Source organism: Dioscorea cayenensis, chromosome 15 (assembly GCF_009730915.1).
Source record: "Dioscorea cayenensis subsp. rotundata cultivar TDr96_F1 chromosome 15, TDr96_F1_v2_PseudoChromosome.rev07_lg8_w22 25.fasta, whole genome shotgun sequence".
Classification (NCBI taxonomy): domain Eukaryota; kingdom Viridiplantae; phylum Streptophyta; class Magnoliopsida; order Dioscoreales; family Dioscoreaceae; genus Dioscorea; species Dioscorea cayenensis.
In genome coordinates this window covers 8770740-8842828 of record NC_052485.1, presented here as the reverse complement: position 1 = coordinate 8842828, position 72089 = coordinate 8770740, and the positions used below count along the sequence as shown (strand labels likewise).

Sequence of the window (72089 nt, the reverse complement as noted above, 5' to 3'; positions counted from 1 at the left end):
AAAAATAAAATTAGAGGCACTGAATTTAGTATGTTTAGAATTTAAAAATAAAATAAGAGTCACAAAGATGAATAAGATATAAGGTATGAAACTAGGCATTCTATCAAACACATTCTTGACATTCTATCAAAAACTTTGTTAGCATTCTATCAAACACATTTATATCAAAGGATTTGTTAGCATTCTATTATTCACTTTCTTTCAGGCATTCTATCAAACCCTTTGTAAACATTTTATCAAACACTTTCTCCTAGGCATTTTATCAAACACTTTGTTGGCATTCTACAAATTAGTTTCTCTTAGGAATTCTATAATAATCTACTTTGTATTATACATCAAAATATAATATCTACTAATTTATAAACTATCAAAATAATAAAATAACATATTTACAAACAAGAGCTATATACCACCTCATCAATCTAACATAACAACATTACATGTAATATAAATTTATCTAAAATAATTACATGAAATATTTACTAAAGCAAATACCTTCTCTGACAAAATTGAAGAGATGTGCTCATTTTGATGCCATAATAATGTCATTTAAAAAGAAAGGATAAAATAGGAGGAAGAGAAAAAGAGAGGAAGATATGGGAATGGTAAGTGTGATAAGTTGTTATAGTTAAATGGAGTTGTGAGAATGAGTTTGAATTAAAAAAATTTAACGGACCAATGTGTAAAAATTTCATGTAAAAAAAACATGGTTAAAAAATTTAAAAAAAAAAAGAAAAAGAAAAAACTTTATCCTTTTTCAATAAGACAAATGAACATGAATATTGGTTACATGCATTTGTCCGCACTTTGGTAAGTAAAAGCCTAAGTGCGCAGACCGGTGAATATTTTAAAAAATATAATATTTTAAAAAAACCTAATTCCTAAGTTATATTGAAGGGAATATGCCTGATCTCTATTTAGTGGAGAAGGTACTAATGTAGTTGGAATGTAAATTTAATTAGGTTGGAATCATCCACTAATGATTATTATTTTTACTTAAATATCCTTACTTAATAGGTGTCAAATAGATTAAAGTTTATAACAATGCAAATATAAAGTTATTTAATATAAACATTTGTAATTATTAGACAATCTATATATATGTATATCTATACATTAAAGAAGCAAATATGAATGACACGTGTCAAGCTACCATGAAAAGTTTTCCCACCAAAATCATATAATATTATAATAATATAGAAATATGTGTAATATAAGATATTAGATTAATTTATATTGTTTTAAAACTTTTTAAAATAGGAATAGATTATTTTTTTTCATGATTTATATGATTTTGGAGGAAAACTTTGCATGGTAGCTTGACATATGTCACCCATGTTTACTACTTTAATATGTACTAGTAAGGTGGCCCGCGCTAACGCTGCAGATATATTTAAATATATACATAAATTTTTTTCATAAATTAGATTCAATAAAGATAAATAACGTCTAATAATAATAAAACTTGGTATACATTGTATTTTAAAATAAATACATGTGTAAAGTTTTTCCATAAATAGGTTCTAAGATAATATTGGAGAAAAAAATTCAAACATTGTTATAATTGACAAAATACTGCTTAAAACACCATATTTACATTTTTCATGAAGAAAATCAAACAAAAAAAATCTTAAATTCCTCACATCTTTTAATATTCTTCTCTTCATTTAAATAGTACAAACAAAACACTAAAAAACTCAAATTTTTTATCAAAATTCAAGCAAACATATGTAATTTTTTTTTTTAAAAAAAAGAAAATATCGAAGACACCGAATGTGTGAACACCATTGGTGATGGCGAAGCCGACTTACGGGGGGAGGATGATGTTCCAGTGGAGTTTCTTACATTTGTTCTCACGTTTAAATATTTTTCCAAGTGTATTTTTATTTGAAATTATGAACAACAGTGTCGGCATCATCGCAAATATTAACTGCATTATAATGTATTTTTATTTCCTTCAGTATTACTTTAAATTGCACGGTAACAAAGACAGGATTTTGATTTTCCATTTTCTTTAATTTTTACCTGCAAATAAATCCAACAATCACAATGTTATAACAATTATAAATGAAAAAATAATAATAATGTAAAAAAATTATTTAGGTTTTTAACATAAAACAAATAAAGAAAATATGTTCATTTTAATCTATTTAGTTTAAAAAAGCAATAAAAATATTTTTAAAAAATGTATCCAAATATAACATCAGGTTTTATAAATGGAAAATTTTAAATTAACTAAGAATATATGCATACCTCGCTTAGTATTGTTTTATACTTTGTTGCAAAGTGATGAATGGATTCCTTGATTATATATATAGAAAGATTTGGTAAGTTTTTAATCATTAATTTTTTTAATAGCATCACTATTTAATCAAGTGTGTACATTTGTGTTAATTATGCAAAATAGGCATATTGTGTTAAATAGTTATTGGCTTTTGTAACCTATATTAATAAAGCCAAAAAAAAACAAAATATGTCCATGTTTAAACTATTTAGTTTACAAAAAAAATATTAAAAATATTAAAAAAGTATCCAAATGTAACATTAAGTTTTATAAATGAAAAATTTTAAACTAATTAAGAATATTTGCATACCTGGCTTAGTATTGTTTTTTTGTTTGTTGCAAAGTGATGAATGGATTCCTTGATTATAAATAAAAAAAAAATTTGGAAAGTTTTTAATTATTAATTTTTAAAATAGCATCATTGTTTAATCATGTGTGTACATTTGTGCTAAATGAATAAAAAATAGTCATCTTGTGTTAAATAGTTGACTTTTGTAACATATATATATTAATAAAGCCACCATAACCCATATTAATTAGCCTCTATCATTACTTTGCCATGAATGCATCTTGGCCATTTATAGATTGGACCATGCTTTGACACTGATACATTATATATAATAATAAGCTTACAGTTCTAAATGCATAATTAGCCATAGTTTGGACCATGCTTTACATGTGAATGTGACACTCCACTATATATACCAATATTAATAAAGCTATCCTAACCCATATTAATTAGCCTTTATCATTACTTTGGCATGAATACATCCATGGACATGTATAGATTGGACCATGCTTTGACATTGATACATTATATATAATAATAAGCCTACAGTTCTAAATGCATCATTGGCCTTAGTTTGGACCATGCTTTGAAATGTGAATGTCACACTCCATTATATATAATAATAATAATAATAATAATAATAATAATAATAATAATAATAATAATAATAATAATTCTACATTTCTACAAAGAAAGAAAACCACGTGTCAATCATTGGGATTATTAGGGGATAGAATTAACATTATGTATAAATACAGATATAAATATATTGGTGAAGGATAAAATGGGCATTTCATGCCCATTCCCCTCCCATCCTCTCCATTCCCCCCAAAATGGGTGGAATGATGATTATTCCACATGTGGTGATGAGATACCAAGCCTTGGGGTGATAATTACCCCCACATGCATACCCAAACGTCCTTTATTAACATGGTAATGATAATGAAAATGAGAATGAAAAGGTGGTTGGTTAAAAAGAATAAATATTAAGAATGGGAAAAGTGGAATAGGGAATTGTATGAAAATTACTTTAATGACATTAATATAAGCAGTAATATCTTAATATATAAAATAATTGCATATGTTTACATTTAATAAATAACATTACATGCTTTTAAATATTTGTAATATATCTAATCTTTGTAATTATTATAATTAAATATCTGCAATAAATAATTTATTTTAACCATTATCCACTTTAATTATTATAATTAATCAGTTTAAATGTCATAGTTATTATTGTTTGAATTATTTTATTATTGTACATGAATATTTAAAATTAATACTTCATTTTAACTAGGTATTAAATTTAATCATTACACAGTTAGTTTCACATTAAATTACTTTCAACTATTACCCACATGGATTATTAATATAATTAAATATTTATATGTAATAAATAGAATGGATAATGTTAGTAAATATCACAAAATAATATAACACCATCAGAGGCATGCGGAAGCAAGAATAAAATTACGATCTCATCTAATTGTTTTAATGAACACTATAAATTTAATTAAAAGGTCAAGAAAATTACCTCTCGATGTTCAGAACCTTTCTTTTCATGTGCCAAATTTGTCACTCGGATTGTCTTAGATCTTCTAGTGCCGAACGAAAGTCTCATGCCTCTAGATCACTCACTGGAATTGAGAAATAGTCTCCTTTTCTTCTCCAAATAGCTGCTAGGGTTAGAGAGGGAGAGAGATTGGGGATTTTTCTCACCAGAGAATCAATTGATTCTTTCTAGGGTTAGAGAGAATTCATATTTATAGAGACTTCATAAAATATGATAAATATTATTCTATTATGAAGTCCTATTAAAAATATAAAGCTTCATAACATGGTAAATATTATTATTGAAGTTTTATTAGAAATATGAGTCCTAATGTAACTAAAGCCAGTTTTGTCTTCAAGTCGTTATTATTTTGATTAATTATTCAACTCTATTGAATTTTAATTAAAATTTAAACTTAATACAAAAACTCTAGATCAATTTACAATTTCACTTATCCATGAAGTAAATTATAAATTGGCAATTTTACCCATACACTCAAAAAGAACTGAACCTTAATTTCTTTAAGCGTGACTCTATAAGTTCGTTTTGATTGGCAATAGAAGGATACCAAAGGATGTGGGTAACATCTAGCTTGCCCCGTGGCCCCACGTCGTATCCCAATTGAACACGAATAAATAGATCATTACGAAACTTTTCGATTATGATCACCATATGTGTATAAACCCTTCATTCTTGAATCCTAATCAAGTGAGAGTCATGGTAATTGTGTAACTCACTAAACTCGAATCTATGCAAATAACCATAGTAGAGGAATGTTACCAAACTGCCCTTCATGTCCCACATGTTAGTTTGACTATCTTAGCCAGCATCTTCTAATCTCACATACTTATAATCGCATAGGATACTAACTCGTTTACTTTTGAGAAAACGAATTTCTTATTGGTGATCACTCACAACAATGATTTGCCCAACATAGTCGTACTTCGAGGTCAGCCTTACCAAAAGGTAAACTAAGCCTAATGACTCTAGTAACAAACTAGACGTCACAAGCACATTGTGATCATAATACCTTAAGTCTAAGGTCAACTCATATGATCATAACCAACAATCCTAATCATTGATTATCACAGAGTAAAACGCATGTGATTGGATCGTTGTGAGTCATGTTTGGATACATCATTCCAGTGATGTATTTATGACATATGCTCCCACCATCCCCTAGTGTTCAACTAGCACTCTTTGTTAAAGTATATATCATACAAATCCTTACGAAACATTAATGCCCAATTAAAGATTCTCCAATTTGTGAACTATTTAAGTGTATAAGTACAAAACCCTTCTTGAGTAGAAGGTTTAACTTAATACACATGGACTATAATGTTGAAGACTAATTAAAAATGCCATCACAATATTTATACAAATATCATAATAAATGCCTTTTAATTATAATAAGAATGTATAATACAAACGAAATGCCCTAACAGATATCACATTGGCAGGACTTTGGCATAAATAAACTTTGAAAATTTTAAGTTTTTTCTCATTAACTAATATACATCTATGAATGGGGAAAACTAAACACATGATCTAACAATATCTATGGGGAATGTTAAGTCAAATTGCCACAATAGCACATACTACTCTAGTTGCAACTTAACATAGTACAAACTCTCATAAAACAACTCCATTACAAAGTACTCATAATACAACTCCATTACAAAGTACTCATAATACAACTGCATTATAAAATTGCAATCTAACAAACTTAACAAGAGAAACAAGCTCCACATAAGGCAAGTACTACCATAGTCCATAGTCCATAGCAATGTTTTAATAACCGAACCGGTTGTCGAACCGATTAGGCAACCGGTTTCGGTCCAACCAGTTGAACCGGTTGAATCGGCCGGTTCAACCGGATTTATTTATTTTTTCAAATAAATAAATATTTAAAAATTAAAAAACATTAAAAATTAGTAAAAAAATAATTTCAAAAATATGAAAAAATAATAAAAAGATACAAAATTACATATTGCAAAGTTGAATTACCTTTATAAGGTCACAAAGTCTCAACTTTACATAAAATAAAATTTTCAAAATACAAATATACAAGGATACAACTATACAACAAATATTGAAAAATAAAGAATTAAATAAAATATAAGTATACAAGTATACAACAACAATAATAATGATTAAAAAAATAAAAATTAAACCATTCAGATGTTTAATTTAACATTTTAACTTTAATGATTTAATTATTGATTAGTGTAAAATTATAAGTTAATCATGATAAATTAATGATAATAAATTCTAATATATTAATAGTTTTATGCATCTTGCTTTTTATTTTTATTTTTTTTTGACTTTTTTGCCTTTTAAAATTTGGATTGAGTTAATGAGTTTATTAACTTTATTTAAGTTTTTAATTATAAAAAAATAAACTAATTAAATAATTTAAATTCATAAATTAACCCACCGCTCCGGTTCAACCGGTTCACCGGTTAAACCAATTGAACCAGACGGTCCAGTTCTTTAGTGGTTTATATCACTAATCGGGCCGGTTTACCGGCCGATTCTTGGTTAAACCGGTTGAACCGGCCGGTCCAGTCCGTTTTTTAAATCATTGATTCATAGTCCATAGTCCATAAGTCCACAACTCCACAACCACCAAACCTAAAACAATATGCATGCAAAATGTGGCTTACATGTTAGGTGGATAAAATGATATCCTCGCTAAAATTAAATGAAAAAAAAATGTAGCTAGTCATCTGGCAAGTCCCAAAACATGTCGAGTTCATTTTCATCTCTTCGCAAGAATTTTATTACAACTACTGCTTCATCCTGTAATAAACCGCCAACGTTGAAAATGACTTTATTTAGTAATTTTTTCTTTTTTTTTAACCCTTTTCTTTTTTTTATCGACCTCTCTACGAGCACTTCCATGAGAGCAACAGTCTTGGCATTCCAAACTGCACAATCTACCATTGTCTTAAGTCCAAGACCAACTATTTCCAAAGATTATGCTATTTTTTTAGAAATTGTCTCGATAGTTCGGTCATTGGCAAGATCTTTTTTCTTTTGTGACTTTCATGTTGTTGAGGCATTATTTTATGAAGTTATGGGTGATGAAAGGGTAACATGTTCTTGCATGAATAAGAAAAAAATCATCGCTTAGAAGTTGATGGGCTCGTATCCTCCTCAAAACTAGTGTTTTCATGTACATATTGAGTTATATCATCTCCTAAGTCACCCATTGCATTGTCATGCACTCGATCTTTTGTGAAAGCCTAGTCAAGTTCATTGAAAAAGGGAAAAGATTTCCCATAAAGCTTGGCAGTTTCTTTGTGATTCTACATTACAATAAAAAAAGAAAGTCAACATCAAAAGTAACAAAAAAAGACCTCTCCTTAATATGAAATTTAATTATAATAACATTGACATATTCATCATATGAGCTCACATTCACTTGTGTTATTTTCATGGTTCCAAACAAAGCCACTAATGCATAGAAGATCGGCAATAGCTGTAGTTTGTCTCCTTAACAGTTTCACCGGAGACTCAATCTTTGCCATGACCTTCAGTGTAGTCTGTGGGATATTTTCCTTTATCATTCTCTATAATTAAAATAGGTACCCATTGCAAAATCTATTCTCACTTTGCTACATAGCATCTATGGATAGCTTAACTAAGGCCTCAATTAGAGTCTCATCTTCTTCTATTATCCAATAATGTTTGATCTGTCCCTTTCCCCTGTGTTTAGATTCTCCAATATCCATTCTTGAAAAACCTAAAAGCAATGAAGTAATGTCAAACCATTGCAGACTAACAAAGCTGCATACATTAACAAATCATAATAAAAATGTTAAGCCAACCTTATAACATGGCATATTGTATTATATCTATTTTCAAACAACATTAGACCAAATCATGACCAACTTTTTGTGAACTTCATTCCTGAAAGATCCTCTAGCCAACCTCAAAGTTTAGCAAAAATACCTTTGATGGATTTTCAAACCACATTACACCAAATCATGACCAATTCCACATGTAACACTTTTCAATCTCAAGCTATTTTCAAAAGCCCATTAAATTATTATGCACTCCTTAACAAACATTGATCCTAAAAGTGCCATTATTTTGTGTACATTAAGCAATGATGAGTTCTTAGTAAAGCTTGCCAAATAAAATTAAGGGTTTTTATTGCCTATATCTACTGATTCAATTCCCTCTTTATCCTTTTTTTTTTTTTTATCTCATAAGACTTTGGCATATCCCCACCATGATGTCAAGCTTCAGAGGTTGAACCTGCACCCTTAAAAACTAACTGAATATACTTGTCTTTAAAATTAACTTTAAGTAAAAATTTACAACATCATCGATGAACATACATTATGTGATTATAGATGAACAAACATAAAAAAAAAAAATGAATAAAAACATTACCTAGATAACTGTAGAAATTATGTGAGAAAAAAAAAAACAATACAACATCATTGATGAACATACTTGTCTTCCACATTCCAAACCGCATATATTAAAAACAATACCTAGATCATTGTAGAAATTATGTGATTAGATGAACAAACATAAAAAAAAAAGATCAATATAAAAAAGAATTCATTTTAATTATCTGTACAACCACTACATACGAAGTTTAGTTTTCACGACATAGATATTAATTATCAAAATCAATTATTAGAAAAACCACTACATAGCAAGTATGGTTTTGAATACATAGATATTAATTATCAAAATCAACTTGATCGCCATGTATTAAACATGTCCACGACCATGTCATTCTTAAATTGGGCCCATTCATCTGTTTGATTAATAAGTGTGACGTTGTCAACATCATCTTTTATGTTCTCCCCTAGCATTAAACTATCAACTTCAGCTTCTGCAGGGTCTTCTTCTATCTCTCTCCAGATGAAGTTGCATAGTAAGCAATACGCATTAATTATTCACCTTTGAGTTTCTATATTGTAAAAGCTTGGACTAGTTAGAATTTTCCATCGAATTTTTAGAAGGCCAAAAGTTCTCTTTATTACATTTCTCGCACTAGCATGTTTCATTAAAAAAACACTTGTGTCATGCAAGGTTGATGTTCATCGACCCAAGAACTCAAATGATAGTGTTATCCTTGAAAAGGTGCAAGAAATCCAAGGCAATTTGCAAAGCCAGAATTAATCAAATAGTAAAACCTAACATATATACGATTGAATATATGTCATTAGACAATAATTTAGGGGACCATTTTGTTGTTAATAATATATTGGAAAAGTAATGAGAGCATATTTTATTTACCGTTTGGAATCTTTAATCCATTGGATTTTCTAACTGCATCTCTAAAAACTCGACTATCATGAGCCGAGCCCTCCTAGCTGGATAAGACATATATAACTTGCATCTCTTTTCTACAAACACCGAGTACTTTAGTTGTGATTTCTAATTTTTTTGCTCTATATCTTGGTCAATCAACTTTAGGCACATTTACTCTAATGTGTTCCATCTAGTCATCCAAGACAATTCTATGTTGGGAAAAAAAGTTATTTCTTATAAACCATTGATAATTATTTCATTAAGAAAAAAAAGCATAAGGATTTGAATGATTATCTGGAACCACTTCCATCGAGGATCATTTGCATCCTCAGAGACACGTTCTAGTTTCTATATTAAGACACCATGACAAAGAGTGGTCACCATTAAAACGACGTGAAAATGCCGTCTAACTGTTTCGGCAGATTGGACAAAGTCAAATTCAATACTCTATTAATTCTTGACATGGTATGCCACAATATTCAAAAATCATTGCGACCATCTCCTCAACCAAAACATTTCTCATACCACACAAACCACCAATGTTAATTAGCAATTGGCATAAACTATGGAAACATTGGCGATCCATGCATATTTTACCAATACACTGAACATTGCTTTCATGTACCACACGATGAAAGTATTCATATTATCTGCGGTGCCTAACACATGTTGACTCAATCTCATGTTGGACCATATTATTTCATATATTACTTCACTTTATTGCATATGCAACAATCATGATGTTCAATAGGAAAATGTCACATATGAAGCCAAAGTAATACAGTCGAGCATATGTAAACGAAAAAAAAACAAAAATAAACACAATAAGATTATGGGAATTGTATAAAGTCCTCTACTTTTATAAGGACCAGAGCCATTATATGTCTAAAATGGCATCCTGTTAAAATGAACCAAGTTTGGCATGCGATTTTAATCATTAATTTTTTTTTTTTAAAAAAAACATCAACCTTTATTAGTGTGCCAAAGTCAAAATAAATCAACTATAAAGGTGCACATTTAGTAGACCAAGATAAAAGTATTGTAGATTTTTAGACTATATTTTATTCAATTTAGTATACCTAGATGAATTATTAAACTAAATTAGGTAAAGAGGTCAATTATGTGAAATTATTGTTGAGTTTTAGAGTACTTCAACAGAAAAATTAGACTTCCCTAATTAGAACCATTATTAATGTATTGATATAGAATATACCTACAAAAAGAGTCTTTTCAAGCCTTGCCATTCTTTCTTCTAGGGAGAAAAAGAATTGTAAAATATTTTTAAATAACATACAAAAGAACACACTTGTCTAAACCACATTATATTCTTAGTTGGAGTGTTAAACAAAATCATAAGATGATAGACTTGGCCAAGGGATTGATAGTTTTGCGAGTGCTATGCATGAAAGCTCGACAATGTATTTTAATCTAAAGATTATTCCAAAAAGTTGATAGACTTGGCACCACACTTTTGAGCCCCACACCCATATATATATATATATCTTGGTTTACTGTAAACATGTTTAGTATATCACATTGTATAACTATAGTTTATTCAATTGGATTATGTCTTGTTATTGTGTAAGCATTCTCAAGATCTGTTTGATGAATTATTTGCACACTTCATAATTCTTTATAGTAAACATGTTTACTATTCTATATTAATAAACAACAAATGAAATTTCTGCCCCATTTACACACTTTGAATATGTTACGATGAACCAAATAATACAGTACATTTCAAATTTGACAAAATAAAAAAAGCAATCAAACTTCTCTCAACACAAGATTGAATTTTCAATGGTGTTCATTTACTTAACATAAGATAACAGAAAAATAAATAAATAAATAAATAAATAAATAAATCCTCAAATGAACATCCACAAAAAGTTAGTCATGCACAAAAAGAAACAAATATAGGAAGAATTGATAACAATCATCATCTATAGAAGCACAAACATGAAATTAGAATTAGTGATAAGCTTTTGTAGCTTGGACTTTACCACTAACCACACATCTAAAAAAAATTATCACGGATGTAAACACATAAACAGTGGAATAAAAGAAATTGTTAGAGATTATTTAAATAGAGAGAGACAAGAACTCACCAAAAAGACTTCTTTTTACTTTTTTTTCGCAAGCTACAAAATATAAATCAGGAACAACATGGTAAAAATAATTAATAGAAGAAAATCAGCAGAAAAACATAAAAGAAAAAAAGAAAAATATTATTACTTTGTTAGAGATCAGTTTCAGAAGAGTTGATGAGATAAAAGGGAGTAAAGAGCACGTACCAAATCTTTTCAAACCATATTTTGCTTCTTCTTGGGTGGTGTTTGTTCCTTGTTTCTTCGATGACTACTTGAGAGCTTGGCTTGTAATGGAGGAAGGGGGAAAGTGTGAGATGATCTGCAAAATCATGAAGAAAGAAATGCTAAAAAAAAAAAGAGGAGAGAAAAATACAAAATGTGACATACAATGCGAAGAAAAGAAGAGATCTACCAGATCTGCTTCTCTTAGTGTTGTTGGTTCTCTACTCTGATGATAGCCTTGGCTTAATGTAGGAAGGCGACCATGTGAGATGCTTTTTAGATCATGAAGAAAAGTGATGATAAAAAAGGAGGGCCAAGAATAACCATCTCCACTGCCTTTCGAGTATTACCCTAAAGTTTGAGGGTAATGATAATAACTCATTGGGGGCCATCAAATGCCTTTTGTTTTAGGATTCTGACCTTTTTTGGAGATACCCAAACATGGGCTTGGATAGATGGGGGCAATGTTTCCCCTGCCTGGCAGTGGCAGAACCCTAGGGCCACCAGCTCTGGTGATCACTGTAGCATAATTACTATAGTGAGATCACTGTAGCAAGGTTTGGCTTTCCTTGGACACAATGAAATTTGTAAAATTTCACAATTACTTCATCAAAAACTTTTGGATGTGATGTGCTTTTTGTTGAAGCAAGGTTTGGCTTTCCATGGACATGATGAGTCCTTGAGCTCATTAAACAAGGGTAATTTTCTTGAATTGCTCGAGTGGTATAGCCTACAGAATGAATATTTTTAGCAAGCAATCAATTAGAATGCCCCTGGAAATAGTCAAATGACTTCCCCGAAGATTTAAAAAGAGTTGATAAATGCTTGTACAGTTGAGATTACATGCACCATTGTTGATGATATTGGAGATAGTTATTTTTCCCTTATAATTGATGAAACATGGGATGTCTCAGTGAAGGAGAGAATGGGAGTTGTTCTGCAATATGTGAATAAGGATGGATATGTGATAGAGTAGTTTCTTGCTACTGTGCATGTGCCTGACACCTCTGCCATTTCTTTAAAGAATGCCATCGATTGTTTGTTTGCTTAACATGGGTTACCATTTTTGAGGTTGAGAGGACAAGGATATGATGGGGCTTCAAATATGCACGGTGAATTAAATGGTTTGAAAGCACTAATCCTAAAAGAAAATCCATATGCAAGATATGTGCATTATTTTGCTCACCAATTCCTAATTAGTTATTGTTGTTGTTATCAAAGACAATTGGATTGCAAGTGTTTTTTTTTCTAGTATGTTACTATAATTGTTAATGCCGTTGGAACATCATGTAAAAGAAGAGACCAACTTTGACAACATCACCATGATAGATTAGTTGAGCAATTGGAAAGGGGAGACATAGTTAGTGGCAGAGGGAAAAATCAAGAATCCAGCTTAGCACGACTAGGGGATACTCATTGGGGACCACATTACACAATACAATTGGTTGGCTAATCTCTATGTGGACTTCAGTGTTAGAGGTACTCCAAAATGTTAATGATGATGGTGTTTCTTATGATAATAAAGGTATAATGGCAAGTTTGATTGGAAAAATGGAGAATTATTAGTTTGTATTTGTGATGTACTTGATGAGGCATTTCTTGGGAATAACGAATGAATTATCACTTGCTTTACAACAAAATGATTAGAATATTATTCAAGTGATGTATTTGATTAAAGCCGTAAGAGCTCAGCTTCAAGACCTTAGGGAGATAGGATGAGAGGAATTTTTAGAGGAGGTTAGCTCTTCTTGCAAGGGAAACTCGATCCTGGTGCTTAATATGGAGGATAATATGAGAATTCGTGGTCGTTCTAGGCGGGAGGGGCAAGTTTTTACTCACTTTCACTATTATCGCGTCGAAAATTTTTGTCAAGTTATTATTTTATATGTTTGCTATGTTTTCATAAATCCCATTGATTTATTTTTTTAGTTTTTGTTATTGATTTTATTATTTATTATAATATTAGGTTATTGATTTGATAGCACAAGAAATTATTTATTTTTCATAAATTTTTTGAGAGGTCACTAAACTTTGGGCTTTTTTGAATTTGATCATCAAACTTTAATTTGAATAAAAAAGGTCACTAATATTTGATTTATCTTCATCGGCAGGTCACTCGAGTGTTTCCCGCCCCTTTGCTGATATGGGTGGCGGAGGAGGGCAATCAACACCCACATCACATACCATCCTACCAACATGGCTATCCTAGTCATTAATAATATTCCACGGTGGACTCAACCTGCCACATCATTGGGAACCACTCCACATTAGCGGCTCTTCTTCATCTTTCTCACCAGAAAGGCAAGAACACTATAGGAGACCAACGGATGCCATGGCGACGATCATCGCCCATAAGGAGGAAAGTGACCTCGCGCATGATAGGTCAGGAAACACTCCACATTAGTGGGTTTTCTTTATCTTTCTCACTATAAAGGCAAGAACAACATGGGAGACTAATGGATGCCATGGCGACGAACACCTCACACAAGGAGGAAGGTGACCTCGCTCATGATAGGTCAAGCTTCATGCATTCCGGTGGTGGATGCTGGATGGTAGAAATGTGCTAAGTTCCCATTGGATGTCCTACCCTGGTTAACCCTCTCTGATCTTGGGGCCTTGATATAAAAGCGCATGAAGCATCATCTTGTCATCTTTGACCCTCATTACACCATCACAAACCCGAGAAACAATAAGAATAATCCTTTACTAAATCAAAGCTTATAGGAAACCTTATCATTAACTTTTTTTAATCACTGACTTAACTATGTTTAGTTAGCATCAATAATCCTTTCTCCAAGTCAATCTCCAATTTTCATATTGTCTCACCCAAGAGATAAATCCTCATAAAACCCACATAATTTGATTCTATAAACAATGATAACACAATTAATTCTACTACTAATTTTTAAGAAATACATATGCAATGACTAAAATTAAGATTCCAAAAACTAATAATCATTACAAAATCAACATATCCAAGTTCATAACTATGTATCTTCATGGTAATTTCCAATTCAACAACAAAAATTACAATTTTAATAGCTAAAATGATGATTATTATCAGTTCTCAACAAAAAAAAAATAGTTGATTGGTTTACCCAATAACATAAATGATGATTAATTTCATTGTCTTTTTGGAATAATAGATCTGATATTTGCCCTGCATAATAGAACTGATAGAATTGATATTTGCCCAAATTCTCTATTAACATTCAAAGTTTGTCTATCCTGACATATAAGTGACAATAATTTCAAAGGACTCATATTTGTGAAGCTAGAGTTGCCAGCATACAAAGTAAGTGTGACTTGACAAAATTAATTCTTTACACATGTAAAGAATTATAGATTTTCTTAAACCCAAAAAAAAACTAGTTGAATTTGCATTTTGCTCCATGTCACATAGCATTTGTAACCCACTCGAGAAGGTCTTCCATAGCTCCCACTAGAAGTACCTCTTGGAGGGACTCAGACTCTCCTCTTCTTTGCAACATCACTTTCTTTACTCTTTTGTCCATCCCCTTTATCTTTTCCTTGAATCTTCAGTAGTGGAGGTCTTTCAGTATGTGGAGGTAACTTTTTGGTCCCTTTAGTATTAATTTTCCCTCCTCTTGCATGTGCACAATTGCCGGCATTTTTTGCAACATTTGCATCTTTGCTTTTGCCTCCCCTTGTATGAATTTTCTATCTTCCCAGCCTACTTCCATCTAGAGGAGTTGTGTAGGTGGATTGGCCCTGATCAATTGCATTAATTAGCCACAGAGTAATGTTAAAAAAAACATAAACGAAAAGAAAAAAGTGTTAATTAGTTCAAACCATCACTTGTGACATTGGCTCTTTAGAGTTTGGTTGTTGTGATGCACTTGAGTGGTGTTGATCACCTCTAATTAATTAATCAACCTTTAAAACTCATGCTATAGAAAATAGGTGACCCTCATCATAAAATTTGAAAAATGGTGGACTTTAAAAAATAAATCAAGAAACAAATTATTGTGAAATGCTCTTTAGAATCTGTGAATCAATATCCTCCATTGGATCCTCTTCCCATGCTGCATTTTGTTTTGCATTTTGTTTCTCACCTATAGTTTCATTTCTCTCCTGGCATGTACACATGATTCATCTTCAATTGGTGGCAGATCAAATATGACTAACAAAATGTAAAATAGAATAGTGTGCAAACCCCTTGTATCAATCCATGGTATCTTTTGTTATGTCCTTTAGCAACACAAATGTTGCATGTTATTATAACTCCTCTTTTGCTAACTTTCCCATGAGTGTACCCCTTGTTTTCTTCACCGACTTCCCTTCTCCTCATTGTGGTCCTTCTACCCTTTCTCTTGCTAGCTGGTTGGGGAGGAACCATGGGAATCTTGGGGCAAGAGTCCCTATCATGAGTGGGATTCAAAGTGTGTTTGTAGGTGTCCAGGTAAGTATTGACCTTGTAGCAGTCATCTAGAAAGTTTTCAGGTCTATCCTTATTGTAGTATATGATTGAAATGGCATGACTACAAGGGATACCCATCAACTGCCACCTTCTACAAGAACAACTACCCTCATCCTTGTCAACTACATTCTAGCCATCAGGTCCTAAAACCTGATACTTGCCCCTCCTCCCCTTGACCAAGTTGTTGTGTAAAAGAAACTTAGTTCCTTGAACTTTTCTAGTTTTTTAACAATCCTAGGGCAGTGAGCAGATGTGATTTTTTGCATTGCATCTCTTTTTCTCTGTATCCTTATCATTAGTTGACTTCTTATCATTTCATTCATTATCACAATCCCCTTGATCTTGTCCTCTAAAATGCACCCATTGAAGCACTCACACATATTATTCAAGAGTATGTCACATTTAAATTGTATTTAGAAATGTGACCTAGTCCAGTGATGTGGATCAATGTTTTTCAAGTATTGAAAGGCACCTTAGGACATTCCTCTCAGGTTGTTCATGGCTTTCTCAAAGCAGGAGGGTTTGTGGCAGAGGCACAGCCCAAAAGCTGATCTTTAAGAGCTTTTCCCCTATAGGTTTTTCTAAAATTTGTATAGATGTGCCTAACACAATATATGTGTTCACTATGGGGAAAAAGTTCTTCTATAGAAGGAATTAGGCCCTAATCATACCCAACACCCACAGACACATTGAATAGAAAGGAGGAAAAATAAGCATTGCCATAGTAGTGGCAAACATAAATAAAGAATAAATTAAAGAAGGCATTATGCAAAAGAATGAATTTGAATTACTTAATTGCATCAAACATACAATAAAGAATATACTAATCACATGATCAAACAGACATTCTATACTTAATTTTATTACATGATCAATGGGTCCAAACAAGCTTAAAATAATGCATTAGTTAATTACATCAAACATACAATAAAGAAGATGTCAAGCTAAAACATGCTAGACCAATTCAATTAACAATTACATATACATCTATACATTAATCATCAAATCAATAATACAACTGCATGGACATTAATCATCATATTAATAAAACAACAACTCCATGGAAATTAATACAACAACAAAACATGTCAATAAAACAAATTTGCATGATCAATTAAATTTCAACAGAACATGTCAACAGAAATTAATTTTCATCCAACAACCAAATTTGCATGATCAATAAAACAAAGGAAGTTGGAAAACAATGAACCGACCTTTTGCCAGTCAGTCATGAATGCTTAGTGGAAGCTATTTGTGATTTTCAAATCCTCTGCCAATAACTCCATGAACCATTTCTAATTTTCTTTATTTTCTTTGCTCATAGTGGCCCATGCATGGGGTAGATGCTATCCTTAGCATCTATTCCCATTGTTGTTAGTAGCTGTCATCCATAAAGCCCCTTTAGAAAGCATCCATCCAATGAGATCACATGCGTGCAACCTGCCAGAAAACCCTGTGTTAGGGGTGCCAGGCAAATATACATTGCGTGAAACACCCCTACATCACATTTAAATATTATGGTGGACCCTGAGTGGGTCCTCACAACTCCAACCTATAATCAAATAGATTCGCCATCTGATTCTCTTCATCACCATCTATAAGACTTTGACACATACAACAATATAGATGAACTAGATTAGTTAATTGAATGCATCACACAAAAACTTACAAAAAAAAAACAAGTGTTACTAAAAAAAATCACTAGGCATATAACCTACCTTAATGCAATGAATTTAGCCCTATATACCTTCAATCTACTAATTCCCACCTCTTGATGGGTCTTCAATGCTTGAATAATATTTGTTATCTTCCAAGAAGGTTCAGCCCTAAAATGTTCCAAATAAGCCTTTGCAGTTTAGGCAGCACTGACATGTCTATTGTTGTGGTTTCTTGTGCACTCATGTTTTAAGTTACCTGACTTTATTTGCATTGTGTTCCCATCACTCACCATGGGTGAAGCCCACAGATAAAAAGGGCATCCCCTTTTGTGGAAGCCCCTGCACCTTTTCCTAGAGTTTGGTCTAAAGTTCATAACATACATGTTCCTGATTCCATAATTTTTTTTACTGCATCCTTGAACTGCTTCAAACTCATAAACTTCATTCCAATTACAAATTGGGGGATTCTCCATGTCACATTCTTCATTAAATTCAAAGTACTTGGAATTTTTAGATACCAATTCATCCTCATAAGTCGAAGAACATGACTGTAACTCATCAGAAACTGCATAGTCTGAATCCATTTCAACATCATCCCTACAAAAATTCAAGCAAGCATTGCAAAATCTAATGGTAACCATTGTAAATAACTTCTTTTTATGTACTTAAAAAAAATACATCCTCGACACAACACCTACTTCCATTTACTTAGTGTGACACACATTTCTCCACCTGACAAAAGCATACCCAGTGCCATTTGTTATCACTTTTGTAGACTTTTTGTTACTAAAATCAACTTTCAACCCAAACAGAAAACAGACACAATTATCACATTTTATTTATTTATTTATTTATTCTAAATAAATTAATTCTTCTGGCTTTCAGGTTGTTATTGCTTTTAACCATTAATGTTGAGCTGTTTTGCTCATCACATTACAACCAAAACGCATAATGCAATCAAAAGGTGGTATGCTAAGCCACACTAGTGTGATTATTCTGGTTAGAAGTACACTCTTTGCCTTGATTCACAAGCATCTTTGAATTTTTACCTATCCAAAAGCATGAAATGAAAATTATAAAGTTCAAAGGATGAAATGAAACTTTGGATGAAAGTGAAAGATGTAAATTTTAGGCTAATGTGTAGAGAGCAACTCAAATGTGTTTATTCTATTGTACAATTTTCTTTATTTTGCTATAATTATGAACAAAACTTTATCTTGTTTTACAAGTTCTCATTTTGATTGTCTTCATTAATATTATCGATGGTCCATGAAGATGTTAATTTTTTTATTTATGAATACTTTGATGTATATTTTAGGCTAATGTGTAGAGAGTAACTCAAATGTGTTTATTTGTTGTACAATTTCCTTATTTTCAACCTCATCATCATTCTCTTGTCATATCATTTATTTTGCCTATTTCAAGTTACAATAAGATCAATTTATTTAGTTTCACTATTTCCTACTATTTGTCTTGATGTCCTTTATGATATTTTGTGGTTTAAGGTACAGAAAGACACATGCTTTGAAATAATACTTGTCACATATCTTATTCCTTCTTGTTTAGCAGATAATATAAGTTAAATAGTTACATTGATAATCTTTGGTATAACTCATGATGGGTAAGTATCATAGTTTATCCTAGTGAATGTCATTTTCCAAAATATCCTCTCCATATTAGTAAGTATCATAGTCCATCCTAGTGAATGTCATTTTCCAAAGTATCTTCCATGATAGTCTCAAACTTTACCACATTGTTTATAGATACATTTTTCATTGTTCAAACTCGCCTACTTTTCCGAATTCCAATCCATGTTCCTGAAATTATGCTTTGTGTCTCACAGCAAGGCCACAAAGGGTAGCCGGAAGGTGATTGCGAGGAGAATCACCAAAGGCAGAGCAAGAGTTGCTGTATGAAACCATCTCAAATTCCTTACTAGACGATTTAAACACATAAAACCGAAGTATTCGGACACCCAAAAGTCTTACCGTCTCAATGGTTTTGTGTTTTGAACTTATAAATCAGCTCAATGTTTCTTTGTCATCTTTGGTGATCATCATTTTGTGTTTTTCAGATTATGAGATATTCAAATCAAGTTTTCTTTAATGGAATAATATTTCAAGGAAGTTCATGCTAATTATTCCTCATAGTCTACAATCAAAAGTTCATTTATTTGATTTATTTATTCTGAATAAAAGGATTTGAGCTTCACTAGTTACTTTCACATTTTTCATTTTTTAGGTTGTCTTGTTGGGGCCCACAACTAAGGATACAACTCCTTTGTTTAAATCAGACAATACAACGACATTCACATCAATAATAAAATGGATTATCTCCTATATAAATAACCCCAAATGGGAACACCATCCATCAACTATGTCCTTGAATATAATACATTAGTTCACATTTTGTACTGCATTGTAAAAAAATAACAATATCTACATCCCGAAGATTAGGGTTTATAAAGGGGGTCTTACAATATTTCAGTGTCAGATCATCCACAGATGCACGTTTCTCCCAGTTCATGGCCATCACCACTGACTGAACTTCCCTTGCTTGCTCACAATAAGGATGCAAAACTCCACCGTCTTCTTCCTCCTTTGCACCGTCTATTAGGAATGGTACTAGGGGTATGCAAAGTGTTTCCTAAATTGAAGATGGAGAAGGAGATGACCTTCTAGGGCATTCCAAATAAGGATGGTGATGTCTTGTCACTAGAAAACGGTGATGTTTGAGGCTATGTGGAGTGGTTCTTGGTGATGCGGCTGGCTTAGTCCACCATGAAATATTATTAATGACTAGGATAGCCATGTCGGTAGGATGACATGTGATGTGGGTGATGATTGGCCTCCTCTGGCAACCACATCAGCAAAGGGAGGCGGGAAGCACCCGGGTGACCTGTCGATGAAGATAAATCAAATATCAGTGACCTTTTTGATCAAATTAAAGTTTGGTGATCAAATTGAAAAAAGTCCAAAATTTAATGACCTCTCAAAAAATTTGTGATGTACTTGATGAGGCGTTTATTGGGGATAACAAATGAGTTATCACTTGCTATACAACAAAAGGATCAAAATATTGTTCAAGCGATGCATTTGATTAAAGCTGTAAAAGCTTGGCTTCAAACCTTAGAGAGACAGGATGAGAAGAATTTTTGGAGGAGGTTAGCTCTTTTTGCTAGGGAAACTCGATCCGGTGATTAATATGGAGGATAATATGAGAATTCATGGTCATTCGCGAGGGGGAGTTATTACTCACTTTCACCATTATTGCGTTGAAATTTTTTATTAGGTTATTATTTTATATGTTTATTATGTTTTCATAAATCCCATTGATTTTTTTAGTTTTGTTATTGATTTTATTATTTATTGTAATATTAGGTAATTGGTTTGATAGTGGAGGAAATACAAAATTGTTTCCTAGAAAATAGCACAAAGTTACTTCTTCTTGTGCCACACCTTGATCTAAGGGACACATTCTCCAAATTCAACATCCATATACTACTCCGGCATGCAGAGCTTTATCCTGAAGACTTTACTGTGACTGAACGCATGATGCTTGAGGATCAACTTGTCACTTTTATTTATGATGTGCGGTGTGATGAAAATTTTGCAAATGTTGGGGACTTAGGTGGTTTTGCAAGGAAGATGGTTGAGACAAGTAAAAGTTTTATTTTTCCACTCATTTATAGGCTTATTGAGTTGGCATTGATTCTACCAGTTGCGAAGCTAGTGTTGAGAGGGTGTTTTCGGCAATGACTATTGTGAAAACAGACTTGCGCAATAAAGTAGGATATGAGTGGATGAATGATAGATTAGTTGTCTATATTGAGAGGGTGGTTTTTGCAACTATTAATTATGAATTGTTTCCATAACATTTATAGAAAATGCAAACTCGCTGTATGCAACTACCCCCTTTTAGTCACATATCTCACAAATTCGGCACTGGCACTGGCGGCAGTTCTACTTCAAGTGTGCATAAATAGTTGCTTTATGTTATTTTTATTATGTGTATTCAAATTATGATTGTTTTAATAAAAAGTTATATTATTGTAGTATTTTATATTAGAAACAATTGTTTTGTTGGATAAAACTTTTTTTTTTACGCTTTGCCTTCAGCCTCCTTATCAAGTATTCCTGGTTTCGCCACTGCTGCCTGGGCCCCATTACCACATCCAAATGCATGGTAAATACTAAACCCTAAATTTTAAACCTTAAATGGCAAACCGCAAATCTCCTAGGGGGTTAGAGAAGGGTTTCCAGTTTATATTTATGATTTAGGGTTTAGACGACAAACTGAAACTAAGAATTTTTTTTAGAGAAAAAAAGAAAGATTAGAAAAGAAAAAGAATGATGTGATATTGATATGAATGTCAACTTGGCATCCATATTATTCAGAAAAGCTATTTCGAGAACTTACATAAAAATTATCATTAATCCCTTCGAATGGTAAACATAATCATGATAATCTCGCCCAAATTATGACAAAAATTATGACATTCGGGTAATATCACCATAAACAACTAAACAAACTAGTGTAACCTGATCCACATATGTGGGTCACCAGTTAAACGCGACCTTAAGTCCATTTACTCTAATTAATTGACCATTTTACAGCAGTATCTTCATAAGTTAGGTTTTTTATAAAAATAAAAATAAAAATAAAAATAACTCATAGCAGGATAAAACCCAAAACCCTCCCCTTCAGGCCTCAGCTCCTCTCTGAAGATGCTCCAATCGTGGCATTCTTGAGAAATCTCGTCTCCATATCCTGATATCGCCCTGATGGCACTCATAGTGCGTTCCGGTTCTTGCCCCTATCACTTTCACGCCTCTCAGAGTCCTCTCCTCTCCAGGCCCTCCTTCTCTCTGCCCCTCCCTCGAAGAAGAACACGCTGCCGCCGTAGAATCGCTGTTCGAGCTTCCTCCTCTGATGGATCGGATGATTTCTCATGGAGAAAGTTTTCTCTTTCAGTGCAGCGCGGTTCCGAGCGTGCGCTTTCAAATTTGAGAGAAATTCTCAAAAAGGAAACTGGGTTTGATGTGGAGGGTGTTGGTCAGCAGTCCACAAAGGTGTTCAACATTGTGCAGGACGTTGCAAGAAAGAGTGGAGATGCTCTAGTCCGATTTCGGATGGGAAAGGTTCCTTCTTTGGTCGATTGGAACAAGTGGGAAAATTGGAAGGTATTTTTCCTTGCCTTTAGCTGCCAATGACACAATTCTAATTGTTTAGTTAGTGACAATTTGATTCTGAAATAAGTGAGTCTTGGTAGTCTTTGTTGAGGTTATTTTCATATATGCATGTGTGCCACTTCATAATTGAATTCATTTATTCCTATCAATTTGAAGTTCACTCCCTAAACCTAATACCTCAGTGAGTTTAGGCATGATTAAAATGTACTTTATAGTGTCCCTCTTCTTGAAAGTCTGCTGATTGTTTATTTTATTTATTTAAACCATATTTTTAGTTAGAGCGATCGGGCAACCCTTCACTTTACATAAATACGTTCATGCCCCATGATGCTAAACCACTCTTGATATTTCACAGTGTGATATAGTTTTTTTAATTCAATTAAATTATGATTTAATACTACCGTTTCTATCAAGCCAAGTTATTTGATATGTTATGTAGATTGGAGTCTTTGAAATTTCCTTTATGAAGCTTCAAGAAGTTGAGAATGCCTGTTTGGGGTAAAAAGGAATACATGTGTATTCCTTTGTGCATTTGGAAGTTTAGATACTGTAACTTCTTTTTCGGGACAACATATTATATCATTCTCAATTTGACTCTTTTTGCAAACTTCTTCCAAGGTTCTGAATGATCCAATTATTAAATGTGCAATTTAAACAGCTGCATCATGTTTTGGTGTTTTGAAAAATTATTCCAACTAATAAATCATAATCTTTTTTCAATTTATAAGAGGTTTGTACGCCACATGATTTATGCATGAATAGTTGAATATATGTTTGAAGAGGATTATTAATTTGCTGCATTTTTTTTTGTCTGTAATATTTGTGAAACCTACATTGAATATCTTAATGATTTTATAACATTTTATATTCTTCAGGACATTCAAAAGTGGGAACCTAATCGTATTTGGGTATTGCTTTTGTATATCAGTATTGTGGCTATTTTTTGTCAAAGAATCTTTGGAACCATTAGAAGTCATCTATACCAACGAAGTAAGAAGGAATTGACTGAGGCGTACATGGAAGCATTGATACCTGAGCCTTCTAGAGCAAATATTAGGAAGTAAGTCTGCAACATTATTGTTATTTGTTTTCTTTCGCAATTAATTTAATGTTGCATATGATGACCTGCTCTTAATTTTCCTCCCTTCAGAAAAATCCATCCTTCCTTTTAGTTCTTTTACTTTTGTCGTGTCTTGAACATTTAAATCTTTTCCTTGTAAGAAAAAGACTTTTGTTTTATAGTTTTCTGTTGGTAATTTTTTTTCCTGTGAACAAGTCAGCACAAGTCTTAATAAAATCTTACATATAGTGGAAATAATGAGGACATCCTTTGGGACAATCATCCTCTCAAAACATTATTGACATATATTGCCTTTGAGAAGTTCTTTACCAATATTGTAACAGAGGAATAAAACATCACAATAAGGCTATCACGATAATATACACAGACCAGACAGTAAGGATCTCTTGCAAACAGCTCAAGGAAATTATTACTTTTTATTCATATCTTTTGTGAGTTCATTTTTAATTCACCACATGTTTTTGATTATAAAATATTTATACCATGTGGCAGTGTTGTAAAAATGAGACTGAATTACTAGTTTGTGTGAATTTGGTTGACCTAAATACATTTTGGTTCAAGTACAGTAGGAGTGTTTGGTTGGGGGTTAGGATAGTGGGATTAAAGTTGGGAAGTTCCAAATTGTTTTGGAGGGAAAACTTTTATATGGAGTTAACCAAAATTTGATTTGATTAATAATAATGAAAATAAATATTTTAAAATTTAAAGTTTGCTTTTGTACTTAATGATAGTTTGTTAATATTAATAAAATTTTCAATTAATTGTCCAATATATTTATTTAAATAATTAAATAAATTGTAAAATAAGTTGCTGCGTGTAACCTTGGGTGCTTGGCTGGAGCCTTTGGGCACCCTGAGGTTATCTTGGCCTTACTCTTGGCCTAACTCGACAGCCAAACATATCCATAGTAGTTCTATTATTTGTGGAATCACCAACAAAAATCTCTAGGATCAACAAGTTATTTTAACTACTTAATATAATGATTCAATCTATTAGTCAAAGATAGTATTTAGTATACATCTTTAATATAAAGAAATAGCATACATAAATTTTCTCAATATAATATGCATGCACATACATATTGCTATTACTTTGTGCTTTTATAATTCACAATGTTGTCTTTGATAGATAGCTAAATGAGATTATGGTAGCAAGTTTTTGAAACTTCACGAGCATGATTTACTTCAAATTTAATTATGTAAGGATTTTTTATTTAGTACGCCCCCCCTCTGATTGACTCTTTATGGTTGCATTCTTTAAAATTCTATTTGTTGAGAAAGCGTAACTGGTTACCGAGTCATTTAATAGTATTCCCAAATTGCTCTAAGTTTTTTATAGGTAAAAGTGAAATTTTGGATGCTGGACCATACCAAGATATTTATTTTTGTCCCAAAACCAAATATAAAGGTTCAAGTTGATCCTTGGACTAAGAAGTAAAGTTCTAGAATAATCCCTAAACCAAAAAAATGCGAGCAGTTCTTATCCAACTCAATTCTTTTTTAATCCTAGACTAAAATGAATTTTTAGGGAGAAAAATGGTTATGTAGTATAATGTATTATAATTTATTGACCAAAAGTGCTCTTGTACTTGTATATTTGACATGAGAATGGAGTTCAAGTCGTGGCGTTATTTTGATGTGTTGTGAACTTTACCACCCATGTTAACTTTTGTTATGTGGTTTTACTGTGAGATAAATCTGTCTTTTGACTTTGATATGCTAACTTTTATATCTTTGGTTAGTGTTAGCAGAAATTATAACATGAATTAGAATGCCACTTACATGAACTTGAACCCGCAGTGTGAAAGATGTTTTGATTCTAATTCAAGCACTACTTCGTAATTGCATTTTATTGATGGAGTAACTTTGGAAAGCAAAATAAGTTAATCTTTAACATGATCTTATTTATATTAGTTCAAAAATCATAGCATGGATATGCTAACTTGACATCATTAAGATGCTTTGTGTAACAAGTATTTGAGTTGGTATATGTGCAACATTGGTCCCTAAACTAATCACTTTTTGTCAATTTGGCCTTTGAACTCAAAAGTGGGTTACTTTGGTCGTTAAACTAACACTAGTGTTCAAGGATAGTTCCTGAACTAAGTGAAAATTTAGTCACTTGAATCTTTCTTCTTCTTGTCTTTCCTTTTCAATTCATGGATCAAATTGACCAATGTTTGATTTGAGTTTAGGGACCAAATTGAACAAAGATTCTCAGTTAAGGATCAATTTTGTGCTTACACTTGATTTCCTTTGAATTTCATTTCAGTTTAGGAACTTGAAAAGATTGAATTTGATGAATGGCTGATGAATTGATTTGGGAAATAGATCACTTATAAACATAAAAGCTTCAACAGAAAATCTCATAATTTTATGAACCGAATTATGCCATGAAGAAATTCATTTTAAAACTGTTAATAACTTGAGGTTTTTTTTTTTTAATTTTTAATTTTTTGTATAGTTTTAACTATCTTTTGATCATATGATCACTATAATACTTTGATTTTTTCTTTTTCAGAAGTTTTATTCCTCAAACAAAGCATATTAACTTAGGACTGATGACATATTTTGTATGCTTCATCTCTGAAGCTATAGCTTTACTTTGAATATATGCTAATGCATATCAACTCAAGATTGTTTTCCCATTGAGAAAAAGTTGACCGTAGGGTTATTTTGTTCATTCTTTGTTCTCAGCCATATTGTTTTCAGCCTATGATAGCCTTATGACAGATTTTTTGATGTCTCTTAGAAGCCAGTTTTTAACATTGTCGTATGATGCAGCTAATTCAGTAATTGCTTAATTATGACCACAACTAATCAGGTTTTTCTTTGCAGGTTCAAGAAAAGCATATGGAGGAAGAAATTGCCAAAAGGATTGATTGTTAAGAAGTTCATTGAAGGACCTGGGGGAACACTTGTTCAAGATAAAGCTTATGTTGGAGAAGATGCATGGGAGGATGATCCAGAACCTTCTTTCCAAGTTACTAGTAGAATTGATAAAGATGCAATGTTAAGCCTTGAAGAGAAGAAAGAATTGAAGGAGACATTGGGCATTACAGGTTGGTGCCCTTTTAAATCCTACAAGCTAAAAGGTGATAGTATCCTTTGTAGATGTTAGGAAATCCTATTTTATTGCATACCAAATTGGTGAGTAATTAATTAGTCTACGACTATTTTATAGTATGTGCCGTAGGTTTTTGGTTTGAAGAAAACCAAAATTTGGAATTATGAGAAAATGGACCTTTTTGACTGTGCATGATGTGATCACACTAGAGTTGATTAATTATTATAGTGGTGATAGGTGCAGTTATTTCCCTTTTCTAAGAAATAATTTTTGAATAAATTTGATCAAACTAGAGTTGACTAACTCAATAAATTATCTATATAGCAACTGTTATTGTTATTTAGTTGTTCCTTTTTTAAGATTAGTTGGAGAACAATTTTCTCAGATTAGTGGAAATTGTCTTTTGATTGATGAAATTAAGCTTGATTCCTTTGAATTGTACTGAAATTGGCTGAATTCAAAGTCACCTTGAATATGAACTTGCAGTAATAGACCGTTTGCGTGATTATCACTAAATTATGAATACAATTAAGGTAAAATGCGCCTCAATCTGCTTGTTTAAGTCAGGAAATTCATTTTACCTGACAAAGTTGAAGAGTAATTTTTTGGCGTGGCATGTGTTAATGTGGTTTTATTTTATAAAGTTTTAATTTGTTAGATTTAGTGCTATTTTGCTCTAATTAAGTTTGAATTTGCTAATTGATGAATCAATTATATGATTGAGGCTAATTTTGATATCGGTTTTATTTTATATAATTGGATGCTTGATTTGTTGCATGCTTGGTTTTCACACCCGGCCCATGGGACAAGCACGCAATAACCACTGCAATATCCTGAAGTAGGTGACATGTACACTTGCCTAACTCCAAGACATCACAAAGCTTTTGGTATCCTACTACAATTACGTTAACAACATTCAAACTCATTAAACAATTGCAAAATATGCATAAAACATACCAAACACATAGTAACATAGACGTGTACAATAAAAATTTATAGAAAATCAAATCTCACAGGTTAATGGATCCGTTCTAGCACATCATTGAACATGGAGCAAAATTTGGATCTAAACATAAATGATAGTAGAAAACATTTGAATAAAATAATGTTTAGTCAAATAAGGTTTCTCATTACCTTTTTGATTCTGCATTGTTTTTTGTCCACTCACCGGGCGATTGTGTTACTCATTATCTTTGTTATCCACATTTTTGAGGGAAAAACTCTTGCACTCATTGTGAACTAGGCTACGTTGTGCTGAGCCCGCGAGTCTGTTCTTTTTTTTGTCTTGTTTAGATCCAAAATTTTCTCCATGTTTAGTGTTGTGTGATACACTGTCCACAAGTGTATGGGTCGTACACAAGTAATACAGTGGTATCCCGTGAGGGGTGGGTTGTCGAACCACAGGGACTGGACTTAAAGTACTAACTCTTCTTCTGATGTCTAGTTAAGAAAGAATTGGGTTGGTTTTAAGAATGAAAACAAAACAAACAAAGGAAAGAACAGGTGGAGATATTAGGTGGATTAGGATCGAGGTTTCGACAACAAGAAAGCAATGGCCCGGGATGATTCCTATGAGCTATAACATGCTGACTTGGTTCTAAAGCCTACCAGGTACATTCTAAGGTTCAAGTGTGTGCTCAAAAGCAATGTTGCATCTATGGTTTTCAAGTACACCAAGTTTTGCCAAGATAACTGTGCATTTCAAACACATCGAGTTTTGCAATTACACAAGCAATCACAACTATAGTAATCCATTCACCGAGTTTTACCAAGGCAACTGTGCAAATCAAACACATCAAGTTATGCAACACAAGATTAAACATATAAATCTAAAAGAACTCTGTAGATATTAAAAGTAAGTAGTCAAAGCATACAAAGCATCATAGTTCACATCCCGGGCCACCGTGGACAGTTAGCCCCTCATGGACGGGCACAACAAGGAAGAGAAAGAGAAAGAGCTAAAGGAAGAAGACATAACTCCCTCATTCTCATGATGATCTTCCTAGTTGAGCACTGATATGCTAGCCCCACTTCCCTTGTGCCTCCAACTCATCCTTGATCCCCTTAAAAGGTGTGGTGAAGCCTAATCTTTGCTCTCCTCAAAGTCCTCCCGGTGGAGAGAAGAATCTCTGAACAAAGATGAGAGTGAAACCTTAGAATCTGGAGTAAAAAGAGTGATTTCGGGCTCGACACGGGCTAAGCACGGTCGTGCTTAGCCCGTGTTTTCTTGATTAGGGTTCTGAGTGAATTGGCTAAGTGCTTACCTGGATTTTCTAGTGGGAGGGAGCACGGTCGTGCTTCGACCGTGCTTCACTTGAGCGCGACTGTGCTAGGATCAAGTAAAGCGTGCTTCCCTTGTTGAGCAGAAAATACCTCAAGCTTGAGATAATCAAGGCGAGGAGCATGCTCGTGCTACGACCGTGTTTGGCCTGAAAGCACCCCCTGCTTGAATTATCGCTGGGCAATCCTTAAGACAAAGACAATCAGTGGGATAGAGCACGATCGTGCTCTGCCCGTGTTTAGCTTGAGCACTTAGTAAAAATCTTTATTCCCCGTTCGTTTCATCCCGATTTCACTCCAAAATTGTTTTGAACCCCAAAATCCTGCACAAGCAACAACTATACCCAGAATAGCGCCGAATATACGCAAAATTATGCTAAAGAACGAGTAAAATAATGAATTGAGGGTAAATAAATATGATATGAAATGCACTCATCATTGTGCTAAAACGGATACACTAGCATGTGAAATATGGTTTTCTATAAATTTTAATTGTACACATCTTCTATGTTGCCATGTGTTTGATATGTTTTCTGCATAGTTTGCAATTAATTAATGAGTTTGAATATTGTTAATCATAATTGTAGTAGGATACCATAGCCTGGTGATGTCTTGGAGTTAGGTGGCCGTGTATGTCACCTACTTCAAGATACCATGGCGGTTGTTGTGTGCTCGGCCCATGGGTTGAGGCGTTACAATTTGATTGGTGTGGAATCAAGCAAAATTAAAGCTGCAGGGTTTTGCTTGAATGAATTACTGAATTAACAAATCACTGGATATTAGTATGATTGAACGTTTATTACAATGTAGTTAGGGGAGTTGTACAGCAATTTGTTCAGATGTGTTGGTGATTCAAATATGATAGGAGGGTATAATTTCAATTTTAGTAAAGATTGGACCTGATATTTTTTTCTGTGGGTAACAATTGGAGGAGTTCAGTGTTGTTTAACCGGTCATTGAAGTTGAGTTTTCGAAAATAATGGGCTAATGATATGACTTGAGGGGAGCTAACAGTGAAACCATGGTAAACTGCATATAATCTATGTAAGATGATTTGAACACAAATATCAATCAAATAAATTAAGGACTTAATTTGATTGGCCGTTATCATTTTGTTAGAATACCATTAAGAGTTTGATTATGTAATAATTAGAATATGCAATTAACCTCCATATTTTTTCAAATTCACCTTATTTATTAATTTTTGAATCTCTCTTTTATAATTGCTGAGAGTGCAATTCAACCAAGGTCATAATCGTGGTTAAATACCATCTCACTATAGAGAGTTGGCAATCCACTCCCTCCCCCAATTAGAGGGCCCGATTCGCTTTTTCTCATAGTGGCTTGCCCACATTTCTCAAAAAATGTAAAATTAAAAAAAAAGAAAAAAGAAAAAGAGTTGTGACTGAATGGCTGAAGTGATTCTTTTTTTTATCCAGAACTCTAAATGAATTTCAAATCATGGTGTAGAGTTAAGGTGAGGAAATAAAATAGTACTGAATATGAACAATAGAAGAAAACATTTAAATAAAAATAGTGTTTAGTCAAATAAGGTTCTGAAAGTGCTATTGTACTTACATAATATGTTTGCTACTGAATACTTGAAGGTTTTAGTAAATCATGGAAAATTAATCCAATTTAAACTGAAACAACATGTCCAATAGAGTCTGAACTAAGCACTATACTAATATACTCCTGTGAGCTCTCGCTTATATCGGAGTTATTAACCTATAGATGTGCATATTTGATCATTGTATCATTTCACATGAAATCACTAGAACTTGGGCTAATAAATATTATATCATTCAGAATTTGACCATCTTCTAAAATGTTCAAATTTGTTTCATTATACTTTGTTTTCAAATTTGGATTGCAATTATGCCCGATTGGTTGACTTATCTTGCAATAATTTCATTTAGTTCAGAATTAATTTTGCTTATGCGTATGTATGAAACATATTTCTTTAGTTTAAGTTTTGCAGTGCATGTTAAAATGCTATATAATACAGTGATTAGAGCCATCTTAAATAAATAAAAATTGCAAATGTATTGATGCCTTTGTATTGACTTTCTGTGTTCTATCTTGAGATCCCTTCTTTATGTTAGATCTTCCTCAATTTCTTAACTTGATAGAGAAGCATCACGCTATTTCTTTATGTTAAAATTTTTTGGTTTTCTTAGATATTCTGGTTATGCTGCTATTTTTCTTTCTGAAATGTTACAACTGCACAGATCCTACTGATAAGATTTTAGATGACAGAGAAAATGGAATGAAGTGGAGAGAACGGCTAGCAGCATGGAAAGAAATTCTCAGCAATGACAATCTGGCTGAGAATATTGACTCCATGAAAGCTAAGTACGTAGTTGATTTTGACATGCAAGAAGTGGAGAAAAGCTTGCGTGAACAAGTTATGAATAAAGCACCAGATACGCTATCTAATAGGGCACTATGGATATCAAAAAGATGGTGGCGTTATCGTCCTAAACTGCCCTATACATATTTTCTTAACAAACTCAATTCTTCAGAGGTATTATTCTTCACTATCCTAGAGTTAACTCTTTGTTAGCATTTAAACTATTCAAGTAACTCCAAAGGTATCATGTTACAAAGTTTCACCATTTTCTTGTAAGCATCATTGTTGATGACAAAGATAATTGTAACATCAGTGTCCTTCCTATTTTGATTGGTCAAAGCATTTTATCTAAAATTGCAACATAAATGTTTATTTCCCTCATATTTGATAAAGACTACTAGAAACATTATGCGAGTCTCATTTATTTGATGAATTTTATTGCTTCATAAATCTAAGGTGTTCTAATTGATTATTCTTTTTCTATGTTAAGTTACTCTATTTTCTAATTTTTTGTTTCTTTTGGGTTCTCTTACATGCATGTATGGTACATTTTTCTTCTCATTTAGTGCTTTTAACTTCAATGCAGTCAATTCCGAATTTTATGCGGATTGATTCCTGGGAGTTGTTATCTGTATCTGATAAGTTTACTATCACTTCCAACAGTTAGGATGGTCCCCAGCTACTGCAGAATCCTTGAATTTTATTATGTCTTCTGAGAAGTTACATGCAGCCCAAAGCTTATTTTAGCTGTTGTACTTGATGTGCAGCTTGTTTAAAATTTCGCATATCTTGATATTCATTTGTCGACACAACTTGTTAATTTTTTCATTCTAACTGAATCAAACTTGAGATGAACATAATTAGTTCACATTTTGGCAATATCTGTGTCTAAATTCCGTTTCTAACAAGCATAACATTCATTTATATATGTAAACACAAAACAATAAATTTGTAACGACAGGCTGGAGTTTCTCATCTGTGAGATGCTAAGTAGAGCAAACCTCTGACTGGATGCTAATTATGGTGGAATGGCATGCCAGGTTGCAGTTTCAGAAAAGTTTGATTTGAGCTCAAGTCAGAAAAAGAATCAAGATAAAAAAAAAACGAAAAAAGAAAAAAAAAAAAGATATGACATTGTTTGAGTTTCAGCTCAGGTCATGTAAATTTGAGCTTACTTACTAGTTTTAATTGATTTTCCCTTGTCTAAAGCCCTAATGTCATATAGATTATGATGTGGGATGGAAAATATCTGCAGATAGTTGGGCGTTTGAACTCTATAAATTATATTAATGGTTCATTGATGATAAGAAGACAGGTGTGTTCAGCTCTTTGTAAGATTGGTATTTAAAATTAGTGTAGGTTGAAAGTTGGGGAGGCTGTTAAAATTGTTTTAGCTAGTGAAAAGCAATTCCAATTGAGTTCACTTCCTAACTTGAGATAAACGAAAATTAAGCCTTATCATATTAAGAACTCATGATTAAGGAACCCAAGGCTCAATATTCGGCATCTAATTTGTTATCCTTTTTATAATTTCTATTATAGTGACTCATATAGTTTTAACTGCATTCCTGTTGTATTATGAACCTGACGCCGAAGAGTTCTCATTGATGTTTTCTTCTATGTAGATCATCATCAAATTGTTAAAATGGTCTAACATTAGAATTTAGATTTGTTGTGCCATTACTATGTTGGGGATGATTATATTGTTTTCTTCTTTGGCCCAAAGCTGCAAAGAGCATGAGAATAGGTTCTATTTAGCTAGTCCTCTTTTTCTTAATTCTTTGGGGCTTGAGGATTTGATACATGATACTAGGATCTGCTTGAAGAAATCTTTCTGCAAAATGATTAGGTGTCATGAGTTAGAATACTCTAGTGAGGAAATGGGTATGGAATCTAAATATCAAGGAATTCAAGTGTTTTGGCTATGAACATTCATTGGTTTTGTAATTTGACCTATATATGACTTTATAAAGCAAATTTCGCTCCAGCTCTTTTACTTTCTTACATTATCTTGAAGTCTGTCAGTTTGGGTATGTGTACACTTCTATTGTTTTATTTGCTTTAATCAAGCACTATTTTGATGCACTTAATCAATATGATGAAGGATTTATCAAAGGTTTCCTTCTGTAGTTGGTTGGTTGATTGATTTAGCCAAATATCACCGGCCTTGACTTGGTGTGACTGGAAGTTTCATGAATGATATTCTAGATGCTTAATTCTAGTCTCGATTTATGATTTCTCACTACCTGTTATGATTTATGAATTTGTTAGGTTTCTATATAAAATACTTATTATGGGAAAATTGTAGGTGCATTGATTACTTTGTATTTCCAAAAATTTATTATAACAGCTTCTGTGATTTCGATGCCAGGTTGCTGCTGTAGTGTTTTCTGAGGACCTAAAAAAGCTATATGTTACAATGAAAGAAGGCTTTCCTTTGGAATATATTGTGAGTTCCATTTCCAAAATTTTTTTATTGGATTCTGACACAAAGTGAGATTAAATTCTTTACAAACCTTTGCTATTTTGACTGAAAGTAGATACTTAATTTGATTTTTCGGTAGGTGGATATTCCTCTTGATCCTTATTTGTTTGAGGTAGTCTCAAGTTCAGGTGTTGAAGTGGACCTTCTTCAAAAGCGGCAGATGCACTATTTCTTGAAAGTGGTGGTTGCATTGGCGCCGGGTTTACTTATTTTGTGGCTTATTAAAGAATCTGTAATCCTTTTGAATATAACATCTCAACGCTACCTATATAAAAGATATAATCAACTTTTTGACATGGCTTATGCGGAGAATTTTATCCTGGTAATCTTCGTAACGAAATTTTTTATGTCATTCTATTTCAGTCTATGGCCATTGAAAACTTGAAAAAAAAATCTTTATTTAAAATTGATTGATCAGTTTCTTACTCCATGACACTCTTCCAGCCAGAGGAACACACTGAAGAATCCAAGTCTATGCTTAAGGAAGTTGTATTAGGGGGTGATGTTTGGGACCTTCTTGATGAGATTATGATATATATGAATAATCCCATGCAGTATTATGAAAAGCAAGTGCAATTTGTTCGGGTAATCCAATAAAAATTTTCTTTTCTAGAAAAATACAGCATTGACTTATTTGCCGGTTTGAGAATTTCTTTTATTTGCTTATGTCTTATAGGGTATACTTCTCTCTGGACCACCTGGGACAGGCAAAACTCTTTTTGCCAGGACACTTGCAAAGCAAAGCGGTTTGCCATTTGTTTTTGCATCTGGTGCTGAATTTACTGATAGTGAAAAAAGTGGGGCAGCAAGAATCAATCAAATATTTTCCATTGCCAGAAGAAATGTATGTATCTTTACTTCTACTTTGAGCTTTTTAATCTTAATCTGGCAAGTTATTTGACTGAAAATCTTTGACTAGTATTTGCATTGTGTATAAAGGCAATCAACCTTAACAAAATGACGTAATATATTTAGAATTTTCCTGCCAATGAATTATCTTATAGCTTTCCCTTTTTATCAAATAAGATGCAAATTTTGCAAATTGAAACTCCTGCATATCTTTTAATATGCTTGTTATTCCATCCTTTTCTGCTTATGTGCCTGCTGCCAACTAATTCTTTTTATTTTTTAATTTTCAACTACCTCATGTTGTAGCTTAAAGCCATATTTTTAAAGGTGCTGGTCCTGAATTTATTAAATTATTTTGTGCTTAATGCTGTCAGTTAGCTCATCCTCTTCAATTCATTGCATGAAATTCCTTCCGAACAACATGATCAGTTATTTTGTCTACAGAAACTAAATCATCAGCTCTAATATTTTGGTCTGTTTATAATACTAAGAAGACGGCCATTTATTCCTTTAGGTTGTGTTTGGCTGTTGTTGGTGTTAATACAGGGACCCACCACTCTAACTTCTCCATAACCCGAGTTACAGGGAAGGTTTGGTATGGGTATATAAGACTAGAGGGATTGGCTCCCACAGGCGATGTGGGACTATGGTCCTGAGCCATTGCGTCCCTAACAGTTGGAATGTAAATTGAAATCAGGATTTTGGAAATTGAATTTGTATTGGAGAGAACATCTGTTGCAAGTTACTTCAAATTATCAAGAGCTTTGTCTTTATTACTGATGAAAACAAGTACTCTTGAATTCAAATTGTTTTTAGTCCAATTCAAAAGCTAAAAGCACAAAATTGACACCAAATAGTAAAGAGACCTTCAAATTATTTTTCACGAATAAGAGTGTTGAGGAGAGTCTAAATGTCATTTCATTAGAAAGGACAAGGAGGGTCAAGCAATCATCATGTTAGAAAGGCCAACACAATCTAAAAATTATCCCATTGCAAAGGTTTGGAATAATATAGGAATCATCTCAATGAGAAGATGGATGAGTGCCTGCCCAAAAATCATGTTGGACGTACGAGGGAGAGTATCAAAATAACTTGCAAGAGCGAGGAGGACACAAATTCAACCTGTTAAAAGAAGTCCGGGTAAGCAATAAATTGACTTGTAAGGCTGGGAGAACCAACAATGCAGTATTACTTTAATTACTACTGCAACCAACAAAGGTAGTGAAACTGAATACTGGAACAAAACATCCTGTACTTTTATACCATGTAGAAAACCCGATATCTCATTCATATTATTTTCACTTGAGATGATTATTGTGAGAATAGGAAAAATAATTTGGATATCAATCAAGAAAAGAGTACAAGGGCATATATAGAGAAATATTAGGGTTTTGTGGTATGGGCCCAAAATGACCCATTAACCAATCTAAACTTTAACACTCCCCCTCAAGCTGGAGCATATATATCGAATATGCCTAGTTTGTTACATAGATTGTTAAAGAAACACTTAAACCCTTGGTGAAGATATCCGCCAGTTGCTCAGATGATTGGGTGTATGGCATAGAGATGACTCCCTTTAATACCATATCACGAACATAGTGACAATCAACCTCCACATGCTTGGCACGCTTATGGAATGTTGGATTGTTTGCAATGAAGATGGCGGCCTGATTATCACTCAACATTTGCATAGGTATCGTGACGGGGAATCCTAACTCAGATAGAAGAGACTGCACCCAAACCATCTAACAAGCTATCTGTGCCATTGATCTATACTCTGCTTCGACACTCAATTTTGAAAACACATTCTGTTTCTTACTTCGCCAAGTAACCAAGTTTCTGCCAACATACGTACAGAAACCCGACGTAGACTTTCTGTCTCCTCTATCACCGGCATAACCCAAGTCAGAATAGGCTGCGATGTCTAGGTGACCATGATTCTTGTAAAAAAGACCTTTGCCGGGAGCTCCTTTAACATATGCAAGCACCCTCAGAGCACCCTGCCAGTGAACTTCTCGTGGCTCTCATGCATAAACTGACTCAAGAGTCCAACTGCGTAAGATATATCAGGACGAGTAACTGTTAGATAAATGAGCTTGCCAATCAAACATCTGTATTGACTTGGATCTTTGAGAGAAGGGGAAGATGTCTCCCAGAAGGGTGGTGACTGCTCAATAGGTGTGCTCTCTGGTTTACAACCTAATAAACCAGTCTCCTTAAGTAAGTCCAACACATACTTCAGCTGTGAGAGCATTATCTTTCCTTTGGCATATGCAAACTCAATACCAAGGAAGAATCTGGGTCGTCCCATGTCTTTTGTAACGAAATGCTTCATTAAATGCTTCTTAGTTCTCTGAATGCCCTGATGATCGCTACCCGTCAACAAGATGTCATCGACATATACTGCAAGTACCAGATGAAGTGTTCTTATAGAACACAGAGTGATCCACATTGCACTTGCGAAAACCATCTACAATTGCAATTACACTAAACTTTTCAAACCAAGCACGAGGATTCTGTTTCTGACCATAGATCACTTTCTTGAGCTGGCAAACTAGATTCTCCCCCTGAGCAACATACCCCGGAGGTTGCTCCATAAACAGTCTCAACTAAGTCTCCATAAAGAAAAGCATTCTTTACATCGAGTTGACAGAGTGCCCATGATTGATCCATAGCCACCGATAGTAGAATGTGAATGGAATTCAGACGAGCAACTGGTGAAAATGTCTCAGCATAATCAACACCATAAGTCTGAGTAAAACCACGGTCCACCAATTGGGCTTTGTATCAATCAACTGTACCATCAGTTTTGTGCTTGACAGAGAAGACCAAATCGGCAAGTGACGACACTGGCATCAGCAGGGCGAGGCACAAGCTCCTATGTACCACGAGATCTTAAGGCTTTCATTTCCTCATCCATTAACTTCTGCCATTGTGGAAGCGGACGTACATCCTAGTAGTTCCTGGGGATCGATTCAGTAGACAAGGAAAGAGCAAATGTGCGGAAGGACGGGTGAAGATTACCATAAGAAACAAAAAGTGAGATGGGATGTTTTGTACAAGAACGAATACCTTTGCGAAAGGCAATGGGAAGATCAAGAGACAGGTCTACATCATCTAGGGAGACGATCGGAGGGGCAGATTTGGCGGTGGTACATGTTGGCGGCGATGATACTGGAGGAGGCATCACACTAGGCACAGGCACAGGTGGAGTGACAGAAACATTAATATGGAGAACAATATCAGACAACGTAATCAACAAATCTTGAGAACCTGAGTCGGAAAAAAAAGATTGAGACTCAAAAAACGTGACATCCATAGACACATAATACTTCTCACTAGTTGGGTGGTACAAACGATATCCACGTTGGGTACGGGAATATCCGACAATGACACATTTAAACGCACGCGAGCACAACTTATCCAAACCAAGAGTTAAATCCTGAACAAAATCAACACAACCGAAAACACGAGGAGATAAGCGAAACAACTCAGTATCAGGTAGAAGACGACATAGAGGGACCTCTCCCCTTAAGGGTGCAAAAGGCATACGATTAATAAAATATACTGCAATTAAGATAGAATCAGACCACAAATACCTAGGGACATTACGCTCCACTAAGAGAGTGCGTGCAACATCTAAGATGTGACGATGCTTTCTTTCAGCAACCCCATTCTGCTGAGAGATGTGTAGACAGGTGGTTTGATGAATAATCCCAAAGGACGCACACAAAGAATTTACAGCAGAAGATACAAATTCTAAAGCATTATCAGTACGAAGACATTTGAGAACAGTGGAAAACTGATTTTGTACTTCCAAAATAAGTGTTTTAAGGACATCAACAATAGATCGATGGTCTTTTAACAAGTATACCCATGACTATCGGGAAAAATCATCAACAAACACAACATAGTAATGATGACCAGAAATAGACGCTACTCTACAAGGTCCCCAAACATCACAATGAACTAGATCAAATGACGACCGACTAGATACTAAAGTAGAACGTTTAAAGGTTGCACGATAATGCTTACTCAACTGACACGACTCACATTGAAATGACTCGACCCGAATCCAAGGCAAAGCCTGCTGAAGACGATTAAGAGAAGGATGACCCAATCTACAGTGCCATATGAGTGATGACTTGGTGTCCGTAATAGAAGCTGCCAAACTACAAGAAATATCATCACACACCAACGTATGCACGCCGTCACCATGATTACGCCCTAAACCAAACGAAAAACAGATGGACAAAGTTTTTGAAAAAAAAGATTTTGTACCTGTCATGTGAGGGGAGGCCCCGGAGTCAATAATCCAGAAAGTGTCCCTGGAAGCAACAAAGGCATTATCTGTGGAAATAGGAGAAGAGACTGGCATGAGAAACTGTGCCCTGTAGCTGCTGGAACCGTGCAAAGTCAGCCTGAGAGATTGTAACTAACTGTTCAGCAGTAGAAGTATGTGACAGATCGGCCAACTCTGCACAAGTATTGACCACTGCCGGACGACCGTGCTTATCCCAACAACGATTCTCAGTGTGGCCTGTCCGTTGACAAAAGGTGCACACAAACCTACCCCGAGAAGCACCACAGCCGGCTCCTCGACCACCACGAGAGGAGCCTTTACCACGCCCACGAGACGAAAACATGACGACGAAGAGACAAATCCTTCAGTAATGAGACAAGGGCATCATTGGTGATGGCTGAGGAACATCACTATGTGCCTGTAGAACAACAGGAACGGCGAGAGATGAGCGGCGGCTAGCGGCAGAGGTGGCGGCAGCGGCTAGGGTTTTGGGTGGCAGCTAGGGTCTAACCCAGAGCTCTGGTACTATGTGAGAATAGGAAAAATAATTTGGATATCAATCAAGAAAGAGTACAAGGGTATATATAGAGAAATATTAGGGTTTTGTGGTATTGGCCCAATATGGCCCATTAACCAATCTAAACTCTAACAATTACAATACATATAGGCTGGATGCCACAATGAAATAAAAATTGCAAGATATTGGTAAGGAAAAAACTAATTAATAGATATGGATATACTAACTAGTACTTATGGATAAGAAATTATGTAAGGATTGTTTCATGATTGAAATATGTTAACCTTTGCCATATTAGGAGAATTGCTTACTTCTTTCTCTTCAGCTCATTTTTTGTAAATTTGAGATCATATGTTAACTGAGTTACAAGGGCTCTAGCTTCTAGTGGATCTTCTTCAATTTGAATTTGTTCGTGGTGAATAGTTGATCGTCTATTCTAATTAGAGTAACTAATAGTCCCAAATTGGTTAATTGGAAAATGTAGGTTTGAATATAAAAGCATACATCAACCCTCTTATCCACTTAGGCTTTTGGGTTGGACCAAACCCAAATAATATGGTTGATTTGTAATGTAGGTAGTTAAAATACACCAGCACATATCAAAGAGGCGTATTCATGTAATTGCTTTTGGGTTGAATCAGGCCCTAATCATATGTTTGATTTGCATCTAATAGTTTTGTCTCTGAGTATCATGTGAAAATGACAATGTTTGAGAAAGTATATAGCTAAGCTATATTTCTGTATGTTCGTATCACAGCATGAATTTTAGAGTTCATATCTTTTGACTTTGTTCAATCATTTATAGGCTTCTTTTCTGTTTGTGGACGAAATTGATCATCTAATAGTTTTGTCTCTGAGTACCATGTGAAAATGACAATGTTTGAGAAAGTATATAGCTAAGCTGTATCTCTGTTTGTTTGTATCACAGCATGAATTTTAGAGTTCATATCTTTTGACTTTGTTCAATCATTGATAGGCTTCTTTTCTGTTTGTGGACGAAATTGATCATCTAATAGTTGTCTTTGAGTATCATGTGAAAATAACAATGTTTGAGAAAGTATATAGCTAAGCTATATCTCTGTTTGTTCGTATCACAACATGAATTTTAGAGTTCATATCTTTTGACTTTGTTCAATCATTTATAGGCTTCTTTTCTGTTTGTGGACGAAATTGATCATGTTCATATCTCATTTAGCATGAATTTTAGAGTTCATATCTTTTGACTTTGTTCAATCATTTATAGGTTTCTTTTCTGTTTGTGGACGAAATTGATCATGTTCATATCTCATTTAGCATGAATTTTAGAGTTCATATCTTTTGACTTTGTTCAATCATTTATAGGCTCCTTCTTTTGTGTTTGTGGATGAAATTGACGCTATAGCTGGCAGACATGCAAGGAAGGATCCTCGGAGACGAGCAACATTTGAGGCTTTACTCACTCAGCTCGATGGAGAGTATGCTTTTGGCCTTTATATCTTAGAATTCTTGATACAATATAAAATTTGTGCGTAATAATTTGTCAAAACACAAAAAGTGGCAGGCTTTACACGAAAGTTAAAATAAACATTCTATTGTGGATAATGGCTATAATTAGCTTAGTAAGAAGTTGTGTATCATGAGGCCATGTTTAGCATGCCCAGGTCCCTTGTCTTCACCATCTTGTTAGGCAATGAGCTGTTTGCAATTGGTTTGACTAAATCTATTGGAGCAAACTTAAATGTGAGTTGCAGTATCATAATTGCAATCAAAACTTTGGATTATATATTTGTTCGATACTAACTGCTGGAAGGATAAGAATATCTGAAGATGGTTTTACTGTTTTAGATTTTAAACAAAACCTATCTTTGACCATCAACTTGCTTAGCCTAATATTATTTATAGTCTTTTGCAGCTTTTGTTGCTTAGCCTGATATTATTTACATTGTCATCATGTTTGTTTTTTTTGGTTGAATGGTTGGCTTGTTTTACATAGAAGTGCACTTTTGGTATCTAAACTATGTTGGAGTAACTAACTGTCTCCCATCAGTTAATTCGGTAAATTTGGATATGAACATAATATAAACTTAGATCTCTCATGCTATTAGCTTAAACTCTTTTGGGTTGACTTGGGCCCAAATAATATGTTTGGTTTGCATTTGACAAACCATATCTTGTGTTGGTGTTGGTGTTGGTGTCTTTACTTGAAGGGTTATAAAATATTACCGGAAGGGATTAGAACTGCTGACCTATTTCATAGTTTAGGGATCATTCCTAAAGTTCTCCTTAATTCAAGGATCAAGTTGAACCTTTTTTGAGTTCACGGGTCAAAAGTGCACTTTCACATGTGTTTTTAATGTCTTATAGATGATGGTGCAAAGGTGATTGTCCTTGTTCAAGCATACAATATATTAGTTTTGGGATTGTGAAGCAAATTTTTACCAATAATTTTCTTAATAGTCTTGGGTAACTTATTAGAGCATCCTTTAACAGATTTAAGCTATTTAATATGTCAACCAGGATTTTTATATATCTGTGTACCATTAATAAAGCTTTTCTTTAATATTTCAATCTAATGCCATTATTCTATGCTCTTACTACATCCAAATCTCTTTCTCATATGGACCTCACCTAGGAAATGATTCTGAATATGCTATTTGTGCCTAATTAGGTGAGAATTTGGACCCCAACCAGGATGTCGCTCCCATGTCACTTGTTAGATTTTATATTTTGGTACTAGTGGGCCCTATATGGGCTTTGTATGAGCTTAGGAGTCTTACACCAAAAAGTCTCAAGACTTAGTGGCTCAACCTTTATACGTATATATAAACCCATTACACTTCTATTACACAACCGATGTGGTACTATATTTCCAACACCCTCCTTCAAGTTTAACTTGGTCGAACTTGCACAGACTTGTACACCAGAGGTCTGTTTACATAGACTTGTACACTACTTGTGTCTCAGAAGTCCGACACACATGGAGGTCATACACACATGGACTTGTACCACATCGGTGGCTCCACTATATTGCTCTGATACCATGTTAGATTTTATATTTTTGGTACTAGTGGGCCCTATATGGGCTCTATATGAACTTAGGGGTCTTATACCAAAAAGTCTCAAGACTTAGTGGCTCAACCTCTATACCTATATATAAACCTATTACACTTCTATTACACAACCGATGTGGTACTATATTTCCAAAATCACTCTTCACTGCTACTGTGATCACATTTGCTTTCTTCTCCTTTGGCTACTTGCTATTGTTCTTCCTAGAGTGGTTCTAGTGCTTTATTAATTTTTTTTTATCTTGACAATACTTTGTGTGGAATTGAGAGGTTCTTATTGAAATGTCTAATATAATATCTGACCCCTCTGGTTCACAATATTTGCTGCTATTTTTATGACATATACTCTAATTGATAATATTAATTATATAAACTTAAAGCAATGGGAGAATCTGAGTAAAACCTCTGTTGTATATTCTCTATTCTGTTTCTACTCTAGTTTTGCTTTTTTACATTTGAAGTATCTGCTAAATCTTTGCTGTTACATTCCATTCTAAGTGTTTATCATTTACAGGAAGGAGAAAACTGGTGTTGATCGTTTCTCTCTTAGGCAAGCTGTAATATTCTTATGTGCCACTAACCGGCCAGATGAATTGGACCCTTCATTTGTCCAGCCAGGACGCATTGATCGACGCCTATACATTGGTTTACCTGATGCCAAACAACGGGTGCAAATATTTGGTGTGCATAGTGTAGGGAAGAAATTTTCAGATGACGTAGATTTTGAAAAGGTTTTCCTCTATCACTACTCTCAGTTTGTGGATAGTATTGGTGTCCACATGACACTCATTCTTGTTTTCAAACATATTTTGTTGTTTATTGGGGAAATAATAGTCCAAATTTTAGTTGATTTTCCTGATTAAAGGGACATAATCTTTGCTTGTTATGGCCTATTTATGCCTCTTGGATAAACTAGTGTTTTTGCTTTTGATGCTCCAGTGAATCCTATACTGCAATTTGTGAGCTTCTGATTTTTATTTTTCCTGCATTTTTTCCTTCTATTTCACAAAATTGGCCTTTAAAATTGGATTACTCTATTTCTTGCCATTGTGTTCTAAATTTATTCATGTGTTACTATTGTCTAGACAATCTTTTATTGATGTCAACCACGTGTCTCCTTGGGAAGCTCTTTTGGGCACATAATAAGGTGACTGGCTTTTATAGAAAAAGAGCTTCTATGAAGCTCAAAGCTTAAGATAAGGGCTTTTTGGTAATTGTTCTAAATTATATCTTTCCTAAAGTTTTTCTCTGGAGAATCTCTCTCTTCAAAAGTACTCCTAAGCACTGCAAGATAGGGCCTTATTGTATATGTTGCCATGAACAATGCTCATGTGTTATTATTCCTAGACAATCTTTTATTGATGTCAACCACGTGTCTCTTTGGGAAGCTCTTTTGGGCACACAAGAGGGTGATTGGCTTTTATAGAAAAAGAGCTTCTATGAAGCTCAAAGCTAAAAAAATGAACTAGATAAGGGCTTTTTGGTAAATGCTCTAAATTATATCTTTCCAAAGTTTTTCTCTGGAAAATCTCCCTCGTCAAAAGTACTTCTAAGCACTGCAAGATAGAGCCTTATTGTATATGATGCTATGAACAACGTAGATCTATGATATTCAATAAGATAAAAAGCCTGGTTTGGCTATGCATGTCATTACCCTTTTTTTGGCATAGCGCAGACAAATGGATTATTATGTTGGGCACCATAGTGTCTTGTATCTTAAGTGGGATTTTTGAAGTGTTAATGTGTTATATTGTATGCCATATTCTGTATTTTCATGGTCTAAATTATAGACGAATCATTAATGGTCTCTGGGTTAGGTGGACCCATGGCGCAAGGTGACTTTGTGCCTAAACTCTGTGAAGCTGTATAAGCCTTTTGGTTTTCTAAATTCTAATTTAGCTGTGAAATTTCAGACATTATTTCAAGTACAATATTGTGGGGTTAATTTTTTGATAGGTCACTAAGTTTTGAATTTATTTCTTTCCGGTTACCAAGTTTTAATTTGTATCGTAAAGGTTACTCAAGTTTGATTTCGTTTCACCGGGAGGTTACCCGCGAGTGACCACATCCATGCTGCTGACGTGGATGCCGGAAAAAATACAGTCAGCACAGTTCGCCATGTCCTTAGTCTGAGATGGAGCCTCCACGTCAGCCAGCCTGTCCACGTCAGCAGAGTTGATAACCGTTTTGATATTAAATGAAAACTTAGTGACCGAAATAAAATAACATAAGTTGTTCAATAATATGTCACACTTAAATTTGTCATAGAAATATATTTTGTTATTTTATTTCGGTCACTAAGTTTTCATTTAGTATCAAAACAGTTACCAACTCTGCTGACGTGGACAGGCTGACTGATGTGGAGGCTCCTTCTCAGACTGAGGATGTTACGAACTGTGCTGACTGTGTTTTTTCCGGCATCCACGTCAGCAGCATGGATGTGGTCACTCGGGGGTAACCTCCCGGTGAAACGAAATCAAACTTAAGTAACTTTTATGATACAAATTAAAACTTAGTAACCGGAAAGAAATAAATTCAAAACTTAGTGACCTATCAAAAAATTAATTCTAATATTGTGCTATTCTTTGTTGCCAAGTGAACAGTATACCAGAGTTACCCGTGTGTTTTGTTGTCAGGTTATTGGTTATGTATTGATATCTGTTTAAATGCCTTAGGCCAGGATGCTCATGTTTTATAGCGCAATAACCTGTCATTCTTGGTCAAATGAAAATTTCATTCTGGTCCTGCCATGCCAGTATTGACTGCTTTCAAATTGTTAATTATCAATATTTATTTTTGACTTTCTTGTAATGGTATCCTAAGCTACATGTTCTTTTTTTAGCTTGTTTTTCGCACTGTTGGTTATTCTGGAGCTGATATTCGAAATCTTGTCAATGAAGCGGCAATAATGTCTGTAAGTGGTATCTCTATTTTTTCTCCTTGTTTCTTTTAATGTCTTTTTTTTTTACTCTGTGCAATTTTAAATGTTGCCTCATTGTAAAATTCATTTTCTGATAGATTGTAGGAAATTTCCTTTGTAATTGACCTCTCCACTATATTGGTCTGCATGTGGCACATGTTTTTCCGATCTTCAACTTAGTTTCTTATGAACATATAAAAGCAAGTTCAGTGCATGAAGTTCTTGCCAACTTGGTGAGGCTTGACTTTCTCAGACCCTACTTGTTCACATCCTGTAATTTCCTTTCGTTAAGATCACAACTGAAAGGCACAATCCCAAATTATAAACACATACTTGTACCTATTCATTTGTTTTGATGACTCTTTGGACTTGATACAAAATACAAGTGGTTTTTTTGTGAACAAGTGTACTGCTGTTTCTAGGAAACAGTTTTGGTAAACCTTCCAAATTGTTTCAAGCCAACATTTTCTTGGGATTACCAACATCGCCATCTCAAGATGATTTGATTGGTTATTAATTATTAAGGAAGTTTATATGGTAAGTTTGGTTTGTACAAGTAGCATTACTCGATAAACAAATAATGTTGGTGAGAGCAAGCTATCAAAGTTTTGTAGTTTTATTGGGTAGCTTTTTGTGTTGCAAGCTTGGATGGAAAAACAGTCACCTTTTGTATAACTTCTCTCATACAGAAAGAGTTGGTTTTCCTCAGGTTTTTTAACCGAATAATGAACTTTTGTAGACAATTTCAAACTATGAAGTGTGATTGCAGCCTCTCAGAGCAAAGAGGAGAGACTTTAAGATGATGAGTCAATATCTGCGTAGTTAAGAAGGTTGGATATGACCTAGAGGAAAGAACGATTAATGTGAAACTGGTGCCTTGGGGCTTAGAATTCCTTAAGTAATTCCATTTGTATTGTGATGGATGAGTTTCAGTTAGATAGAACGATTTTAGAAATTTGATACTGCCACTTTGCGTTTGGACAAATGAAGGGGTAATTTTTAGTAGTTCTACTAGCTGTTTATGGTCGCTTTTTGCTATCTAATGCCATCTTTGCCACAGTAAGCATGACATATATTAGATGATTGATCAGGGCCCTTTAGATGGGATGCACATTTGATGTAATTGACATAAGATTGTTCGCTAGCAGCAGTGCAGACAGCATTGTACCACTGCTAGTGCTTTCTTAACTAACACTACCTGAGGTTCTTGATGGAGGTGTAGTATGGTCCATAAGAGCTTTTTCACACTCTTTATGGTGATGCCACCCCCAAGGATACAAGATTTAAATCATAAGGAATAAAACAGTAATTTAAGCTGTCTGTAAAAAGGGTAATTTAAAAATGAATTTTGATGCCATTTAAGGATGAATATCTCAAATGGTTATAGAAACTAAGTTACTATTTTTAGGAGTTTTTTTAGATTGCATCTTTTTTTATGCTGATAAGATATATATAAATTTAAAAAAATTGATAAAATAGAGCAGTGAAGTAAGTTAATATGTGTATTATTACTAATTATCTTAGTGTGATAATTATTGATGTCTTAAATGAAGATTCTAGACATAATACAAACAAGTTAACAAATTGTATCTAAATTGAAGTCACATTATACTTGAGTGGTGAAGTTGTTTTTGGGTGAAGGCATTTTTTGTCAATTGTAATGTTGAACTTATCCAATGCGAAAATATGGAAATTATCAAGTTACTTAATGCTATTACAAGCCCTTGACTGTGATCTAGTTATGGGACCCTGCAATCTGAAATCAGACAGTAAGGTTGCAAGTGGAGTATATTAGTTTCTCTGCCTTTTCGACCTATTTTGTAAACCAGAAAAACTAAGAGCTCATCAGAGAGAACTCTTCAATCTCAGGTCTAGAAACTTGATAAGAGAATAATGTTTGCCTTATTCCTATTCATGACTTGCTTTTAATACTAGATTACAACCATAACTGACTCCAACTATTTAGAAGACATTCAAGTTGACTCGATCAGATAATTCCAAACTGACTCAAATCTCATTGATCACAATTATTTAAATGATAAATAAACTAATCTGATAATTATTTAAAATAAAATGACAGCTAGTGAACTGACAGATAATCTTGTTTCTTCTTTTTCCCATGTGGAAATTGTTTGTAGACCTGGTCAAAGAGAACCACCTTTGACTGAGTTACGCTCATGTAGCTGTTAGACCTACTTTTAGTTCTTAGCAAATGCGTTTTCACCTATTGCATCTCATTAACGCTGTTATGCCGTACTTGATATTCTAGAGCTCTAGGTTTAAATAAAGATGTCATGGTATCAAATGCAAATTGATCCAAAGGATAAAGCTGTAGGACTATTTATTGGTATATGTTGTTGCCTTTCATGGTGTTAATCTCTTTTGTTTTATCTTATTTCAAAGGATTTATAGTCAATTCTAAATTATGATGCCATAGTTTGTTGAAAGAATGACCTAATCATCATCACCTCTATTCGTAGTTAATTTATAATTTCACATACATGGCTAGAGAATTCTCGTACTCAAAGACCTATCCTAAATACTATTTGAGAAGTATAACCTCTTTAATGGTTACTAGTGTCACCCAGATATGGTGTTAGATATGGCATATCGCTTATCTAGGGAAAAAGTTCTAGGGAAAGAGTTCATTCCTATACGGTGATATGTATATTTTTTTTTTATATGGGATGATGCACTTGGGACACTTTTGTATCACATGTTCCCTATAGGCTTCTAATTTATCCTGGTTTATTAAAAAAAACCTCTAGTTTAACTCATCTTCTTTCTGTTGCACTTTCCATCTTAATATATATTTTTTTATTTTTTAATCTCAATATTCTATTTTATTTATTTATTTTTTTAATCAAATAATTCTGTTATCTCTTTGAACTCCATAATTCTTTTTATATTTTTCTTGCTTAATAAATTGTTTCTCATTTTGCAAATCTTTTAAATAGTGTTTTCATGATTTTAAAAGCTATATTTAATTAAATTTAAATTTTAATATGATTTAAATCTATTGGCTCTAAGTTTTATTTCTCTAAAAAACAATTTATGATGTGGTTCACATGTATATATATACCCCCCATTTCCACATAGGCAGTTTTCATTAAATTCAATTGTTGGATACCCTTTGATCCCTGGATACTCGACGCTCCTTTATGTGTGCTATTATCACATCTGGTTATTCTGTATTGCATGGAAGTTCTTGATTCACTTATAGGAGTAGTGTGACTTTGTTGATGCTCTCATGCTGTGCTTTTCTTCGAGGAAGATTCATGGCCCAATCTTGCAATATGTGCCTTGCATACCTTCCAAGGCACTATAGACATTGTGTGTTTGGTAGATGGGAAAGTTGGTAGAAAGTAGTAACTTTCTCTGGAAAGTAATACAAGGGAATCACTTTACCATGTTTATGAGAGGTTTTTCCTGGGAAAGTAATATTGCCATGGGAGAGTAATTCCATCAAATTTAGGGAGAGTGATTCCCTCAATATATGGTGGGAAAGTCATATTCCCATGGAAAAGGAAAGTGAAATCATTTTTTTTTACCAAAATTCCCTCAATTTTTTTCAAAATTACTTTCCCACTCAAATAAATATTTAAATAAATATATTTAAATAAAAAATATTTGAATATTTAATCTTATAAAAATATTTAAAATAAAACAATTGATTAAGTTAATAAAGTATTTTATTAAATTAATTTTTTTAATTAATTGTTTAAAATCATTTTATATATTTGAAAACATATTATTATTATTATTTTAATAATTAAAAATTGATTAACAAATTATGGATAAGTAAAATAACACAAGGGCATTTCTGTCATTATGCCAACAGATTCCCAAGGATATCTTCCAATACCAAACACATAAATATTACTTTCCCATCAATTTAACCAAACTTTCCAATACATACCAAACAAAGAAATGTTATTTTTCCAAGAATTACTTTCCCATCAATCAAATTCCATCAAAACATTCCCTAAGTACCAAATGCCCCAACAATTCTTTTTTCTATAGTTAGCCTATTTTCCCATTCTGTTCTTAGATTTATTGTATTACTATACTAGCTGAAGTTAGTCAATTATATTTCTTATGATACTAGTTGTGACAAGTTCTTACTTGTTAGTGGAATGTGTAACTGGTGCAGACTGGCTGACCAAAACTGCTAGTAGGCTAAGGGCAGCTGTTAGATAGGAATGTGACTCCTTTTTTTCACGAATAAGAATCTGAATCGAATGGAACTACTCTAAGAAATTTAGTTATGTTAGAATGTGTTTGGTAATCAGATTGGAATGATTATTAATGATTCTAGTCAAAAAGAGAAATGTTCATGGTGGAATGTCAGAGGTCATGTTTCAAGGTCAAATTGGTCATGGGCATCTGAGTCATGACAAAAAATAGGGAACATTAAAAAACTTGATCTATCATATAACATAAAATCATAGCACAATAGTTGGAAACATCTTTCTTCAGTATTAATCCTTGCTTGAGTTATGAAATAAACACAACCTAACTAATTGAAGAATCGAGTTCAAAACTAAAACCCTACAAAACAAGAAACAAAATAATTGTTGGGTGTTTTCACTTTTCATTATATATTTAAATATGCAAGTGCACATGCCGTTAACAACTAATAAAGTTATGAATAGAGTGTCATTCTCATGAGGAATTGGTAGGAGTAATTACTAAGTGCTAAAACTAACATAATTTTGTCTTATTCAACAACCAATTAAGTGGTTGTGCAAAATCTCATTGATCTTTCATTCAACTATCCTTATTCTCATCGAACTTGTCTTATTAATGAATGAAATGTTAACATGGAGTTTCTTAATTACCCACAAGCACCTTCCGAGGCCTTATAGAAATACTTAAACCTTATCAAATTTCTATATCCCTGAAAGAATCATCTAAAGAATAGATTTATTAAGTGCTACTCGTTTTTTAATGTGTGGTTTGCAGGTATATTCCTATCCTACAAGTTAATCAATCGCATGATTAATCATACATAATTCAATCCAAAACTAGCCATAGAGTTCCTCTCTTAAGTTCATTAATGGTTCACAGATCAATCTTGATGATGGTCAGTCATTCATAAAAATATGAAGAGCAAGATTGAATCAACATCTTATCTTCATTAAGAACAACAAGATTAAAGATTACTTCAATATCACTTTAAGAAATCAAAGTTTGTTGGAATCCTAGAAAGGCGATTTAGTTCAAAAGAGTCATCAAATCAATATTGAAGTATTCAATAAACATAATGATAAATGAAAAGAATAATAAAGTAGCTTCCACTCAAATCTGCCCTTCTTTCTCCTGTAGTTGTCATCTCTTTTACAGAATAGCTGTTTCTTCTATGTGAAGATAGGAAAAATAGGTTGTATATTTCATTAATAAAAGAGTACAATGGTATATATAGAGAAATATTAAGATTTTGTGGTATGGGCTCAATATGGCCCATTAATCAAATATAAACTACAACATAACTCTAACACTCCCCCTCAAGCTGGAGCATATATATCGAGCATGGCTAGCTTGTAACATAGATTACTAAAGACTTTAACATTTAAACCCTTGGTGAAGATATCCGCTAGTTGCTCAGACGACTGGGTATATGGCGTAGAGATGACTCCCTTCAGTACCATATCACGAACATAGTGACAATCAACCTCCACATGCTTGGTACGCTCATGGAATCTTGGATTATTTGCAATGAAGATGGCGGCCTGGTTATCACATAACATTTGCATAGGTATTGTGATAGGGAATCCCAACTCAGATAGAAAAGACTGCACCTAAACCATCTCACAAGTTGTCTGTGCCATCGATTATGTACTCTGCTTCTGCACTCGATCTCGAAACCACATTCTGTTTCTTGCTTCGCCAAGTAACCAAGTTTCCACCGACATACGTACAGAAGCCCGACATAGACTTTTCTGTCTCCTCTATCGCCAGCATAACCCGAATCAGAATAGGCTGCAACGTCTTGGTGACCATGATTCTTGTAGAGAAGACCTTTGCCGGGAGCTCCTTTAACATATGCAAGAACCCTCGAGCATCCTGCCAGTGAACTTCCGGTGGCTCATGCATAAACTGACACAGGAGTCCAATTGCGTAACATATATCAGGATGAGTAACTCTCAGATAAATGAGCTTGCCAATCAGACGTCTGTATTGATCAGGATCTTTGAGAAATGGGGAAGATGTCCCCCAGAAGGGTGGTGACTGCTCAATAGGTGCTCTCTGGTTTACAACCCAATAAACTAGTCTCCTCAAGTAAATCCAACACATACTTCCGCTGTGAGAGCATCATCTTTCCTTTGGCATATGCAAACTCAATACAAAGTATCTGGGTTGTCCCATGTCTCGTGTAATGAAATGCTGCATTAAATGCTCCTTAGTCCTCTGAATGCCTTGACGATAGCTACCCGTCAACAAGATGTCATCGACATATACCGCAAGTACAACACAACCAAATGAAGTGTTCTAATAGAACACAGAGATCCACATTACACTTGCGAAAACCAGCTGCAACTACAATTACACTAAATTTTTCAAACCATGCGTGAGGACTTTGTTTCAAATCATAGATCAATTTCTTGAGCTGGCAGACAAGATTCTCCGCCTGAGCAACATACCCCGGAGGTTGCTCCATAAACACTGTCTCAACTAAGTCTCCATAGAGAGACATTCTTCACATCAAGTTGACAGAGTGCCCATGATTGTTTAATAGTTACCGACAGTAGAATGCGAATGGAATTCACACGAGCAACTTGTGAAAAAGTCTCAGCATAATCGACACCATAAGTATGAGTAAAACCACGGGCCACCAACCGGGCTTTGTAGCGATCAATTGTACCATCCGCTTTGTGCTTGACAGAGAAGACCCATCGGCAAGTGACGACGTTGCATCAGCAGGGCGAGGCACAAGCTCTCATGTACCAGGAGATCTCAAGGCTTCCATTTCCTCATCCATTGCCGTCTGCCATTGTGGAAGCAAACACACATCCTGGTAGTTCATGGGAATTGACTCGGCAAACAAGGAAAGAGCAAAGGTGCGGAAGGACGGGTGAAGATTATCATAAGAAACAAAAAGTGAGATGGGATGTTTAGTACAAGAACGAATACCTTTGTGAGTGGCAATGGGAAGACCAAGAGACAGATTTGCATGGTTCGGGTAGAGAACTGGAGGAGGCGGAGCTGGTGGTGGTACACGTTGGCGGCGATGATAAACCTGTCCAAAACGGCCATCATCTGTATCTATTGGAGGAGGCGTCACACTAGGCATTGGCACAAGCGGAGGGACCGAAACAGGGATAGGAGAACAATATCAAATGACGTAGTCAACATATCGTGAGAAACTGAGTCAAAAAAATTTAGACTCAAAAAACGTGACATCCATAAACACATAATACTTCCGACTAGTCGGGTGAAATAACCGGTATCCATGTTGGATGCGGGAATATCCAACAAAGACACATTTAAGCACACGCGGGCGCAACTTGTCCTAACCAGGAGTTAAATCCTGAACAAAACCAACACAACTGAAAACACGAGGAGACAAGTGAAACAACTCGGTATCAGGTAGAAGACGACGTAAAGGAACCTCTCCTCCTAGAAAAGCAAAAGACATATGATTAATAAGATAGACTGCAGTTAAGATAGCATCATACCACAAATAGATAGGAACATTACGCTCTACCAAGAGAGTGCGCACAACATCCAAGATGTGACGATGCTTTCTTTTAGTAATCTTATTTTGTTGAGAGGTGTGTGGACATGTGGTTTGATGAATAATCCCAAAGGACGCCCACAAAGAATTTACAGGAAAAGATACAAATTCTAAAGCATTATCGTTGCAAAGACATTTGAGAACAGTGGAAAATTGATTTTTAATTTCCAAAATGAATGTTTTAAGGACATCAGCAATAGACCGATTGTCCTTTAACAAATATACCCATGACACTTGGGAAAAATCATCAACAAACACAACATAATAACGATGACCAAAAATAGACGCGACCTTAGAAGGTCCCCAAACATCACAATGAACTAAATCAATTAACGACCAATTAGACACTAGAGTAGAACATTTAAAGGTAGCACGATGATGTTTACCCAACTGACACGACTCACATTGAAACGACTCGACCCTAATCCAAGGCAAAGTTTGCTGAAGACGACTAAGAGAAGGATGACCCAATCTACAGTGCTATATGAGTGATGACTCGGAGTCAAAAACAGATGCTGCTAAACCACGAGGAATATTATCACGCACCAACGTATACACCCCGTCACCACGATTACGCCCCAAACCAATCCTCTTCCCCGTCTGCAGATCCTGAAAAATATAGTGAAAAGGGAAAAAAGTTACACTACAATTCAAATGTTTGGTGATCGTAGAAACGGATAGCAAGTTGACAGGAAATTCAGGTACGAAAATAACATCATTTAGTCTAAGCTGAGAGGAAGCTTGCACAACTCCCTCTCCGGACACTAAGTACGATCGTCCATCGGCAATTGCCACAGAATAAAAAACAGACGGAGAAAGATTTTGGAAAAAAGGTTTTGTACCTGTCATGTGAGAGGTGGCCCCAGAATCAATTATCCAGGAATTGTCCCTGGAAGCAAGAAAGGCATTACCTGAGGAAATAGGAGAAGAGACTGTGGCATGAGACGCTGTGCCCTGTAGCTGCTGGAACCATGCAAAGTCAGCCTGAGAGATAAAGACAAACTGTCCAACACCGGAAGTGGATGACGGATCGACCACCTCGGTACTAGCGTTGGCCACTGCCAGGCGACCATGTTTATCCCAACAGCGTCCTCAATGAGGTCTGTCCGTCGACAGAAGGTACACACAAACCTACTCCGAGAATCACCACGGCCAGCTCCTTGACCACCACGAGAGGAGCCTTTACCACCACGCCCACGAGAAGCAAGGAAAACAGACTGATCAGAGGACACAACGGGTGATAGAGATGTGGATGTAGAAGACAGACGACGCACGCGAGCATAAACAGTAGCAAGATCAGGCATTCTCTTAGAACTTAGAATAGAACCCTTCACCTGGTTTTGCACCTCAAGAGGGAGCCCGTAAAGATATGCGATGACTGCAACTTCATACCGGTAACAACGAAGGGTGGCCAGATCAAGTACTAATGGCTGATTAATATCTAACTCATCCAATAGGCTACGGATGTGAGTGAAGAACTGAGGGGCTGTACGATCGCCTTGACGGGCTGTTAACAGTTGCTCATACAACTTAAAAACACGAGAGATATTATTTTCATTTCCATATGTCAATCTGCACAGCTCCCAAATTGCCTTTGCAGTGGTCAACATCACCACACTTCGGGCAATATCAGGCTCCATACTACCGGTCAACCATGAGCGAACTGTAGCATCCTCAAGAAGCCAATCGGCATACTTGGCATCCTTAGAGTCTTGCGGATCTGCCGTGAGGTACGACGATTTCTTATGAGCCATAAGGAACTGCTCAAAACTCTGTGCCCAAAAAACATAGTTCCTCCCATCTAACTTTGGCGAGGTACAATGGAGATTCTTAACTAAAGAATCATGAGACAAAGATATGACGACGAAGAGACAAATCCTTCAGCAACGAGACAAGGGCATCACTGGTGAGGGTTGAGGATCATCACCAGGTGCCCGTAGACCAACGAGAACGGCGAGAGATGAGCGGCGGTTGGCGGTAGAGGTGGCGGCGGCGGGTGGAAGGCTAGGGTTTGGAGTGGCGGTGGCGGTGGCGGTGGCTGGTGGTTAACCCAGTGCTCTGGTACCATGTGAAGATAGAAAAAATAATTTGTAAATTTTATTAATAAAAGAGTACAAGGGTATATATAGAGAAATATTAGGGTTTTGTGGTATGGGCCAATATGGCCCATTAATCAAATATAAACTATAACATAACTCTAACACTCTCAATTGTTCCAACTTCGAGATCTTAGATTATTAATGGATTTTTTGATCCATATTGATGCAATGCGGCTATATGAAGAAGATTGACGCCTACAAAAGTATGGGGGAGTAAATGATGAAGACTAAAAAATGATTGATGGTGGCATTGTCTATAGATATTAGGTGATAGATGGACCAGATCAGGGAGATTCTTTTGAGGGCTGTTTATAGTCAGTCGTATTGAGGGATATCTGAGATAAATACAGTCATAATGTCACCAATTTGGGATAATCTTTGCACAAAAGATAACTTCGAACAGGCAACGAAATCTCCTCCCTTGGGCATTGCTTCACCCTTCTTTTTAACTCGAAACTCATGAGATGAGATGAGATGGGATGTGGCAACTGTTAGATGTATTATTGTATTGCATATGTATGTATACATGTATATGTATGTATAGACGTATATGTATATTTATCTTTTTCTATATGTAGACCCAAAGGGTCACTTATGTTTTGTGTTCAAGCATATCGACTTGTTCCACTTTCTCTCTCTTTATCTAACAGCAACACCCTCCATTGGGCATGTTGTGCTTAAGGCTCTCAATGAGACATATTGAAGTGGCGAGAGCACCGTGTCACCCTAGGCTTTGATTTGGGTAAAGCTCAATTGACGGATGCTGCTTCTCTCGTTCTTCAGGGATGCAACGTGCCATTCATTGTTTTGTGCTTTGATGTGCTCCTAGTGACTCTTTGGAAAAAAATTATGAAAGTGAGAATAACCTAACTTCATACTGTATTATGATAAACTGACCTAACAAACCCTAAAGCCAACCCTAATAAATGCACAAATATATGCTAATATAACTGTATTTCATAGGGCTACTAGTAATATTCTTAAATTTAAACTTAGTTAACATCCTAATATTTATAGTTTTAAATACTCTTGATAAGTAATGGGATGGCTTCGCGGGCAAGCCAAGAAATGTAGCAATATCATATAAAAGTTTTCAAGGTTAAAATTCCAATAGGCCAGTTTTAATGGATGGATAGTGTAATAATCATGTAAATATGTTTAAAGGATCTATTGGTGCCAGCTTTTTCTGTGATATACTAGGACTAATCAAAGGTGTTTTGATAAATTAGTCAGCGCTACCCTTGCTCTTTATATGAGTGTAAACATTTGGGTTCTATGTGATTCATGGAAAATTTTCAACCTGAACAAAACCAATTGATTTTCAGTTTTTATCAACTTTAACTATGCTGTCTTTATGGAGGCAAAATTTGAAATGGATCTGATCTTTGATATATGCTTTTAGTTGGTCTTGCCTTTTGAAGGATGGCTAAAAAATTGTAATGATTTTCAGGTACGGAAAGGTCATTCCATGATAACGCAAAAAGACATCATTGATGTATTAGATAAACAGTTGCTCGAGGGTATGGGTGTACTGCTCACTGAAGAAGAACAATTGAAGTGTGAAGAAAGTGTATGTGACCTTGTTTACACTGTCATAGCAGACCAAAACCGTATTGTTTCATCTTTCATTTATTTTGTTAACACTTTCTTCTCTCGTTGTCATTCATGCTCATACAATAGGTTTCCATTGAAACAAAGAGATTACTAGCAGTACATGAGGCTGGCCATATATTATTAGCCCATTTGTTCACTCGATTTGATTGGCATGCATTTTCGCAGTTGCTTCCTGGTGGCAAGGTACACATCCTGAATGGAACTGGAGATTGTTTTAACTATGCATTCATACTTGAAGTCTTTGCAATAGAACTTGCATTTAACCTACCTGTTTTGTTTAGAGCAGGAGACTGCTATTTCTGTATTTTATCCAAGGGAGGACATGGTAGACCAAGGGTATACTACATTTGGTTATATGAAAATGCAAATGGTTGTTGCACACGGAGGACGCTGTGCTGAAAGGATTCTGTTTGGTGATGATATTAGTGATGGAGGTAGAGATGATCTGGAGAAAATAACCAAAGTATGCAGCAATCTCTATCTTCAGATTTAAAATTCTCTTAATTTACCCAATTTTCAGTTATGGCAATCATTTAGCATTTTAACCAGAGTACACATTTCTCCATATGCTAGCTGCATGTGTGCACTTTGTTTCTTATCTTTGAGTAGGAATGGTGTTGCCACTGGAACATTTTTTAAATTTATCCTATAAAAGATTAAATTAAGAAAGCCTGTCAGAATATTCAAGATCACAGATTAACCATATCCCACATATCACTCCCATCTCTATTACGCTCGCTTTGATCCCTCCATGGTTTAAAAACCAGACAGGATCTATGACTGAGAAAGTTTGATATTTTTTTGTGCAACCCAAAGGGCTTATAACTCATTCCTTTGATGCCTATAAATATGTGAACTATAATTTATATTTGTTCGCCATCATTGCCATGATGAGTAAACAATGCCTTTATTGACTGGGAGTTATATAGTCATTTATTTGCTTGTTTCAAAATAATTCTTTCTACTTATGGATACTAGATGTAATTTTCCTGTATATTTTATTTCTTGCTACACAAATCAAATAGCCAGATTGTAATCAAGTACTGTTGTTTGAAAAAATTTAAATTCCATTTCGAATGTTATTGTTGGTAAGCGCAGACCAACACAGACCTTGTCCAGCTTTAGTTGCAGGCTTGAATTCTCTAGAAACTTAATGTTTATGGAAAGAGAACTCCAACCTCAGGCAAAAAGTGCATCTAACCGGTCAGGAACATATACTTAGACAGATATAGCAAATCATCCAATCTTAATGTAAAAACATATATGCACCATTCACCAATTTGGCTAACTCTTTCCAAGATGCTGTCCAATGGACCTCAGCAAAGATCAAACCTCTGTTTATTTTGCAAATGCAACCTTAAAAACCATAAATATGTGTACACTAATAGTTGGAGGTCTATAATCCTTTTGTGTGTGTGTGTGTGTATGTCATTTAATGAGTGAGTACATTAACGTAAATATTTTGTGGAAGCATATAATCAAAGAAACATTTTTGTGTTATTGGTGGGACATGTACAGAATATATGTTTCCAGGGCATACATACAAAAACTTCAAATTTATGGTTTAGAACTTCAAATATATCTCAATCCCACTTTGAGCTTGATCCGAGTCGAATGGACAGGACCCGAGTAAGAATTATTCCACCAATGTCGATATCTAGCACATCTGTGCCCATGCCGAGCAAATCATATTCCTTTTTGAAGTTACCTTTCATTGATATTCCCTTTTATTATGATTTCCAACCTTCATTAGCTTACATTTCTAGCTGAATGTAATGTTAAATAATGATGAATCAAGACTTGTTTTTCGTCATGATTGAAGTAGCTTACTATTCTAGATTGCTAGAGAAATGGTAATTAGCCCAAGAAATTCAAGATTAGGCCTTACAACCTTGGTAAGAAGAGTTGGAATGATGGACCGACCTGATAGTTCTGATGGAGAGTTGATCAAGTATAAGGTATTTTTATTTCCTCCTGCAAATATTTAGACTGTACTCGATTCAGAAAATTTATTATTTCCTCTTTTTTACTTTTTTCTTCATTCTAGTGGGACGACCCTTATGTGATTCCTGCTGATATGACTGTTGAAGTTTCTGAACTCTTTAGTCGGGAACTTACGAGGGTAAGAAATTTATTTTGCTGCAATTTTTGTGCCTTAATGTTTCTGTGAATGAATCAAAATTTTTCCCTGATGTACTTTTATAATGTTGCTTGTATGTCTGTTGTTTTAAATACTAACTTAAACCATGTTGTTCAAAAAACCTGTCAGAAAACAAATTGTCTAAATTGTTAGAAATATAAATTCCTTTCCATATGTTTTTGGTTAACTGGTAAATTTTCATTGGTTTTACTCTCCCAAGAGCTCATTGTAGTGCCTTCGCCACTAATATCATAGAAACATATCAAATGAAGCTGTTGAAACATTTGAAGCATGGAATTTACAAATTTGTGTTGTGAACAAACAAATACAGTAAAGAAAAAATATTTTTCAACCATGAAAAATTCACAGAATGCCGATCTTATTAGTCATTTTTTGCTGTGCATATGTTCTTTATTCTCAATCTAATAAAATATGCAAAGTTTTTTACCGTATACTTTTGAATGTTCTTCACAGTACATTGATGAGACTGAAGAAATTGCTATGAATGGCTTGATGCAAAACAAGCATATCTTGCACATGCTTGCCGAAGAACTTGTAGAAAAATCAAGGGTTACTGGATTGGTATGGAGTAAACTTGTTTCTCTAAAGCTATTTTTGTAGGCTTCTCTTAATTTGTTTTTGTTGAAAATAACAAGCTAAATTTCTATTTATTTTTTTGTTCAATGTTACAGTTATTCGTATTTTCTACTAATATTGCAGCTTATGTTGAAAAACTTATTTTGATACCATACTGACATTATTGGATTGAGCTGGGTTTAAGTGTCTTACTATAGATATAATCAAAATTGGGCAGTTTGGTTCCATTCATATCTTAGGATCATATATTAATGACAATTAATTAAAGGTATTCTTATACTTTAGCTAAATGTGCTTTATAGTGATATAATGCTTCTCATGGTAGATTACTATTGTATTATTGCATGCTAAAAAATCAGGAAAGAGTAGCAAATTAGCTTCAATAAGCTCATCAAAATTATTTTTCAACTTTTCATGGTTAAAGATAAATCTATACTACTAAATGAAAGGAACATAGATGAGGATCTCAAGTAAGTTCATAGACATTAAGTATTGAACAGTACAAATATGTTATCACTTATCAAAAGCTTTGGCATGAAGATAGGGATCAATAGGCCTTTAGAAGCTACACAACTTCGAGACATAGCATGATTTATGGACTAGATTTCCCCTTCAATGGATAAGAATTTTTATTTGGGTACCCCATCTCAAACTTGATTAAAGGAAAACAATTCTTTCTTTCTTTCATATTCATTGCTTCATTATTATAGACATTTAATTCGTGCATACAAATTAGTTGAGGTGAAACTGGAACTGTGGTCAGAGTTCCTTTGTGTGTGTGTGTGTGTGCACGCGCCTGTGTATTTCTGTGATGTTTCTTCATTTGTCAGAAATGGTCATATTGTTGATGCTGCTTTTCTTGGTTATTAGATTGTTGATGAAGTTGCTCAAACTATTGTTTTATCTCATGTATGATTCTTTAGGAAGTAGAGGAGAGAATGAAGCAGTATTCTCCTGTGATGCTTGAGGATCTTGCAGTGCCTTTTCAAGTAAACATTGAAGAGGTATTTCAATTATCTTTCATCTAATAAACCTTTGTCAAAGCTATTTTTGATCCCCGTATCTTCTGTTCTGTTGATGCTGATGTTGAGATCCCTCATTGTTTGATAGTTCAATTAAATGGTGTATTTTCTAATATTTATCCAAGGAATATTACTTCTTATAGTCTGCAGGTTGCTGTCTTTACTTGCTGTGGTGATTTACCTTTCTTTGCTTGGTTTTACATAGCTAAAAGTCATCATTGTTTGTCTTAGATATGGAAGTTATTCATTGAGTTTATGAAAAATTTCCCCTTTAAATCCATACATTTCTTGCATGTATGATACACTGTTCAATATAATTGTTAGTTTTTTTCTTTTTAAAGAAAACTGTCACAGTAAATTATCTGAAATAGTGTGCGATAGATTTGTTTAGAAAACAAGAAAGGCATGCATAAACCTGGTTTATTAGTTTTGTGGATATATTTTTTTATGTCTTCCATTTATATCTGTGATCTTGAAGTGGATGTGCTCGAAGTCAAGACCATGACTTGATAAGTGGGAGAAAGAAAGTTTTCATTCTTATTGGAAGGAAAGTAACTGTATAGATAATCATTACAAAACTGAGATAAATTGTTGTCTAGTTTGTTCTAATGGAAATCTGGTATGTGACAATAAGCACAAAGACTTGTATGAACATATTTCCCAAGCTTAAAAATTGTAGAAAAGACCCAAGACATTTGTTTCAATTGTGCCCCTCAGTCGCACCCATTAACCTCCTTAAGCAAAACTAATTTATTTTGCATTTTGATATCACTGAATCTTAAGCAGTGTTGTAAAAAAGCCTGTTATCAATCCGGTTAGGTAAATTCTAACTGGAATGTCTGCAGCTAACAACTGAACCTTTCTCATGTGCCAGGCTTTGTTCTGAAGTGTTTCTTAAAGCCTACATTTCCATTAGAAAGTCTTTTTATCGTATCTATTGTCTTTTCTATTATACCTTTTACATATTGCATGGTAATAATATGCCATTTGTTCCTGCATTGGTATGAGCCCCTCGACTGTAATTCTTTCAATTCGTTTGACCTGGAAAATGTTCATTTGTGTGTATGTAGAATCACATTCTAACATATCTGCACATGATAAAAGCTGTCTTTGCAATCATGAGCTTCAATGAGAAATTATGGGACCTATTATTTTAATTTTTGGACTGACATTCTGTTATAAAATATTGTTATAAAATACTATTATTATGCAATGTCTTAGTAGAACTTTGTTTTATTTGTTTTCAGGAGGGGCCATTGCCTGTTAATGATCACTTGAGTTATCAACCACTTGATGTGTATCCTGCACAGCTTCATCGGTGTTGAGTATTCACTATCAATTCAGGTGTTGTGCGTCAGGTATTAGTGTTTCGGGTTATTTGATTACTAAGTGTCCCACATGGGTTTTTTATATAAATTTGGAAATAAATAGAAAAGTTTGGATCTCTCTTCTTGTCATCTTATATTTCAGGAAATGGAGTACTTCACATAGACCTTTTTATTGAGCATCAGAGTGTTTCCAAATACAATTTTCTTTATGTAATTCCTAACTGGGATTTCAATAGGAAGTGACTTAATCTTCATCAGATGTCAGGTTAGGCTGCGAGAAGATGCTTCCTAGATCCGTATGTCCATGACAAACATGTTTACATAACTACGTGATCTATAATTCTATTGCAGATTTTGATTTTTCGTTTAATGTTGGCATTGCATGAGTATTTCATGCACTACGTTGGTGTGGTTTCCATGTCTGCAAATTCTTCAATGTGGTAACTACTTAATGGAAAAGATTTCTACGCATACAGGATCTCATGTTAGCATCTTTTGGGCATTAATAAAAGATGCATCTGTAGTGTTAATTTTTTATGAGAAACTATTAGAACTACTATATTTCTTCAGGCTGAACTTATTTTTATAATTGATTATTTTTAATTTCTTGTCTTCAGGAGAACATTGCCAGTTAATGATTGCTAACTACTTGGTTTTTGAGAAGATCAAAAGTTAAGGAAACATCCCGCCTACGAGTTCCTTTTGAATCTTGCAAGGTAGCTGTTCATCTCATTGTTGCTATTTTCTTTCGACTAATGTTTTTGGAGGTCCGGCTGTATCGGGAACTCGAGCAAATAACTCTTGTTTCAAATGCTGTTATTTGTTGTGGTTTTATCTTGGTTCGGCATCAGTACCTTGTGGATATAAGGTCTGAGCATTTGCTTTTGTCATGAAACAAACATTAATTCATTACTGACCTTATTTCAAATGTTGCTGAAGTTGGGATTATAATCATTCATATCTTGAAACCAAGTTTGTATACTTTTCATGTGGGATTTATTTACATTACTTTGGTGTCACATTGTTTGCTGATGTTTTTTGGTAAACCATTTAAAAGAGAATTGTTTTATTTTACTTGGACAAAAGTAATAAGTTTGTCGTAAATTTACAGTAAAAGAAGTTTGAAGTAGATTTTTATTTTTATTTTTATTTATTTATTATTATTTTTTCTGAACTGAAATCTTGGAGATACTTGAATGCAGATGAAAATGATTAGTTTGACACATGTTAAGTAGAAAACATACAATTGAAATTCATTCCAGAGTTTGTATTAATCTTAAAGAAAATCTGTTTTACCCAAAATAGTTGAGGAAAGGAAGGGGTTTTTTTTTTTAGAGGGCACTCCTGGAATAGATCTAGTGTAGACCGTAATTGAAGAAGATAGGAAAGAGTTGTTTTTTATGGTACGTTTGTCTAGAAGTCTTCGGTGCTTAGAAAACGAAAAGAAATTTTTTAAAACTGAATATCTATTTGAATCTTCTCCTGAAAACTATATTTTATCATATTCTTTGTAAAATATGAATTTTTTAAGTAAATAAAAAAACTGCTGGGAAAAATCATATTAAAATAAACATTAAAGACATCATTAAGAGAAACAGATAAAACAGGATAACAGATACAACACAAACACTCAGCTGTAAAACAAGGATGGGCTTCTACATAAAATAGCGATTCCCTGGTCTTTAGCTAAAACTTGCAACACTGTTTTCTTGTATCTATAACAATTTATTTTGAGCAGGTCCACTTGAATCAGAACTCAATTTTATAAACGCAATGAGCATCAAGATATGACAAACAAGCTTCCAGAAATTTTCAAATTGGTTGCTTCACACATAAAAAAGAGCCTCTGGGTTACCAAAATCATTGCAGAATACAAAAACATTATTCAGATGAATGTTCAACAAAAGTGAATAATTATCAATTCTTGACAATAAACATCAGGAGCAGAGCAAACTAATCAGGAGAACAGCAACAACAAAAACAAAACTAGATTCTAAAACCAATGGTGAACAATGATTTCATTTTAAACCATGCATTGAAACTTTACTTGCAGAGATCTTCCACTGCCTCCACGATTTGAGCTGGTTGTACCACAGTTCATTCCTCCAGGGTTCCAGCAGAGGGCGTGGGCACATCCTGGGATGACAAACATACAATGGGTGCATCAAGATAGTCCCAGAACTCCTTAATGATTGCTGTTTGTAGACTCACCTCAATACCACCCATGCGCATGCATGCATGCACTCCTCAACAATCAGCACACGATGTGTCTTCTTTATGGATTTGCCAATGGTGTAAAGATCAAATGGCTTGAGGGAACGGATGTCAATAACCTCCGGGTCATATCCTTTGTTGACCAGGGTTTTAGCAGCCTGCATCACATGGTACCTCATTCGTGAATATGTGAGGATTGTCACATGTTCGCCAGGTCGCACCATCTCTGCCTCCTCCAAACAGCAGATATACTCCTCATCAGGGATCCTCTCCTTCAGATTATATAGCAAAACATGCTCGAAGAGCACAACGGGGTTCTCACTCCGAATAGCAGCTTTCATAAGTCCCTTAGCATTATAAGTCGTCGAGCAGGCAACCATCTGCAGGCCAGGAATTGACTGGAAGTATGATTCCAGCCGCTGTGAGTGTTCAGCTCCAAGTTGACGACCAACACCCCCTGGCCCCCGAATCACAACAGGAATGGTGAATTGACCACCAGAGGTGTAGTGCAGCATACCGCAGTTGTTTGATATTTGGTTGAAAGCAAGTAGGACGAAGCCCATGTTCATGCCTTCAATCACTGGCCTCAATCCAGTCATTGTTGCTCCAATGCCCATGCCAGTGAAGGAGTTCTCCGCGATGGGAGTGTCAAGAACCCTCAGGTCTGTTGAAGAGCAGTCCAGCCTCTCCAGCACCACCTTGAGGATCCTGCGAAGAAGGATAAGAAGAAAAAGAAGTTTTGGTAACCAAAAAGATATGCAGAATGAGAGAAGGCGTTGTTCTCATGAAGCTTAGTTGACCCAGAGTTACAAAATACCCTTTTAACCATTACAACGGACCACAACCCAAAAAGTCAAAAAGTCTTACATTAAACGCTAACCCATTGGTCAGTCAGCATCCACTCTCTCAAACCCCATTGGTTTGAATCCTTAAACATTAGATACTATATTTTAATAACCCACTAACCCCTGTGATTTTACCTCCCTGCCCTCAGTACAGTGCTCCATTCCTTTCTCCATTCTCAGCATGGTCCTGTTCATCTCCAGCCATCCCGAGCATGGTTGCCGGCCGTCCCTGCAGCACCATGCCGGCATACCATCTCACCTTCAATCACCCATCACCATCAACAAGGTCTCCATATTTGGTTGCAAGACCCTTGGTCACCTTGTAGGAACCACCATAGTGACCCACATCTTCACCCATAACACATACCCGAGGATCTCGGGCCATCTCTTCATCCAACCCCTCTCGTAAAGCTTCAAGTAACAACAGCTCATGACTGAAATTTATACATAATAACAAAATGATCAAACCTTTGCAAAATCTGTAAGTATAAACAGTTAAGATCATTCTGAAAAAAAAAATGATAAATTCGACTTCTAATATTTGAGAGGTCAAGAATGTCCATTTATTAATTAACTAAACAACAACTAAATTATTATCCTGGTATGGTGAACTCTCAAAACCTGAAATTCCTTAAAGTCATAGATCCTCTGGTTCCTTCATGATGAACAGATTGCTTGTCAAACACCTAATGGAGAAGACAAAACTATGTTTCCTTCTACATGGATAAAGGGTTTCCTCAGCCAGAATGGTTGTTGTGGTGGTAGTGATGGCGGTTGTGAGCTCAAAAAAGGCCGCTCGATTAGAAAATCCATCTTCAGCATTAGATATATTTTGTTTTCTCCTATTGATTTTCTTGTCTTTGTAAAATGACCTATAGCTAGCCACACCTTCAATGGGTACAGTTGTAATACTTCGGCGTAAAAATTCATGGAATGACGTTAAAAACAACCAAGTCATATGCCAAAAGATAATCTAAAACAACACCCCTCTACTCCATTCTCCTTTATAAAGCCAAATTTCCTTGCACATTACTAAGTGAAATACAGCTCCCCAACATGTCTGTGTTCTCTGTCATGTGTCAATTAATAAAAAATCTTTTCCCTGTTATCTCTTACCACTTCATCTAAATTCTCCCAAAACTGTTCTTCAGTAAGCCCGTAGTTTTTATTTAAAATTTTGAACAAAGATGCTGACGATGTCAGTCATCTTAAAATTTCTTCATTTACTTCATTATTTCTAATCAGTTATATTATATTCCTATTTTCTAAACCTCTCAAGATAACACTAAAATCTGACCATATTTTATTCTTTCAGTTCATTAAGGCTTAGTACAATGAATATTTTAATCCCTGATCATCACAAAAAGTATCTTGCCAAAAATTCCAGTTTTTAAGTTTCCAAACAAAGGCTATTACCCAAAACAAAGAATGCATTTTTTTCATTGTTCTAAAAATTCACATCTTTTGTCAAATTAGAATTTTGAGGGACACATTCAAAATGAAAGGGAAAATGATGTAAAGAAAGTAGGAGTGGAGAAATGGGTAAAGAAAGATGATGTGAAGATGGGATAAAGTAGCATTATACACAAAAAATAAATCAGTATAAGAAAGACAATCATGAAGAACACACATACACACAAAGAGAAAAGAAAAATTAGAAAGTTTTTGCTTCTTATTATTTGAAAACATATATCACAAAGCAAATAATAAAGACATGAGTTTCACTCTGTGAACCATTAAAAAGATTTCAAAAAGTAATTATAAAAAAGATTACTAATTGCACCATTAGCTAATGCTGTGTCTTCATATCAAACTATATCCTTAACATATTAATTCATATGACTATTCATGATTAACAAGAAGGCATACAAAATTAATAACCACTTGGAGTTTGTATAATAAACTTACCCAGGTTTTGATCCTGTTAAACTTGCAGACGCATCAGGCTTCATCTGTTTAAAAAATAAATAATTAATTAAATTAAATTCAAAATAATCTTCAGATAAAGAACCACATGCCCATGAAACCAAAAACAAAAAGAATGCTTCAAGTGGAGAATGAAGCACATAAGCATGTATCTACAGAGGAAAAGATTATCATATTTTACTGTGACTGCATTGGTGATCAATTTGGAAGATCGAGGCCTTGCATTAGAACCAGAAGCAAACCCAGCTTCAGATCTGATAACCAAAATGCATCCTTTCCGCCCAAACAACAGAGGTAAAAATTAAAAAAAAAACATTAATTTTTTTTCATAGATCCAACATAAAATCACCAATCTCAACAAAATAAAAAAGGAACTAAACTTCAAGAATAAAATAAACAACAATTTCCCATCAAATTTCTCTCTAAAAAAACATCCAATGATCCAAAAATCAAATAAATTTGAACACATAAGAAAAACAAAAAACAAAAAAAACAAAACAAAAGACAGATCAAAGAAGAAGAAGAAGAAGAAGAAGAAGAGGTCAAGGACCAACCTGCAAAAGATCCGGGCAGCGGAGCTATTCTAGCCGAAGCCTATCAGAAACATTGGTGGTCTTGTAAGTAGAGGAGGAGGAGAAGAAAGGCAATGTTGCCGTGTGCATAGTAGTCGTTATAGGCAGGGGTATGCATAAGCTTTGGGGGAGCAAGTGGAGATAGGACTCGTGCATACATGAGTACTGAGACCACCTGCACACAATCATTACTCACACTCTTAGAAATGTGCCCTCACTCATAATTAAAACTCTCACCATTTGTGAAAGATTTGAATGGGGACCCGGCTGCTGATCGATCACTTGGTCATGGGTCGCCCACTTGTACTTGTTATGATCTACTTGGTCTCTATTGTTCAACTTGGTGGATTTGAGCTCGAGCTTCGCTTCAGAGTTAAATGCATAATTCAAGAATAACTTTTTCTATTTTCTTTTTATTAAGTGGATGGCTCACACATATCAACATCGTGGGCATGGTCAAAAATTGATTATCCAGCTTGTGCGCATTTATTTGGTAGACTTGGGGATTGAGATGCAAACCTGCTCTCACAATTGGAAACTTTTATGGCACTATTGCGTGCAATATGTTTGAAACCATGAGGCAATAAAATTCTCCATAAAAAACTTTCCAGTACCACTAAACTAAAGGCCTCTTAGTAATTCAAGCAAAACTTAAGAAAGCTTTTTCATTTACTTAGGTGGCGTTTGGATAAATGTAGTTGAAAATGCAGTGTATTTTTAATTACAGTGTATTTGCAAATCATTGTATTTGAAAATACATGAAAAACAAATCCAATGTTTGGTTGGAGATATGGTTAAAGGGATTTGTAAATCTGGATTTATAAATCATTTGTTTGTGATGGTTCCGGTGGAGGTGTGATGTGCTAAAGTCACTCAAAAACTTACTTAAGGTTTGAACACACACACACACACAATCAAACAAGAGTAAGGAGATAAGCAAATTGGTAACCCAGTTCGGCACAACCTTGCTTACATCTGGGGTCAGGCCCAGAGAAACAATCCACTAAAAGAGGTATAAGAACAAGAAGTACAACACTCTCTCACTCTCTCAATACAAAGAATATCCTCTCTAGATTACCCGATGGCCACTCATTCAACTCTCACCGAAGAGTCTCTCACGGGTTGTCTCATTCTAAATCTTCAAGCAGAATCTTTTATATAGACACACCGACGTCCAATAAAGTTACCTCTTTTAGAATTCTCCGTGGCTTCCTAACTTGGACACCTTCCAAAGTTAGATGTAGCAACACCCAGTTGCAACATACCCCACCTTACTGAACATGACTGAGTTCTAGCCAGAAGCACCCGAATCTGCGACCTTCAACCTTCTCGGTTCCTTCAACCCGCCTCGTAGCAGTTGACTCGACCCGAGCTCCTCCTACCTACAGCTGCTTTCTTCCTCATGTCACTTCAGTAGGTCTCCCTCTCTCGAGAGACGTGCCCACCAAGGCACACGCAACCATCTCACCAAATATAGCCACTGAAGATCTCCTGATCTTCTTTCCAAACTTTGCCCAAGTTTGGTCTTCCCAAATGATTTTTGTTTGACTCATGAAAATATTGTTACTAAACTTAATCTCATCTTCATTCAAGTTTAGCCTTCAATATCTTCAAGCATGATCTTCAATCATCCATGCTTGGATCTTCAAATCTCTAATCATATCTCTTGTAATCTTCAATCAATCTCCACACATGATAAGTCTCCTAGAATAGCTCCGCCCATAGATAGCTCTTGGATCTTCCTTTAATTTGTGTTGCTAAATATGGTCTTGATAATCTCCATGGTCTCTTCTTACCTTAGTTTGTGTCTTTAGATACCTTCACACCAAACTAAACATATTCTTGCCTTCTTTAATTTGTGTCTTCAAATAGCTCTTACGAAACAAAGTTCCACATAATCTTCATGATCTTCTTGTTAGGATACTCCTCTTCCATTTTAAAATATATCTTTCTAAAAAAGAGCTCTATCAAAGATATGATTTATCATCCTGGATCTTACCAAGGATAGATAAACATACTTTAAATAAAACTTGTCTTTCTTGAAGAGATCCTTTAGTCTTGATTCACTTTACAAAAATAATGATTGTATTGAGAGGAATATCTACTAACCACAATCTTCATCCTTGATCTTCTTCACATGTCATGACATCATCATTTTGCCACATCATCATCCTAGTCTTCACTTTCTTTGGTGAGTCATCATAGCCACGTCACCTTCCTATTGCGATGTCATTACTGGGCTTATCATATAATGTCAATTCATGTCATCAGACTTAACAATTTGGTTTGAAGCGTTTAAATTATATTAATACCCATGGTGAGGTTACCCTTATCGAGGGTGTTCGTTACATTTTATTAAATAAATAATTACTTATATATAATTAAATATTATTTAGTGACCCAAAATATTTATTTTATTATTAAACACTATATAAATGTGAAGATTATTTTTTAACTTGATTCATGTTAAAAGTTATTTATAAATTTAAATACATTGTAATCTTATGATCTTTTATAACAAATTATATAACCACTCTTTATCTTTAAATTTTTAATATATTATCAATGCATATTAATAAGCATAAAGTTTTAACCGATCCGGAATCATTAAGCTAAAACAATATTTCAAAAATAAGACAATGCCCTTCCACACCTTTGCAAATGAGACCTTCATATCAATAAGATTTATCCTACAAAATGAGCAAATCAAATTAAAAATTTTACATGAATGAAGAGGGTAAAACAATGAAGGAGTTCTCGTCAGCATCCATTTAGGGATATTAACAGGGCGAGGATTCACTTGGGATACATACCCCGGCCCCGACTGCGAATTCATAAGCCCATCCCTAACCCCGTCCCGAAACATGAATACGGGGATTTGTTTTTCCATTTTTGTCCTTACGGGTGATTTTTCAGATTCTGGGATTCCCTATCCCCGATTAATAAATTAAATTATTATTATTATTATTATTATTATTATTATTATTATTATTATTATCATTATATTAAAACAACCATTTGCCAAGATAATAAGAGTTATGGGCATCAAGGTTTAGATATATTCAATAATTTTTTTGATTTATTATATTTTACTAAGTTGTTTGCTTTTTAGAATGTATTTATTGGCATGAAAATTGTAATATACTAAAAAGAGTGATACCATGGAAAGCCTAATAAAGGGTATCCCCTTTAAATCATTTGGATCCAAAGAAAAAGAGGATTAGGCACACAAACTTTACAATCCATTTTAATAGAGTGGCATGCTATTTGTTTATACTCATTTGTTTGTGAAAGGTTCAATGGCAACTTTGATGGGACTAAATAGTTGTTCATGTACCTTTCTATTTGGAAACCCAAGTGGAGGCTCATTTTCTTATGATTGCTTATATGAATCTCCTATCTTAAACTATTGGATAGGGCTTTATCAAAGAAAAGAACCCCGTAGGGTAGAAGGGGGGCTTCCATAAAGTCTGACAGATGGAAAAAAAAACCAATTTATTGGTTATAATTAGGCTATACTTAGAGTAAAGGATATCTTATTCGGAATATAAATAATCAATCATTATGTTCTTTATTTTTAGAAATATGTCTAGTGGCAGACATAATAATAATAATGAAATAAATAGGAGTGCAATTCCCAAAGTTCACTTAGTGAAATTATTGGTTGAGTCCTATGTTCATGTATATCATGTACAAAATGGATGGACAAAAGAAGTATATAATAGAAAAGGATGTCAATTATATACAAGTGGAATCTCCTTACACTCAACTACCTTTGTCACAACCTCAAAGCTCAAATACCCAAAGGCATGGCAAGATGAGAGATCAAGATAAATGAAAAAGAAAGGGAACAAAATTGAATAAATCCACAGGAAGTATTCAATGAAAAATACCTTCCTATACAAGAATATGTGACTGATTGATATATGGTCAATACTATAACCATGAATTCTGAGGCCAATAGAGGAAAAATAGACTATAGGATAATGCATCATAACATTTATTATAATTTGTGATTATTTTACATATGTATGCAAAGATGTTGTTAGGAAATATCTCAAAATTGCATAAAACAATTAGAA

At 34.4% G+C, this 72089-nt stretch overlaps 1 protein-coding gene and 1 pseudogene across 8 annotated transcripts; one reads left to right on the top strand and one right to left on the bottom strand.

Moving 5' to 3' along the window:
- The first annotated feature begins 22513 nt into the window (after nt 1–22513).
- Nucleotides 22514–63458, top strand: LOC120277348 (ATP-dependent zinc metalloprotease FTSH 12, chloroplastic). Of its 8 annotated transcripts, XR_005541493.1 has the most exons (22): nt 22514–23002; nt 23887–24071; nt 26930–27153; nt 31670–31965; nt 34163–34240; nt 34356–34598; nt 34721–34861; nt 34953–35120; nt 41287–41399; nt 43507–43723; nt 45835–45906; nt 57200–57319; nt 57430–57546; nt 57650–57826; nt 59202–59321; nt 59411–59485; nt 59978–60085; nt 61024–61104; nt 62370–62480; nt 62593–62715; nt 62802–62890; nt 63068–63458. XR_005541493.1 is itself a non-coding variant. In XM_039284156.1 (20 exons), exons 1-19 carry the CDS (start codon nt 22604–22606, stop codon nt 62445–62447), a joined length of 3012 nt encoding a protein of 1003 aa, XP_039140090.1. In that variant the 5' UTR covers nt 22514–22603; the 3' UTR covers nt 62448–62466; nt 63068–63458. The 8 variants fall into 8 exon arrangements, 2 of the variants coding, with proteins under 2 accessions (XP_039140090.1, XP_039140089.1); XR_005541496.1 differs by lacking the exon at nt 62802–62890 and having other exon boundaries at nt 31691–31965; nt 62593–62746; XR_005541494.1 differs by lacking the exon at nt 62802–62890.
- A 984-nt stretch (nt 63459–64442) lies between these two features.
- Nucleotides 64443–67461, bottom strand: LOC120277966 (annotated as a pseudogene).
- Between the last annotated feature and the right edge of the window lie 4628 nt (nt 67462–72089).

Coding starts and splice junctions, on each gene's coding strand:
- LOC120277348 (XM_039284156.1), top strand. CDS start 22,604: ATGGCACTCATAGTGCGTTCCGGTTCTTGCCCCTATCACTTTCACGCC. Junction 24,072..26,929: donor TCTAGAGCAAATATTAGGAA/GTAAGTCTGCAA, acceptor TTTTCTTTGCAG/GTTCAAGAAAAGCATATGGA. Junction 57,547..57,649: donor AGTTGCTTCCTGGTGGCAAG/GTACACATCCTG, acceptor TGTTTAGAGCAG/GAGACTGCTATTTCTGTATT.